The sequence below is a fragment of the Dreissena polymorpha genome, chromosome 11 (genome assembly GCF_020536995.1).
Source record: "Dreissena polymorpha isolate Duluth1 chromosome 11, UMN_Dpol_1.0, whole genome shotgun sequence".
Taxonomy (NCBI): domain Eukaryota; kingdom Metazoa; phylum Mollusca; class Bivalvia; order Myida; family Dreissenidae; genus Dreissena; species Dreissena polymorpha.
Genome location: NC_068365.1, coordinates 55,711,482 through 55,779,612, shown reverse-complemented (window position 1 = coordinate 55,779,612; position 68,131 = coordinate 55,711,482). Strand labels below are relative to the sequence as shown.

General features: G+C 35.1%; 2 protein-coding genes across 5 annotated transcripts; one reads left to right on the top strand and one right to left on the bottom strand.

The window, feature by feature from the left end:
* Positions 1-18,414: 18,414 nt before the first annotated feature.
* Positions 18,415-46,354, top strand: LOC127851151 (coiled-coil domain-containing protein 83-like). Of its 3 annotated transcripts, XM_052384752.1 has the most exons (14): positions 18,415-18,554; positions 20,244-20,381; positions 23,004-23,088; positions 25,838-26,006; positions 26,708-26,875; positions 30,909-30,935; positions 34,512-34,603; positions 35,146-35,214; positions 36,493-36,614; positions 37,269-37,384; positions 38,881-38,982; positions 40,210-40,230; positions 44,105-44,166; positions 45,100-46,354. In XM_052384752.1, the coding sequence occupies exons 2-14, from the start codon at positions 20,263-20,265 to the stop codon at positions 45,283-45,285; spliced, it is 1,338 nt and encodes a 445-aa protein (XP_052240712.1). In that variant the 5' UTR covers positions 18,415-18,554; positions 20,244-20,262; the 3' UTR covers positions 45,286-46,354. The 3 variants fall into 3 exon arrangements, with proteins under 3 accessions (XP_052240712.1, XP_052240714.1, XP_052240713.1); XM_052384754.1 differs by lacking the exon at positions 30,909-30,935; XM_052384753.1 differs by lacking the exon at positions 40,210-40,230.
* A 630-nt stretch (positions 46,355-46,984) lies between these two features.
* LOC127851155 (transcription initiation factor TFIID subunit 13-like) lies at positions 46,985-67,696 on the bottom strand. 2 transcript variants are annotated; one of them, XM_052384774.1, is made up of 4 exons: positions 67,566-67,696; positions 49,766-49,835; positions 49,402-49,502; positions 46,985-48,409 (listed from the first exon to the last, which is right to left on the bottom strand). In XM_052384774.1, exons 1-4 carry the CDS (start codon positions 67,587-67,589, stop codon positions 48,233-48,235), a joined length of 372 nt encoding a protein of 123 aa, XP_052240734.1. In that variant the 5' UTR covers positions 67,590-67,696; the 3' UTR covers positions 46,985-48,232. The 2 variants fall into 2 exon arrangements, with proteins under 2 accessions (XP_052240734.1, XP_052240735.1); XM_052384775.1 differs by having other exon boundaries at positions 49,402-49,499.
* Between the last annotated feature and the right edge of the window lie 435 nt (positions 67,697-68,131).

Sequence of the window (68,131 nt, the reverse complement as noted above, 5' to 3'; positions counted from 1 at the left end):
GTATGTGTTATAATTGAACTCCTTTTGCATAGCCACGCTGATATTAACAGTTACATAGGACTTCCATATATATTTCATAAACGTCGTATGTACATGATATTTTACTTAAAAATTAACAATCTGCATTGCATTACTTATATAGATGCAGTAAATACGCTTCCGTTATACGATAACAATCGTTTTACGCAGTTCACTACGCAGTATACACGTAAATCTCATTACATTTTCCACCAATATACAACAGCCCATTGGTCTCGTCATAGGCCAATGCCAACGGTTCGAACTGTAGTGGCCCAATGAAGCTGTAGATATGACCATCTTTGGTCACCTTTAAAACGCACTTAACCTTGCTGCAACAGACCATTAAAGTGCCATCACGACAAAGGGCAATTCCAGAAGGCGAAGCTAGGCGTTCTGATCTCACAACACAGCCGCATTCACCTAATCTTGTCACCTTAAACACGGAGTCCATCTTAGAATCACCGATATATATTGTGTCATCGGTGACGTCGTACACGGCACATGTTGGATGTTTTATGAACTGCGTCCCATTGAATGTAAGAGCATCGAGATTGCTGACAACCGTACTGCATTTAGTGTGACCATTAGCGTCAAGTTCATCAATTCCCAGCGGGTCAAGGTGAACAGCAATTAAATCGGTTCCATTGTGTGTAAGGGTAGTATAGATTTTCTCGACATAAACATATTTCAATTTCAAAGATGTAATTGCCTGTACCGGAAACTGTATTTGTTTTGCACTTGTAAGTTTGTCTTTACGTACTCCTGCTATCTCGGTGCGTACTTCTTCTAACTCTTTTCGCACTGCAAACAGGTTTCCTCCATTTGTTGCTGTACTTGCTGTTGTACTTGCTTGTCCAAACAATCCTACACTTGCTGTTTGCGACATTGATATTTCCCCGGTACTCGACATTAATATTTGGGCTCCGATCACGCCTCCATTAATTGGTGTTGTGCTTGGTGCTTCAAGCAAGCCCTCGGTTCTTGGTGCTGTACTTGCGGCTCCAAACAAGCCTCCATTGCTTGGTGTTGTACTTGAAAATCCAAACAGGGTTCTGGTGTCTGGTTTTGTACTTGTGGCTCCAAACAAGCCTCCGGTGCTTGGTGTTGTACTTGTGGCTCCAAACGAAAATCCCATGCTTGGTGTTGTACTTGTGGCTCTTAACCGTCTTCCAGTGTTTTGTGTTGGATTTGTGGCTCCAAACGAAAATCCCGTGCTTGGTTTTGAACTTGTGGCAATTAACAGGCTTCCAGTGCTAGGCGTTGAACTTAAGGCTCCAAACGAAAATCCCGTGCTTGGTGTTGAACTTGTGGCTCCGAACGAAAGACCCGTGCTTGGTGTTGGACTTTTGGCTCCGAACAAGCTTCCACTGCTTGTTGTTCTTGTGCCCACGTCTGTTTCCGGCGCTGCAATTTCATCTTTGGATGAATCGGTGGTTAGGTTGTTTTCTTGTAATTCTACATCTGACTCGTCAGACCCTCGCAAGTTACGGAAAGATGGCGTGCTCGGTGGTTCCATTTGCATTACAATAAGCTCATTCCCGACGTACTGTGCCAAACACGGAAACATCGGGAAATTAATTCCATTCTTCATCTTTGTCAATGTGTTTATGCACGAGATTTTAGTTTGGCTAATGCAGATTAGATTGTCATTAGGGCACACAAGGAGCTGGTTGCATTCAGCGTCGTCATGTAATATAATGGATGTATATGTGGATACCGAAAGTGTCTGTCCAAAACACAAAGTCTTGCACATTGGTTGAAAGAAGTATCTTTCGAACGAATTGTCCTGGTTTATTCTTCTCAAATTTTCGCCAATTAGAACGGTATGACTCTTGATGGATATCAAGCGAATGAATAATTCTGTGGTGTTGCGACGTTCTCGAGATTGTTCTATATTGTCAATTGTGTCATTAAGCTGATTGATAATTTTATCGCAAACGTCTGCTGCCTTACTGATTTTGCCGAGATCCTGTGTGCGTTTATTGGAAATCGTTTGTTTGAATTCCATCAATGCCTGATCATAATACCAGTCAATTTCTTTCATGTTTTGCACAGCAACTGAGCGCGTTTGTTTATAGCCAACAAGTAAGCCATTCAGAGATTTTAGAAATGATTGAAATTCATCAACTACCTCGATATTCTCGCTTTTCGCTTCAATGCTGTTGACGTCCAAGCACAGTTCGTGTGCGAGGGAAACACAGTTCTTGCAACAAAGCATGTTATGGTCATTGCAAAAGGATGTTATTTCTTCGTTATCGTGGATTGGACACATGTGCCTGGGTTTCCAGCGAGTGCCCGTGGTTTCCATGGAACTTTTTCGTGGCATTTCATCCTTCCCTTGAAGAACATGGTCACGCATCGGCCGTGGTAACGTGTGGTGTTGAAAGCAGACGGCACATAGATGTTCGCCGCACGTGACACAGAAACCCTCTGCTGGCAGCAATTCCGATCCATAATCTCTACACGGCTGGCATATTAATGACTCCTTTATTTTTACAGCATCGGACGAAGCTGTAACATCGTCAGATACACGACAACTGGTGTTATGAATATGATTTTCCAATGTCGAAACACAACTTGTCATGGAAAGGCTATTAATTCGAACACCATCTAGGACAGAGTCCGAATATTCCGCCACGAATTCAGTTGCCATTGTTCTCTGTATCTGAGTTAATACTTTCCGATATCCGATACACTCAATTTTTCTCTGTATTCAACTACTTACGCCTTACAGCGCAAAACAATTCTGCATAACTCAAGCCTTTCATACAGATTAAACCGTTAAAATATGTCCGCTCTTATTATTCTGTACAAACCTGTTTACAGAAAACGTATAGATATCGAATGCACGTTTTCGAAAAATCAAGTGTTCAGATATAAATCTAAAAATACATCACAGTATGGAAGACGGAAATTATAAGTTATATGCTCATCCGTTTATATCCTGCTCTGTAAACAATAAAGTTTTACCAACAAACAACGCAAAAAAGTCCGATCCTAAGCGCTTTAGATCTTGTTACAATATGTGATGAATGTGAGTTAACGTGGTATATTTGACTTGATGAAAATCGCGACGACGACCAGTATTTATCATTAAATAAACATCGAGTGATTCACGTCAGATAAGGGTGCAAAAGAAATTCACGTGGGTGGAGGAAGCGTTGCTGAGTATAGGTTCAATAGAATACCAACGAATTCAAAACAAAAGGTTGATATATTTTTTCTCAGATGGTATAACAATGACAGTACTATTAAGCGTACGTCATGCCTTTTCGTAATTACGGGAAAACGTTCTTATCTTGCAGATCGATGTATTCATATCACATGAACTCCTCAATGCCGTTGTTCATTGTTAAATAATGGTCATGTTAATTGTTCATGTTAATAATGTTACGTAAGTATTATGTAGAATATGCATGTTTTAACCAAAAGGTAACTAATCTTGTGTATTCATGAAGTAGAATCATAATAAAAACAGTTAATTTATTATATCTGGTTTGTTGTATTTTTGTTGTGATTGTTTGTATAAAAACCACAATAAGTGTAAGTATTTCAGAAATTAAAAATTGCTAATTGTAGTGTTTTGTCTGATTTTGTTGTTATTGTTGTTGTTTTCAAATGAAAACATTCTCGTTTGCGTGATCAGATTATTTTAGTTTGAAACATACGTATCGTCGTGGTTTTGTACAGGCTTTTTAGAGGAGAGTACGGTAGTGGTTTAGCGCGAACAATGCACGGGTTCCTCGTTTTGGCGTTTATGAGTTGCAGATCTGTTGATTCGGCATATGAGGTGTGAATTGGGCAGGGAAACAATTTTATGTTCATGCGTTTCTTTTCAGTCCAGGTTTTAGTTCATGCGGCATGCGATCTTATCTGGAACCGATTCCTTAGCTACAGAGGTGCTACAGGTCGATAATTTAATCGTTTATAAATAAAATGTATAAATGCTTGAAATGATTTTGTTTTGCTTTACATCACCTGATATATGCAGTTGAGGTGCGTCCGTCACGTTAGTCGTATTTGTATACGTACGTAGGCGTAGGTAGACATAAACCGTAGCAATATGTAGGATACCGTATCAGGTAAACTAACATCTATATTTATCTTCACCTGTCCACCTGTCCACTCTCCTTTGTTATGCTAGTTCCCCTCTAGCGCTGACCAATCGTATGTATATGACATCAAAGGCATATCATCAACGGTTGAGTGGGGTCTCGTGCTAGAAGAGATGCCTTTACAAGCAAGTAAAAAGACTGCAATAAATGCAAGCGAGTAAGAGGATATGCTGAAAAGGAAAGGAAATTTTGGAGAGGGCATCAGAATGAAGAATTGAAGAATGCAACTAGAGTGCACTTTGAGACAGACATTAGCTATGCAGATTTACGGAAGAAAGTAAGAGCTGAAGAGTTTGAAATAAGGCTACAGAGAGAGAAGAAAGAGACAAGTAAAGAGAAGCCGTGTACAAAGCTCGACAGTCTGTTATCAATTCTTTTGATGACAAAGGTGAAGAAATGCTCAAACTGCTTATAAAGAAGATGGAGCAGTTGGATAAGAAGGTAGATGCACTCCAGAAAGAAAACGAGGAATACAAGAGAAAAGCAACTACTCCAGAAAATAGAGACAGAGACTACATTCAATTTAGAGGTCGAGGGTATGGTAGAGACAGAGGCAGTCGCGGCAGAGGAAGAGGAAGTGATAAGTCCGAAAAGGAGCCAACGAGTGAGGATCAGAAGTCTGTAGATGATTTAAACAAGAAAATTTCTCCATGAAAGGGGGCCCGGGGGACGTAGAGAGAAGACCTCCACCAAAGATTAACATATTGGACAGATTGAACGGACATTCAAATGAGAGCGAAGTAATTATAAATGGAAAACAATCACCTTGCCTGGTTGATACAGGATCTATGATCACCACAGTAAGTGATGATTGGTACAAGCAACTAGACCCGTTACCAGAAATACACACCATAGAAGAATTCATAGTCCAAGGTCCAGATGGAAATAGTTTACCATAAATTGGTTATATCGAGGCATTTGTCAATGGACCAGGAGTTTCCCATCACGATATACTTGTACCTGTACTTGTTGTTCCGAATACAGACTACAATTTGAAAGTCCCTGTTATTGTCGGGACCAATGTACTAAAGTTCATATCACAGTCCGCTGAAGGAAACTTAAGGACTGGTTGGAGGACAGCTGTTTCATTTATCAATCACAGAAAGCCGATTGGGGAACAGTCCGCTCTACAAATGATAAGGGAATCAGCATACAACCCTTTGAATCAATTGTATTGTCAGGGTTTGTCAGGAAGTCCGATACAGTGGATTCTGCAATAACGGAGCTATCTGACAATGTATCCAGCCGGATTGGAATTTGTCCACGAGTTGTTAAGCTTAACAACCCGAGTAAATCGTCAAGAGTACCGGTTAAGATTTTCAACATGTCGGCTTAACCGATGAAGATTCTACCGAAGTCTGTCTTGTGTGAACTACAAGAGGTAAAGGTGCGACGAAACTGGGAACCTGGAGAGAATTCAGATATAATTTTAAAAAAACCCATCAAGCCTGTCAGTGAGGATCAGAAACAAGAATTCATAGGAAATCTTAACCTCAAGATACTGTAGATCATTTAGATCCTGATCAGAAGAGACAACTGCAAGACCTGTGCTACAAGTGGAAAGATGTGTTTTCACAAGGTCCTTTGGATCTTGGAAACACGGATCTGGTTAAACATGAAATCAAACTGGAATACGAACGTCCATTCAAAGATCCGTATAGGAGGATTCCACCAGCTCTGTTAAACGAGGTCCGTGAACATCTGCAAGAGATGTTGAACATGGGAGCCATTCGTCCATCACACAGTCCGTTCTCGTCAAATGTTGTGATTGTCAGGAAGAAGGATGGATCAATACGATTCTGTATTGACTACAGAAAGCTAAACAATCGACACATACGGATGCGCACGAAATTCCAAGGATCGATGACACACTCCATCTTCTTTCTGGCTCAAAATATTTCACGAAGCTCGACTTGAAAGCGTGATATTGGCAATTGGAGTTGGCGGAGGATGATAAAGAGAAGACTGCATTCCAGGCCGGCAATCTTGGCTTCTTTGAGTGCAACCGGATGCCATTTGGTCTATGCAATGCCCCGGCGACCTTTGAAAGGTTGATGGAGCGTTGCATGGGCGTAATAATTCTCAAAGAATGCCTCATGTATCTTGACGATATTATTATCATCTCCTCGTCATTTGCGCAACATTTGGAACGTCTGTAAGCAGTGTTCAGTCGACTCAATGCACATCATTCGAACCTTAAGGGTTCAAAATGTGAGTTCTACCAAAGCGAGGTCACTTACCTAGGGCACGTTGTGTCCAAGGACGGCATCAAGACCGACCCAGCCAAGATAGATGCGGTTTGATAAATGGCCTGTCCCAACTAGTGTTAAGGAGGTACGGAGTTTCCTTGGATTCGCCGGCTATTTCAGAGAGTTTGTCCCAAGATTTGCCAGTATCTCACAACCCTTCAATGACTTGCTTGGTGGATCGATGGCTGAGAAAAAGAAACCATCACCTAAAGTTCCAATTGTGTGGGGAGAGAAGCAGCAGTCAGCGTTTGAAACCATCATTGAGAAGCTCACCTCAGCACCAGTATTGGCATACGCGGATTACTCCAAGGCTTTCATATTGCATACTGATGCATCTATAAGTGGACTTGGAGCAGTCTTACTACAGAAGCAAGAGGACGGCACAGAGAGACCCATCGCATACGCCAGAAAGAGTCCCAAGCCCTCCGAACGGAACTACTATTCAAGTAGACTGGAATTTCCTGCACTTAAATGAGCAGTGACGGAGAAATTCCATGACTACTTGTATGGAGCGAAGTTCGAGGTGCTTACGGACAATAATCCACTCACCTATGTCAAGACGACTGCCACTGGTCACCGCTGGGAATCTGCCTTAGCGAACTCCAACTATGACATCAGCTATCGCAGTGGTAGGAAGAATACTGATGCAGACTCTTTGTCTATTCAGAGGAGCAGCAGTGAAGACAAGCCAGATGACTTCAAGCAGGTTGATAGCGATGTGGTGAAGGCAATGCTCTGTGCCAGACATTGTTCTTCGCCCTATGCTATAGGTCCAGATGCCAGCGACGAGGTGGACAATGATGATGACGAAGCTGAAGATGTTCCTGTGGACGCTATAAAAACACTTGCATTGACAACACAGGATTGGATCAAAGGGCAGGATGCGGATCTCACCATTTCGACAGTGAAGACGTGTGTTTCTCTGGGTAAACGACCTAACCAGGTTCAGATGCAGAACTACTCTTAAGAGGCAAGGAAGTATCTCAGGAACTGGAAGCACCTGACTCTGAAGGAGGCAGTGTTGTATCAGAGGTCATCTATCCGAGGAGAACCAGTGGATCAAGTAGTCTTCCAAGATCTGCAAGAGATATCATATTCAAGGCGTTACATGACGACATGGGACATCAAGGAAGGGATAGGACGCTTAGTCTACTCAAGGAGCGGTTCTATTGGCCGGGTATGGACGCTGACATTGCGTTGTGGGTGAGTCGTTGTGACCGGTGCATTCGCCGCAAGGTGGCTCCGACAGTAGCGACTAGGTTAGTGAACATCACTTCTTCAGCGCCGATGAAATTGGTGTCCATTGACTACCTATCGCTTGAGCCATCTAAGGGTGGGCATGAAAATGTTCTAGTCATAATGGACCATTTCACACGTTTTGCTCACGCCAAACCCACCAAGAACCAGACAGCCCGAACCACTGCCCGAGTTCTTTACTACCACTTCTTCGTGTACTACGGTTTACCCTTAGACTTCATAGCGACCGATGCCAAAATTTTCTGTCCAAAGTGATACAGAGGTTGTTTTTGTTTTTTTTATTCAATATAAAACATACAATGTAAATATGTGCATAAGCAAGAACAAAAGTGGTATAATACAACAGTTATAATGTCAAACACATATTATACATGATATGCTAGGATATACTGTTTTTTTTTTGTTTGGTTGCCTGTGGTGTATGCTGTTATTTTTAAATGTAATAATCAATCATAGAGATGGTTTGCGGAGAGTTAGGTAGAAGACAACTGGACTGGGTTATGAAAGTTTATGCGTTTCCATTTTTGTTCAAAAATATGAAGTTTATCGTTGTTGAGGGCTATTTCTTTTTCAATTTTGATCTTTAATTTTAAATAGTTTATAAAACAGTTGAAGGTAGGTATTTGTTTTTTGTATTTGAAGCTAAATATAAAATATTTCATGAGTATGATAATGTGGTTCACAGTGTTATTAATTTCTGGTATTTTAAAAGTATTCACACCGAAACTGATATTTAAGAGAGACAGTTTAAATTTTAATTGTTGTTTCTCTATAAATGTTGTTAACTGGTTCCATAGAATTTGAATATGTTTGCACTCCCAGAACAGGTGTTCTATTGTTTCAATGTGTTCGCTGCATATATCACATAAATTTGTGTTGGATAGGTTGCACTTAAAAAGGTATTTATTTGTTGCTATGATTCTATGCACATATTTATATTGAAAATTTCTCAGTGTGCTATCTATAGTTGTTTTATATGGCATGATAAATATTTGTTTCCAATTAAATTCATGTTCTCGAAGCAGGTTTTGCCATTTATTTTGAATCTTGGAGTTTTCTGCAGGGTGTTTAATTTGTAGTTTGTAAAATATTTTGTTTGTTTTGTTTTGTTTTGCAAGTATGTTTTCCGTGAATGATGTTTGGGTACATGGTGTGTTATTTGTATTAATTGTAGATTTTATATGTATGGGTATGCTTTTAATTAATGTGAAATACATTAGGAAATTGCTTGAAGGTATTCCGTATATATAACATATGTTCTCAAAAGAATAAAAGTCATTTATTCTGTAATCGTACAATTGGTCGACATATTTAATGTTTTGTTCAAACCAATGTTTATAGAAAAAAGTCTTATTGTTTGAAGTTATGTCTTTATTGTTCCATAAAATAGTTTTACTGGTGATTTGGGTTTCTAGATTATGGGTAACATTAGTCCATGCTGATAAAACACTCGATAGAAATATGTTTTCGTTTGCAATTTCATGCAAAATGGTATTGTTGATGTTACATTCAAAAAGTAAGGAGTCACCATATTTTTTTAGGATTTTCTGGTAGAATAATTTCCATTTACTTGTATTGGTTTTATCTAGATATCTTTTAACCCAGCTGCATTTGATTGCATTTAAGAATGAGTCGATGTCCGTTAATTGGATACCTCCATTTTCTACAGATTGAATTAACTGGGTTCGCTTAATTTTATCAGGTTTACCGTCCCATATGAAATTAAATATTGCTGATTGTATATCTTTAATAATATCATTTGGTGGGTTTGGGAGGACTGTTAGTGTATAAATTAATTTAGGGAGTGCAAACGTTTTCAACACCGTGTTTTTTCCAATTAGTGTAAGTTTACGATGCTGCCATGATTTTAAACAATTTTTAAATTTTTGTAATTTAGGCAATATGTTTTTTAGAATTGTTTCATTTTCATTGTTTGTAAAGGTTATTCCTAACGTTGTTGCTTCATCTGATGTCCAGTGGAATTTCATTTCTTTTTTAAGTTGAATATTACTTTGTTTAAATTTACCTACTCGTAGCACAGTGCATTTACTTGTGTTTAGTTTTAGACCTGATGCCGTTCCATAAAGGGTTAGCGATTCTATAAGGTTATTGAATGAGTCACTATTGTCATTTAAAAAATAAGTTGCATCGTCAGCAAATAAGGACTGTTTAATTTCGTCGTCAGGTTCTAGCGATATTCCTTTTATATGTTTATTTGATTGGATATAATGTGATAGATACTCGATGCATATAATAAATAGCGAGGATGAAAGTGGGCATCCTTGTCTTACCCCTCGTTCGATGTTAAAACTGTTTGAAAAAAATCCATTGTTAATAATAATGCTGTTTATGTCGGTGTAAAATAGTTTTACCCATTTAATTAGACTTTCACCAAAATTCATATTTTCTAAACAAGAGAACATAAACGAATGATCTAGTGAATCGAAAGCCTTTTCGAAGTCTGCAAAGAAAATAAGGCCTGAATTGTTTGGTTGGTTGAAATAATGTATGCATTCTTGTATCAGACGTACATTTTCACCAATGTAACGTCCTTTTATGAAGCCAGATTGAGATCTTGAAATGATTGATGGTAATATTTTTTTTAATTCTGTTGGATATACTTTTTGTTGCAATTTTATAATCATTGTTCAGTAAACTAATCGGGCGCCAGTTTGATAAGGATTCTAAGTTTTTTCCAGGTTTTGGAATGAGTGATATTATACCTTGTTTTTGTAGCGTAGTTAAGTTTTCGTTGTTAAATGAATAGTTAAGTGAATTAATTAAATGTGTTTTAATATCGTTCCAGAATATTTTATAAAATTCGATTGTGATGCCGTCAGATCCTGGACTTTTGTTATTTTGCATTTCTTTAAGTGCTAGTCCACATTCATATTCATTAAGTAATCCGTCACACAATATTTTTTCCTCTTGATTTAAAGCATGATGTGTATTTTTAAAAAGGGTGTTAGTTTCAATATGTTTTCGTTTATAGAGGGTTTCGAAAAATAAACGTTGTTCCTCTAGTATTTGTGTTCTGTTTGTTATATCTTTGCCATTAACTACTAATTTGTGTACAGTTTTTTGTTCACTTCTACGTTTTTCGATGTTTGCGAAGTATTTTGTGTTTTTTTCATTGTGTTCAACATGCTGTGCACGCGCTCGTAGTAATATTCCATTGAGTTGTGTATGATAGATTCCTTCTAATACTTGTTTGTTTGATGTTATTTCATCTTCAATGGCTTTGGTATCATTTGTAATTGTTTCATGCAATTGTTTTTCAAGTGTTTCAATTATTTTCATGGTCTCAGTTTCAAGTTTTTTTGTTTCTTTTTGTTTAAATGATGTGTATCGTATTGTTGTGTTACGTATATTACCTTTAATTATTTCCCATAATGTGTTGGGGTTAGCATCTTTGTTATTTTGAGCTGTATTGGTTATTTCCTGTTTTATTTGCGTTTGGTATTGTGTATCTAATAAGATGCTGTTATTAATTTTAAAGTAAAGTAAAGTAAAGATACAGAGGTTGTGCAAGATCGCAGGGATTAAAAAGTCAAGGACGGCACCTTACCATGCCCAAGGGAATGGTCAGGTGGAGAGATACAACCAGACTCTTCTTCAGATGCTTGGAACCCCTTAAGATGAGAAGAAGAAGGACTGGAAGTCATTCGTACCGAGCCTTGTCCACGCCTACAATGCGACGCGACATGAACGCACAGGCTACTTACCTTATCAACTCATGTTTGGTCGTCCACCTCGGTTTGCTTTAGATGCGTTCTTGGGGCTCAAACGACAGCACTGCAGCGGGACGTCGCCGATTTACTACTTGCAGCAGTTGGAGAATGTACTCTCGGAGGCATACATTAAAGCAAACGATGCTGCACTCAGAAGTAGAAACAAGGGCAAGAAGTAATACGATCGGAAAGTACGGGAATGTAAGCTACTACCTGGCGATCGTGTACTTGTGAGAAACGTCGGTTTGAAGGGCAAGCACAAGCTGGCTAACATCTGGAAAGAGATGCCCTATGTGATTATCGCTCAACGTATTTGTAGACGCACGTAGGCGTAGGTAGACATAAACCGTAGCAATGTGTAGGATACCGTATCAGGTAAACTTACATCTATATTTATCTTCACTTGTCCACCTGTTCACTCTACGTCTTCACACAACTAAGCACAAAACACAACTCGTTTTTCATTGGGCAAGACTTGCGATAGATTATGAAAAACTGCATTTTATGCATATCGATCACATGCCCGAGCCATTCTACTCTGAGAAGGAATCAAAATACTTTTTCTTCGGACAATTAATATCCAAACTCTTCGAGTCACTAGCAAATAATGCTTTTCCATATTCTACACTGTTATGTATACCATCATCACAAAAGCATATAACTATTTTAAGTCAATTTGACGTAAGAATGCTATTACACTTATTAACGAGTTTTAGTAAATATATGATCGGCCGTTATAGTGCCAAATGAAAGCTAATAACAACCTAACATTGCCTGCTATTCTCTTGATAGCTAAAACCAAATTTTTCGTGAATGTATCAATATCAGTATACGCTCCTTTAATATCGAAAGTAGAACAACTAAATAAATAATAAAATATATCGAGGCTTGCCATTCTTATTAAATACGACTGCTAGTGTATTAACGGGCGTATTAACAACATGATAAATATCACCTGGGTTTTCAGTCTACTTACCGACAAACTTCCGGTAACATTTTTATACTATGAATATTATATTTTTAATAAATTTCTATACTAGGATCCTTTTGATCAATTGCTCCTTTTAGCTCTTTCTGTACGTTACCGTTTATCGACGGAAAAGGAAGCATATAACCGCAATTTACTACATCTAAAATGTACCAACCATCCGTAGCCTGCTACAGCTTGGCTACATGGGCTTTCGTTCTTTTTACCGGCGAGCTTCTAGCATCAATTTCTATACTATGATCCTTTTGATCCAGTTTATACTAAGATCCTTTTGATACATTGAGACAGATCTTTTGTACGTTACCGTTTTCCGACGGAAAAAAATAAACTTATAACCGCCATTTACTACATCGAAAATGCACTTACTATCAGTAGTCTCCTGCTACTTAACCGCGTGGGCCTTCCTTCAACTTACCGGCGAACTATACTTGGATCCTTTTGATCAAGTTCGACTTTAGGAACTTTCTGTACGTTACGTTTTCCGACGAACACGAAACTACACATTTTCTAATAACGGGGTTCTATACATAATTAACTTAACTTATTGGTCGAGCTGTTTGCTGAACATCCAGCTGCTCCTTTCCGATGACCCCGTTCGCCACATGCGAAACATAGTCCTGTGCGTCTCAATGGTAATTGAGTTTCAGCCCCTTGTGTTGCAATGTTAGATGAAGCTTCCGGCTTCTGATATGACCCGTCAAGAGCGCCGCGTGGCGTTATGTCTCCGCCTTTTTATATGCCATCGCCTCTACCTTGTATTTTTCTGCAAATAATGTCATCAGACTCGTAAAACATTTACACATATACATATAGTATGTATACAACACCACAAAGAATAGCAATTTTTTCCCCAGTAAGTTCGAAAGCTTTTGTTGTGTTCTACCATTAATGACCTGTGAATTTTCGGTCACGTGCCATCAATATTTCTATTTGTAAATTGATCGGCTTTCTCTAGTGCTGAAATTGTTAATTGAAATATACATCGTTTCAACTCTGTTACTTCTTCGTAACACTCGATACTATGCTCGAGATTCAGTTTAACGGATTTAACAGATTTACGTTTCTTTAAGCACTTATCTTTTCTATGTTGCGTTCCAAATCTTGCAGCATGGACACCCTGTGTTCTGCTAAAGTCGACAACACGATGTAGGATTTGTACACGAACACAAGTTTACTGATCGAAGTCTAGCGTAGAACTGACCAAACAATGAACAGCCCGTGCAAATTCCCGCCTATGTCCACCTGAGTGACCATCACTCACGTGACAACCACACGCATGAACGAACCGCACATATACCTGTTTTGTGCGGTGCGTTATGTTTAAACATACGTTCTGTGCTATACTCCGTAACGCACAGAACTGAAAATTTGTATTGCTAATTCCCCTCCAGCGCTGACCAATCCTATGTTTATAACATCAATCGTCGATGATGTTGTATGCGTAGATGAATAGCATTCTTGTTATTCATAAATATATATTATTTAAATATATATTTGCATGTAATTGCGTACCATGTTGCTTTGGTAACATTGTTTTATGTTTCTGTATGTTTTTAGACAGTTCCATATTGTATTTTTTGCTTGTAGCCTGTAAGTTAGATTGATTTACCTGTGCGACCTATATTTCAAGTATTTATAACATCCGTCGTCGCCATTGTTATTTATGTTTACATTGTAGATGGCCAGCATTCTTGTTATTCATAAATATATATTATTTATATATATTTGCAGTGTGTTGTCTTTTACCTGCCATTAGCCCAGCTTAGAACCCATTGCAACCTCAGAAACCCATAACACCAAATACTACTAAACTATAACAGTACACAACTGTAACAGAGGGATTTCGCAACGTTTTTACTTCCGTATAGAGACTTCTAACTGAGCTGTGCCATTGAGATCGATCTCCGTTGCACATTGAACATATACGGCTGCATGGAAACATGACATTTATGTGTAGAAAGCCCCGTCAAATACAAACACCCATTCCTATTTGTTTCTGTGTGTACTTATTAATAAGAAAAGAACTTGGTAATATAAACAATGATAATAAAGATTATTTCAATGATGATGATGGTGACACAGATGTTGAGGATTTCACATTACTTAAAGAATATTTTGAGACCAGAGAAGAATAAATTAAATCATAAATATGAGTAGAAACATGTTTCCGTTCTGACGGAAATAAATGAAACGAATTATTAATATTAGTCACCTTTTAACGTGGTTAAAAAAACAATTGCACTTGTTCATGAGTTCTCAAACAAATTAAAGGGATCTTTTCACGGTTTGGTAAATTGACAAAATTGAAAAAAGTTGTTTCAGATTCGCAAATTTTCGGTTTAGTTATGATATTTGTGAGTAAACAGTATTACTGAACATTTGCCATGGTCTAATATAGCCATTATATGCATCTTTTTACGATTTAAAAACCTAAAAAATATATAGCGTTTCAACGCGAAACAATTGAATAATTTGGAGAGTTCTGTTGTTGACGTTTAAATTTGTGAAACTACGAAGATTGCTTATATAACGTATAAAATACGCATCTTATGTATGCTTGACAGGATAGCTCAGTTGGCTAATGCGTTTTTACTTCAGGATTCCGGGGGTCACTGGTTCGAGCCAGTTTACCTCAGAAACACAAAGCAATACTGAGCCAGGCGCGGCAATATAATATACCAGCTTATTATAACTAACAAATGCAATAATTCAGTGAGGATATAAAATGTATTCGGCAAATTGGCCCGGTTTATAACATAGTCTGTCGTAAGATTTAGCAAAACGAGGCTATCATAAGTAGATGATCTTTACCGCCGCGAATAAGTTTAAACGAAATGTAATATGAATACATCTATAGCAGCATCTAAAAGGGCCGACTTCCGTTCCAAAGCTATTACGAGTGAGCTCATAAGTGATTCACTTTTCAAATTACACGGTGTAGAAGCATATCGGTCGCCTTTCTGTCAAAATGCTGCCTATCTGTTCATTCTTCGCCGCCTCTCTGTCATAAACAGAAAGAAAAATGGATGCTCGGAATTCACAAAACAGGTAAGAAAATCTAAAATTATAACCCGTAAACACATTTGTGCATATAAAGAGGTAGTCCATATGATTTAAAAATATTTGAGCCGGCTGAAGTCCAAACATCTCGAAAATTTATACATGATCAGCTTTCATGCGTAAGAATTTGGCAAGGATACAACCATATTTATTAATTAATATTTATTATTATTATATTTATATTTAATCATTTTTATTCCGAAAATGTTCAGCGTTTTCCTTTCATTAGTAAATCTAGCACTGGAGTCCCTAAATAATGTCAGAATGTATAAACTTTCATAAGGTGTATTATCTATGACAGTCAATGGGGATTGAACAATTGATGGAGTCCAGTGCAAGTGTTCAGGACATTATGTGCTTGTTTTCTACGTAAGAGTATCATTTATTCCACAAGTATTTCAAACAGTACCCAAAAAGTAAATATGAAAAGTCTCAGTGCAAGAAACAAGCATGCAAAGCGCATAAATCAGCAGTAAAAGTGAGCTTTACAGTTTATAAATGAACTGCACTCCTGTCATATCTTGACATCTAAATAAAATATTTCACATGTAAGTACCATTGCTAATTAACAGCAACCGATACGTTTATATGTAGTGTGTGTTTTTACGGAAATATTAGCTATAAATGATAAAGAGACAAACAGCTGCCAAAGTGAGACACGATTGCGTCACGATTCGTTGTCATAAACGCCGCGTAGACATTGTGGCGCCCGTTATCGATGGCGAGTTACCGCATCTACCGCAACATATATTAACAATTATTACATTTGAGTCGCCGTCTGACACGTCTGACACACACGTGTAGGTCAGTTGAGTTGAACAATTTGCACATCCGGCTGATGTTTTCTTTTATTAATAACGATCAACAGAAATGCGGCGTTACACGTTCTGTGGCCGAAAGATGCCGTCTCAACACACAAATGTGTTTTGAATTTATGGAATGAGTGATGTATTGGACGTCATCAATTGATGACGTTCATTGAACGAATGATAATGGCGAATAAAATTCGTTAAGCTCCTGGTTATAGCCGCGATTTGGGAGTCTTGAAAACTGGCCCAGCACGTTTGCTGAAATTTGACATGTCTATGGACAAGAACGCGATCTACACGATGCATTTTCGTCATTTCAGGGAAAAATCTATTTTTTTTATAAAATGTAGAAAAGGTGGTGTTTTTTATTGCGCAAAATCTATAAAAACGTGGCTTGGCCGGAAGTACATGTAGCGTTAATGGCAACCCCATGACAATTCACCCCCAGGAGACAATTCACGCGCTAGACAATTCAGATTTGATTTTAATTTTTTTTCGTACCCAAAATATTTCGTACCCATGTTTTTTTCGTACCAGTTTTTTTCGTACCTAAATTTTTTTCGTACCCAAATTTGTTCGTTCCCCAATTTTTTTTCCTAACCATTTTTTTCGTACCCAACTGTTTTTCGTACCCAAATGTGTTCGTACCCAATTTTTTTAAGTATGAGTTTGTCTCACTGTCTTTAAATCGGTTTGCTATGACGAAGATGTGGTTTATTATGTTACAACTATTTCACGTAGCAATTTGTGTTGATTTTTGTTGGGCAGTTGGGGATCGAATGAAATAAGTAAGCAAAAAAATGTATTTTTTCATTCTTGCTTGTGCAGCCGAAAATAGAAGTTGTTTTAACTTGAAGTACTAGAAAAAATATTTTTAAATATGTATATTTTACCTATTCTTACACTTAAAATATCAAAGACATTCTTCCCAACACTATTGGTGCTTTTAATATACTGTTAAATTATTTTTCGATCAACACATTGTATAATAAAAACTAATTTGGTAATAGAAAGTAATGAACCTTTTAAGTGCATTTTAGCATGCCAACGCTGGTAATTAAAGATTTATGATGTGTTGGTTGTAAATGCGAATCTTCCTGCGTTTGGAAGCCTTTTTAGAATTGCTTAACCCATTTATTCCTAGCGTCTAGAAAAAAAAGGCCTTGGCAAATAGCGTAGACCCTGATGAGACGCCGCATGATGCGGTGTCTCATCGGCGTCTGCGCTGTTTGCTTAAATGAATTTCTATAAGAAATATTCTAAATATAGAAATAAATGTACTAGACATTCCTGATTTTGGAAATAAATTGATCCACTTTAGAAGGATTGGAGATTCCACTTGGCATAAATGGGTTAATATGCAATCATTTCACACTCTTCCAAGGCTCGTTCATAAATTCGCTAACATTATTTATTTATTCAATATCTGGATATCTTTCAAAAGTCAAAATATATTCTCCAAGACAACAACGATTGTTAGAATTACTGTAACTGTTTTAGAAAACACATATTATTATAAATGAAAATGTGAATACGACTAATCTTGCTAGAACCACGACGTCGTGATAACGTAACTTCAACGCCCGCCGTCGATTTCACAGTGTTTTTCACATTTTCGTTCTCACCATATCTAATGAATTACGTTGCTCATGTGTACAAATGAACCATTTCTAATTAAATATTTGTTCGATATGTTGCGTAATTATAATAACGTGGTTATAATGAAATTAAATCAGCGTTTAAAAATAGCAGCTGTAGAAATATTATGACGATTGACGATACATGTTGTCATTAAACATAGAGTGTGTGCCGCCCCAAACTTGGTATTTAACAGAAATTTCACCTGATGTTTATTTGTATTAATAGGAAATGAACTTCAGGAGTTTGCAAATAACCTTTATGGCATTGAACGATCCGCTTATAAAAATACGGATACTTCACACACATACAAACATACACTCATGTATTCTGCTGTCGCATAGTATGGAATATAAATTGTTTTAGTGCAAGAGGTATTGAAACTGGGCCACATACAAGTAAAGTTTTGATTCTGACCTCGTTGATCACATAATTAGCACAAATCATTGATGTTTAAGGGTGCCGCACAGAGTATTTCTAGCAATAGGTATCAACCAATAAGATCGTGGTAAGACTTAACACTAATATCAGTTATATCGTACGGCCCACAAAGTTTTGCTGGATAAAAGTGTTTAATTTAGTGTCATGTAACCTTTGTTGCTAGAATAAACAAATATGGCGGACGGTGTCAAACTTTAGGAAAATTCAATCTATACCAGACATTTGTTATATATTTGGACATTGTGGTAATTATAATTATTTGAATTTTTAAAGTAAAAATCATTCGTTTGTTTGTATGCTTTTTGAAAAGAGAATCTTTAATGTTTTGCCTTAAAGAAATATATTATGAAGGTAAACCATAACGGATGCTATTTTTCGAGTTTGTTGTTGTAAAACTGTATCCCAGTGTGACCCAAATTCGACGATGTAACGGTAAAACATTAAGCAATATTTAGCAAATGATGAAAGAAGTAATGAAATGTTGAATAGATCAAAATAATAATTTCAAACTCGGCTTTATTACTTTGAAATGATTCCAAAACAATAATCATCCATTTATTTAAAAATAAGTGCTATAATATCATTTTTCTGTATGATTGCTTTTCCACAGTACATTTCGGATTTTTTTCAAAAATGACCAATGAAAGTACGACCATGAAAAAATCACAAAATCTATAAAATAAACAGTTTATAATGCTGTCATTTAGCCATATCAGATTTAAAACGATTGCATTGAAAATAAATAAACATAACCTATAATAATATGATGTACACAAAAGCACTCACTATCGCAGATAAAGGACCTATTGGTGTTAGCCCCTATTGGCCAGTTAACTGTATATTTTATAAAATCATTGCATTTGCTTTTTTGATTGGACAGTGACTTAAATGTATGCACCGGCTTGTCATACATTTTGATGATGTAAGAAATATGCATGGCTAATTTGTTTACAGGTGCTGGTATACATTGCAATTGTGTGTTTCACATTAGTTATTATTAGATTGGAAAAAATGTTTGATTGATTTACAATAAATTTTCTACACATTTAAAGAACTGTTACTGTTAGTAAAATTAAAGTTGGTTACATTGAAAATCAGGAGATTAATATTAATCATCCATGCAAAATTTCAAGTTTTAAATATAAACAAACTCTTGTTTATCTTCTTGATCTTATCATTTTTATATCATATTTGTATACACTGGAACTCCAGAACTTCCACAAGTAAGGCATATCTTGAGCTGCTCTGTTTGGATATGTCATATTTTCTTGATGCAGCTCAATTTTATATCTTTAAGAGTTTGTATTTCTGCTCCAAAAGCTAAATTAGTATCTAAGTGCGGCCTGAAGGGCAACATGTTTATGAAGAATAATTGCAGTTAATGTTAAGAATTTTTTGTAAAAAAGGGTCTTAAAGTTTGAAGTTGTTTGCAAAGAAGATTAATAAACATATGTATAGGACATTATACAATGTTATAAACACACATAATGACATTGATGCATCTTCCCCAGTGTGTGATTTATTTTCTTAAAAACAAACTAAATACAGTTACAACACTGGGAGACTTGTTTTAAATAATATGCTATACTAGACTAGTTATGTAGTTTTTTATTACACTTAATTTTCAGTTGGAATTTTCATCTGCAAAGGTTTACAGATCTCTTGACAGTTGTTGTGACGCCCTTTTATTAGAATATGCAAACAATTAATGGTTTTCTAAAGAATTAAAGAATCTCTTTAACAGATTTACTGTTGCCTTTTTATAAAAAGTTATTGATTTAAATGTTAAGATATCTGTATGTACATAATTGTAAAGGCACAAGCTTTGACAACAATTAAACCTTTAAAACAAATTCATTTTGCATTCATGGTGACTAGACTTATTGGGTATATATTGTTTTATAAGACAGTCAAATTATGTAATGTGTTTTTAGTTTTGTTCTGATTGACAAAATGGGAGCAAAGAAGAAGGGCAAGGGCAAGAAAGGCAAGAAGGGAGGAAAGAAGGGGAAGAAGGGAAAGAAGTCGAAGGAGCCTCAGATGACAGCACAGGAAGCCATTCTGGCCTATCAGTAAGTCAAGTAACCACCATTGTTAGCAGTAAATTAATAAGTATAGGAAACCATTCTTGCTTATCCATAAAGTCCAGTTAAAATTGTTGTTAACAGTCATATGTGAATTATATTATCTGAATTTTAGTGTAAAATCATGCTTTAGTTTTTGAAATGTCATACTTGACAAATTTGGAATGATCATTAGTGAAAATGGCTGTTTGTTTAACACTGACATTTATAAAAGTAGTTACTAGTATTTAAATTTTGAATTTTATTTACTTTTAGTCAGGTTTTCAAGAAAATTTAACATCCTGCTTAGTACATTGGTATTATGGTGAATATGCGTGTGTGGGCAGGTGGTGTCAAACTGGTGTTTTTCTGTCAAATACTTTTTATGTCCCCCACCCACTATAGTGGGGGACATATTGTTTTTGCCCTGTCTGTTGGTCTGTACGTTGGTCTGTTTGCTCCAACTTTAACATTTGCAATAACTTTTTCAATATTCAAGATAGCAACTTCATATTTGGCATGCATGTGTATCTCATGGAGCTGCACATTTTGAGTGGTGAAAGGTCAAGGTCATCCTTCAAGGTCAGAGGTCAAATATATGTGGCCAAAATCGCTCATTTTATGAATACTTTTGCAATATTGAAGATAGCAACTTGATATTTGGCATGCATGTGTATCTCATGGAGCCGCACATTTTGAGTGGTGAAAGGTCAAGGTCAAGGTGAAGGTCATAGGTCAAATATATGTAGCCAAAATCGCTCATTTGTTTAATACTTTGGCAATATTGAAGATACCAACTTGATATTTGACATGCATGTGTATCTCAAGGAGCCGCACATTTTTAGTGGTGAACGGTCAAGGTCATCCTTCAAGGTCAGAGGTCAAGTATATGTTGCCAAAATCGCTCATTTTATGAATACTTTGGCAATATTGAAGATACCAACTTGATATTTGGCATGCATGTGTATCTCATGGAGCCGCACATTTTGAGTGGTGAAAGGTCAAGGTCATCCTTCAAGGTCAAAGGTCAAACAAACAAACAAAAAATTCAAAGCGGCGCAGAAGGGGACATAGTGTTTCTGACAAACACATTTTTGTTTCGTTGTTTTGTGTGCTCATTATTTGAATTTTACATTTCTATGTCCCCCACCACTATAGTGGGGGATATATTGTTTTTGCCCAGTCTGTTGGTCTGTACGTTGGTCTGTTGGTTTGGTCAAACTTTAGCATTTGCCATAACTTTTGCAATTTTAAAGATAGCAACTTCATATTTGGCATGCATATGTATCTCATGGAGCTGCACATTTTGAGTGGTGAAAGGTTATGGTCATCCTTCAAGGTCAAAGGTCAACCAAAAAAAAAGTCAAAGCGGCACAGAAGGGGACATAGTGTTTCTGACAAACACATTTCTTGTTTTTAAATGTATCAATCGTGATGAAACTTTGAATTCAGCAAGCTTGTATGGAGAACTAGCTTGGTACTGTATTTCAGCATGTTAGATCGAAGCCAGTGTCTCTTTTACTAAAAATAGAACAACAGTATTCGCTCAATAACATGAGTTTGAATAGGTATTGAACAGAAATTTTGTTTGTATGCTGCTTACATGAATACCTAAGCATGGGATATTATATTTGGCCAGTCACTTCAAGGTCAAGGTAAACATTGAAAATGATTACTGGTGAATAACATGAGTTTGAATGAAGCTTGTCTGCAAACACAGACTTAGCATTGGAGTTCATTTAAGAATATTGTGCTGAAATTTTGTGAGTTGGTAGCTTATATTTATACCTGGCTTGGAATTCCATCTGGGACCAGTTAGGTGAAGTCAAGGTCATTGTTTCTAAAAATATAAATAATGACTTTTTATGTGAGTATTGTTCTTAGTATTTAAATTTGGTAGCTTACATATCACCATTAAGAAATAAGATGAATAAATTGCTGAAAACCTGGTTTAATGGGATTGCCATCAGTGTTTTTTTCACCGTTTTGGGAATGGGGCCGGGTCCCTTTGGAGTTGCGGCATTTTGACTAAAATTGGGTAAATAGTTTTGTTGTTGTTTTGCTAAAAAATGCATCAAAATTGAAAAAACAAGTGTGTCCAGTATTATATTTACTAAGTTTGAACTTATATGGATGGGAGATGAACAAAATATTGAGATCTAAAAAAAAACTTCCGTCTGGAATTTTTAGCTCCCATTAGGGAAAATATATACTTTTTTCCATTGGGAATGGGTCTGGTTACCGGACCCAATTTTGAATGAAAAAGAAACACTGGCCATGTTTATTGTTATTTCAAATCCAATTTTTCAAATATTCATTCTAATAAATTTAAACTGGGATTTAAAAATTGTTTAACATAGTTTCACTATGTCAGTTTAAACCTTTTGTTATAGTTTGGTTGCACGGAAAGCCTAATTCTTATTGAAGCGCTCTCGAGTTCTGTTTCCTGGGGAGAACCCCTGCAGTACTTTGTGTCTTTAGGGGAGATCTTAAGAATGCTCTCTTAGTGGGGTTAAACCTGTGGCTCCTGATCGCAAGGCAGACAACATATAGACAACGCCACGGCAACCTCAATAGTTTATGTACTTTCATGGAAACCACATTTGATTCTGTTCTGTATATATTGCAAAGGATCAATGTGATTGAGAAGAAGCTGGAAGATGTGATGTACGAAACCCGTGGCTGGGACGAGAAAAACAAGAGGCATCTAGACAGGGTAACTGTTGCCAGCTGAAGTGGGAAGTCTTGCCATATAGTAAAGCTGATATACCTTAATTGCTTTTTTGGACACACTAATTTTTATGACACCCCCATTTTTAGTTATACCATTATTTTATGTGACTCTTAATTTTCAGAAATACGGGTTTTCGTACATTTTTAATAACTCTGAACTTTTTGACAGTTTTTTATTTAGCAAAACTATTTTACAAGTACTCATCCCTGTTGCCCTTATCTGGTGACATTTCTATCATGCATTTGTACAACCTGATTAAGATTATAAAACCTGGCAGATGAATGCCTTCAGGCAATGGACCACTACATTTGTGTTATTCGGTAAATACATGTGTTCAATAGTGATAGACTTGCCAGATAGCTTTTAGTGAAACTTATACAAAAATAATTTATACTATCCCTTTACCACTGAGAAAGGAATTTTCTTGCATTTGTAGTCAATCAGAAAGTTATATTTTATTTAAGACCTTTCTTACTATATTCAAGTTTTTAAAGGCTTTATTTCCAACCCTTAGATACTGATAAGCAGCAAAAAGCATAAAACCTGAACAGACTGTGAGTTACTTGCAGGCTGTTCTGGTTTTATGCTGTTTGCACATAGCCATTTTCACTTTGCTTCTGAGTGGGAAAGGGCTATATAGTGTGATATTTCACAAGCACATGCTATTATTTGCTTAAACAATTAACTCGTGTGCATTGCATACCTGTATCCAATCATCAATTGAATATTTTAAGAGTGTCTCTAAAAATTTTAACTTTCTTATTTTGTGTCTCTTAATTTGTTGACACTGGTTTTTTAGCATAGGTGCAACGCACCTATGCTTAAGGTATATACGACATTTCGAAAACCCACATCGATCGGTTGACCATTATGAAGCCTTACCTGATCAAAAATCAGACGAAATATCTATTTAATTTAGTATATGGTAATTCTTACAATTTTTTTTTGGAAACGTTTTTCTAACGTTTTCTTTCAAGAATATTGCTGATACCGTTTTTAGTGAATTTTTCAAAGACCGTTTTACGTGAAAAAACCTTCTTAGAAACTAAAACAAATTTCGTTCGTAAAACAATTCTGTTCTTGTTGATAGTGACCTCACACCTAATTTCTATTTCCTTTGTTTACTGGTCTGTGAGAGGTCAAATGTTTACATAACCAGGGACCTATACAAACATGTTTGGATAGGTCCCTGACATAACTGAATTCATAAGGCCCTGGTTTAAGGATATGTAACATTTCATCGGTTAATTATAAATAGAAATTATAACATATTCTCAGCAGGAAGTGGGGCATAAAGCACTTTTATTCTTTAAAAATGTGTAAAAAATGGCGGAGTACGATGAATGTTTTCTGATTTATGACATGGATTCTGACCTGCCTTTCTATGGATTTGATGAAGTAGAGTTTGAAAGTAATAGAGATGTGTTAATTGAAGTTAAAATGATTTACTTTGAGCCAGAAATTAACGTTACGAGTGGAGCTAACGGTTTAAATGTGGCATCGGATTTGTTGAATTCGCGCGAATTCTGGACGAGTGTTGTGTCTGTAAAATATTAAATTGAAAGCTGTAAATGTATCAAGTCGGAAAAGAAAACGGATGGTTGCATAATGGTATGCGTGAAATAATGTAATTCTACGTATTTATTTTCATAGTTATGTCATTTTGTAACCATTCACATTCGTCACTATTTGGAATTCCCGTTTCTAAAAATAGAACAATTTGGTAACAAGGGGGGCGACTCGTGATGTCAGCAATCGTTTAGGTTACAATATACTAAATAATCGAGTCATGAAGGACTAAATAATCGAGTCATGAAGGGCTGTACTCTCTAAACAAATCATCATATTTTCCTCGAAGGCATGTTATACACTTTAGACTGTTGTTCTGGTTTTATCGTTTGGAGATATTGATAGGGTAAGCATAGGTGTTCACTACAAAACACCTGAAATAGGATAAAGTTGGAGATTAAAGTAAAAAAATGGCACTGCAAAAGGTTACCATCCACTAGAAAACGGCCGAAAAAAAAGGCGCTAAAACAGTCGATTTTGATTTGAGTCGAATTCTTTTTTGGTTTGAACATGACATATCTTTTTATTGCTTAAATCGATTCAGCTAAGAATGTCCGTCAAGAAAAGGTATGGTTATGGGGATCTCTATGTGCAAAATGTTGTATTTATTTTCGCTCAAAGTTGTCGCTTTTACATCGAAACATATAAGGAAACTGTTTAGTATATTTTGACCTAAACATTTACTTCAGCAGCAACTTCCCTGTATCTTGCAACTATGCATTCAGCGCCATCGGCGCTCTCGTATTTAGTATGTTTTCTATTTGAACTATTTGTACTCAAAAAACTATTAGTGTACGAAAACTTTAAGTACTTAAGTTTATATGCATGTAAAAATTTGACAAATGAGTAAAACTGATGTGCTTATGAAGTCTTACCATATATTTTAGCTTATTTGAGAGTAAAGACTTACAAACAAAATAGTATATCTCATATAATATTATATTAGCCTAATGATTGGAAAATAGGGCTTAATGCATGTGTGTAAAATGTCGGCCCAGATAAGCCTATACTTGATTTTCCTTTGGAAGAGACTTCTCTAAATGAAACATTCCATGATATTTCACTGCACAGGCTTATCTGAGACGACACTTTATGCACATGCATAAACCCCCTTTTTACAGAGCCAGGCTAATATGTGTTATGTGAATCTGTTTCTGCCCAGAATGACAAGCTGAAGGAGGAGCAGGAAGTGCTGATACGTCACCTGCTCAAGCAGGCCAAGGACGCTGACCGGCTGTTTGCTGGAGAGGAGATCAAGAGCAAGGACGACGTAATAGTCGTCATGCAGGAGAAGTGGGCAAGGCAGCGCGCTAGGGAGCAACAGATTGAGGGTATGGTCTAGGATTGGGACTGGCTCTGGGAAAATGGGGCTTAACGCATGTGTGGGTTACATGTAATCAGGGACAACTCTTTATGCCTAGCCTGGATTTTCCTTTAGAAGAGATTTCCTTTAACAGAAAAATTCCGTAAAAATTGAAAGTGTTGTCCCTGATAAGCCTGTGCGGACTGGGGCGAAATTTTACGCACATAATCCATTTTCCCAGAGTAGCAGATTGGAGGTACTGGGATAGAGTTGTGCATGAGTATGTTCTCTCTTGTTTGTTAGTAGAATTTACTTGAAATATTTTGGTATTTTTTGTAGTCATGTGTTGTATAGTTTTCTTTTGTACATTTTTTACCAAAAAGCATGTATCTGTTGAGGCATCGAAAGACGATTTTCTCAGTTGCAGTGAAGAAAAAAAAGCGGAATGCTTTGAAAGCTCTCACACATCTAAGATAAGTTTGTGGACTTTGCACAGTCTAATCAGGGATGACACTTTTCACCTTAACTGGATTTTCTCAAAGAAAAGACTTTCTTAAACAAAAAATACCATACAAGTGGAAAGTGTCTTCCCTGATTAGCCTGTGTGGACATGCACATGCATTTAGCCCCGTTTTTCCAGAACAAGCTCCAATACTTTGTTGTTTTTATTTGTCACCAAATTTCCAGAGCAGGGCTCAAATAAATTCATGTTTACAACACATCTCTTAGATCTGAGGAAGAAGATTGCCCAGACGGAGGCTGAAATAGCGGCGATACAGAAAGATGTGGACTACTGGACACGCTACAAGGACGACGGTCAGTATGTACACGCCACCCAAATACGCGCCCTTGAACAGGAGGTAGACGACATGACAACCAGCTTCAACGAGATGAAAGGTATGCGGCTACATGTGTCAAATATGATTGAGACGTGCTCTGGGATAACTTCTTAATGCATGTAAGGAAAGAGTCGTCCCAGATTAGCCTGTGCAGTCCACACAGGCTTATCAGGGATGAAACCTTCCGCTTTTAACGTATTTTTCATTTATAGGAAGTATCTTCTTAGCAATGTTTTTGCACATGAATTAAGACCCATTTTCCCAGAGCGCAACTCAAATGTTGATTTGAAAATGATTGAACTGTTATTAGCATACATAACCTTATAGTGAAAAGTAAGGGTGATGAAAGGTACATAGCTGATGTGTAACCTATGAATATTTATTTCAATATTAGTGAACGTTTTTTTTCTCTACATGAACTGTAAATTTTGGTTAAAAGTCATCATGATTAAAGGTACACAGCTGATTATTCTGGATTGAAGCATTCATTTCAGTTTCTTATTGAATGCTTTTATTACATAAACTTTTATATTACATATCATTACTATACTATAAAAAGTTACAAAATGATGTCTTGAGCGGGCTGTTATCGTATTTTGTGGGCAAATATAAATTATATTGGCCCGCTCAGCCGAGCCGATTTTTCATATCTGAAAAGAATCTTATCCCGCAGTTTATGCTGAACAAAATGGTGACCACGTTCAGTCCAAAGTCATCTTTGACAACTTTAATTAAAGCCACAAATCAGCGAAACAATCAAACATAATAATAAAACGTAGCACACAATTGGAATAATTAAACTATTGATTGCAATTGAAACTGTACTGTAGATTAGATTAATGACACAAGTTAATTAAACACGAGTCATCAAAACACAAAATTTAATAAACGACAAGCTTGCCACAATGACATCTTCAATCCAATGCTTATAACAATAAAACAACAACGATTTTGCGCTTCCATTTTCCGTCCTTCCATCCATTCATATACATTTATTTATTGGAAATGTTTGTATTGAATGCTAACTATTCTGATCAACAATTAATGATATTGAATCACGAATGAGTGTTCGGAGCAATTTATTTGTGTCCTATTGAAGTTCCCAATTACGCATGACAAACAAACAATCCGAAATATGTTTTGGATTCATTCGATGCTTTAAAAAATGTGAATTGTTAGATAAACTACCATGTCAGAATTGTTGTACTCAAAATCAAAAGAGTCTATCTTAAAATGGTGTGTTTTGTCAAAGAAATTACGCCACACGATATTCGTCATATATTGCGAAATCAATTGAATTAAGATAAAAGTACAGAGAGCTGGTTCGGGAATAAATTTAAGTGAAGGAGCAAAACAGGATGATATGCAATATAAATGATAACACACGGCAGAGCTGGGTCGTACGTCTATAATCTGCTCTAGCAGAATAATAACCCTCGGGCCATTATGTTGGCAGCTGACCAATTATTGACCTCTGGCCCAGCACTGCTGTGTGTTATTGTCTAAATATTATTTTAGGTTTTTTCACTACACAAACTTTTAGTTTATTGAAAGTTGCTTTTAACACATTAATAATTGTGAAAACTATTTGTAGAGTTTAAAAAAAAACGTATTTCCGTATTTTTAATGTCTGTTCTCTGTAACCATGAAGATTAACTTCATTAAGTTGCATGAAATCATGCCTAAAATAAAGGGTTAAATATAGACCTGTTGTTGGTTAACCCTCTTTATTTTAGTATATTTAAGGCAGATTTCAGTAGTTTTAAATTTCTGGTCTGTTACCCATAAAGGTATTAGCTTGGTGAAATTTTGCTTAAATACGTCATGAGCATGGAACCATTGTACGTTCATTATAGGTGTATATCAGTGACAATAATTGTGTGATAAACCATCATGTCTGAATCGCAAATTATGTCTGAATAATGTGTTTGTAGTATTTTAGCGTTTAATTGTTTAACAAATTTAATGGGTGTCATACAATTTCAAATTATGTTTGAATCTTTTATATTTTTATCCCCCCGAATAGAATGATCAGGGGTATACTGTTTTTGGCCTGTCTGTCTTTCTGTCTTTCTGTCTGTCATTCTGTCCTAAAACTTTAACCTTACAGTAAAGTTTTGCAATAACTTTTGAAATATTGAACATAGCCACTTGATATTTGGCATGCATGTGCATCTCATGGAGCTGCACATTTTGAATGGTGAAAGGTCAAGGTCAAGGTCATCCTTCAAGGTCAAAGGTCAAAAATTTAAAAATTTAATATAGTAAAGTTTTGCAATACGTTTTGAAATATTAAACATAGCAACTTGATATTTGGCATGCATGTGTATCTCATGGAGCTGCACATTTTGAGTGGTGAAAGGTCAAGGTCATCCTTCAAGGTCAAAGGTCAACAAAAAAATTGCGGCGCATAAGGGGGCATTGTGTTTCTGACAAACACATCTCTTGTTTATTATATTCCGGTAGTATATTTAGGTTTGAGGCTGTAACCTCATAGAGAAACATGCTTTTGTTTTTCATTGTTGTAAGCAGTTAAGGCTAATTTATATGAAATAAAATATGCTTAATAAGCTTATGCAACCTCTACAATTCTCAACCACAGTATGGTTATAGCACATTCATTTTTGGAAAATGGGGGTGCCCTTGAAAGTGAAGCTGGAACTTTTTTTAATGGTGAAACTCAAATATTTTTTGTTAAGTATTTTTCAATCAAAGAATAAAAAATACTTACCAGTAATACTGGAAATTTTTTTTCTGGCTTTGTGAGCAATTATAACAACACTTGCATGCTTATATTCTCATTAATTAACGGGTTACATTGTATTTACATCTGCATATACAATTACTTTATATAAAAGAATCAACTTAGTCACAGTTTGTATCTCACTTCAGCTGTTTTTTTACCTTTTAAACAAATGACTTTTAACAAGAGATTTGATCAATGTGTCACATCGTTTGTTCTTTCAGTAATGCATACACAATTAATTTATGTAAAAATATCCACTAAATCACAGTTTGTATTTCACTTCAGCTGTTTTTTTGAATTCTTAAAAGAATGACTTATTACTAGATTTTTTTTCCTGGTTTTGTAAGTGATTATAACAAGTCTTGTGAACTTATATTTCTTTAATGAACTACTTTACTGTCCGAAATACATATACAATTTATTTATGTAAAAATCTAAACTTAATCATAACTAATTAATAAATATATGTGTTAAGAAGGTAAGTTATAAAAAAGAAGCCTAAAACATGTATATAAGTTTCTACAAAATGACATACAGGAGGATTGTAGTTTGAAACCAACAACATGCGCATCATGCTTTACTTGAGATCACAAAATTCTGGTGATCATTTATAACTTTTCACTCAACAAACCATCGATAAAAGACATTTTCATATCAAAAATGTTTTTGATACATGAACTGAAGAAACACTATACATTTGAATTATTTGCATCATTGATGCATTTCCCAAAATGATTATTCCGCCTGTTTGATCTTTTTAGATTGTAATCCTTTATTCCTTTGATATTCCTTTATTTCAATTACCTTCTGTTACTTTCCTTGTAATATATAAATACAAGTGTGCTTGATTGAAAGCACCAGGTATGCATACACATGAGCGGCACTCTTACAAAATGGGGCTTGGTGAATGTGCGTCCCAGAATAGCCTGTGCAGTCAGCAGAGGCTTAGGCTAGATTGCATTTTACTAGTACGAAGTTGTTTACCACTATCGACAAATCGGGGGTTTTGGGGCGGTAGCCCCCAGATATTATGGAAATATATAGGTTAAAAAGGATTATTAGGTGTTGCGTTAGGTGAAAGGTGTTGCGCGCACAGCAATGATAAAATTATACGCATTCTTTTTTACGTACCGGTAAAGTGCAATCGTGCCGAGGCTTATTAGGGTAGACACTTTCTGCTGTTCTAGTATTTTTGTTTAAATCGAAAATCCAGTTTAAGCGGAAAGTGTGGGCCCTTAATACAGGCTCATCTGGGACAATACTTAATTCACATGCATTAAGCCCCATTTTCCCAGAGATAGGCTCATAAATTGCCCATTACAATGTCATGTTTGACCTGTTTCAGAGCCGCGGCTAATTGCCCATTATCATAGTAAGCCATTGATACGTTATGCTTCAAACTGACACGTGCACTTACAAACGCATGGATTAATACCTTTCAAATGTCATTCAATTATACTGCAGAACAATTTATAACATGTTTTGATTATGCTTGTGGTTGCAATGGTATAGGAAGTGTGCATGAACAAGATTATATTAAGCATGTTGCATCTTCATTTTTCATTATGGATGTATGAGACATGGGCAAGACATGTATACAATAATAAGAAGATTTGCAACTGTAGGAATGGTGCTCACCTAAAATGATTAGAATCTCTACCATTATTTTAATACATAAAATAGGCAGCATAAATATTTCCCTGCAGGGAGGAGCAGTATTGGAGTCTCTGTCAATTTGTAGGTCAGTCTGACAGAGTTTCTGCTAACATTTGTGCTGGAACTACACTTTTAAGAATCATATACATCTTAACTTGAAATATGTCCTGACCATAAAGTGAACATGTGCAAAAGACTCTTCATCTGCAGTAACCCGCACATTCCTGCGTTCTTTTCCCCTGAACTAAGTCTAAGCAGACAAAGCCGTGTGGATTTTTAATCCCATTTGTGAAAAAGTTCTTGTTCCTTGCAACAAGTGTTACTTTTGATTTATTTGGTATGTGCTAGCACAAATAGTTAGAATTGAGTTTTAAGTGCACATGTAGAGTATTTGCAAAATAACTTAATATTTTGGCAAAATCACTCTAGTTGATTAGTTAATCCTATTTGCTTGAAATCATGCAATCAAAATTGTTACATGCACTGTTGGTATGAGTTTATCTTAAAATGGTCAGATGTCTTTGAAAACTGGTTGTAATGCATTTGGTTAATGTAACGTATCGTTTCCAATTTGCCTTTGCAGTCTGCACATGCAAATTATGGACAACACTTCTCTTTTTTTATGGAACTTTTTCTTTAAAGAAAGTACCTCCTTAATAAAAATCCAGTTTAGGCGGAAAGGGTCCTCCCTGAGGAGCCTGTGCATACTGCACAGGCTTATCTGGTATGATCATAACCCACTTGAATTAAGCCCAGTTTTCTTAGAACGTGGCTCATATGCAAGTCATATATTATTATCATTCATCATAACCTTTCTCTTAACCCTTTGCATGCTGGGAAATTTGTCTTCTGCTAAAATGTCGTCTGCTGAATTTCTAAAATTTGCATTTTCTTCGATTTTTTTCAAAGAATACTATCAGAATAGCAAACAGTTTGGATCCTGATGAGACGCCACGTTCTGTGGCGTCTCATCTGGATCCAAACTGTTTGCAAAGGCCTTCAAAATCCGGTTCCAGCGCTCAAAGGGTTAAAATGATTCTCTGTAAGCATGACATTTTGGATATTAGAAGACTACACATTTTTTTACAGTATCATTTTCTCATTATAAATCTAAATGCTGAATTCATAGAGAATGGACATGATTAATAATAAGACTCACATAACAACACAAGGGAAGGTATGGTGTGTTAGATAGATGAGCGTTAATAAGCTTTCTGCAAACTGTGGGAAAAAAATAGTAGTTAGAATTTTAATATAAGTACATGTTTTTGTAATAATATGATCTCTTGTTCTTTTTTATGAACAAAAAAAACCTTCTTGTTTCAGATAATTGGCTTAGGAGTTATACAGTTATGCATACAGCTTTTGGTTTGCTTTAGTTTACATGAAAACACACAACTATAGAAAACTACACTTTTGTTTTTTTGACAAAGATGCCTTTAACATGCCAATTTTGTCCTAAGAGTCCTGTTATGTAAGAAAACGAACCAAAAAACTGAGTTGCCCACATTTAGATGCTGTTTAATATGTTTATTAAGCTCCATCCATGTTGGAGCAATACTTTTTTTAGTTACATTTGGCAAAAGTTTAAAATGTATTTTTATAGGTAAAAAAAGTGGCATGACTCTAGCAATGTTTAAAAAATTATAAATCACAGTATGGAGGTGAAGAAATACACTTGCTCGTTAATAATTGAAGTTTCATCATTCTTTAAGTAACAGGTCACACATATTAAAAATGACACTTATTTTCTAACAAACGGCTATGACTTGAATGTTTCTTTAAATAAAAAAATGCCAAAGTTAACAATTTGGTAAATGTTTGTGAAGTGTCATTCCTCCAACAGCCATGCTTAATGAGTTACACTAAATACAAGAATGTCATTATGCTTAGAAAGGGCAACAATTTTGGTTGTGTCAAATACATCTGAACCAAAATATATTGGTGCAACAAGTTCACATGCTGGTCAATATATTTTTTAAGTTTTATCACTCTAGCAGCAATAGTTTTTGAGTTACATTGACTGAAAAATTGACTGACAGACAGAAGGACATACAAACATACTTACAAAGGCTTATCTATTCCCGCGCTGAAAGCTTAGGCATCCAAATATTTGTTTACATCTTAACATTTTATTTCTATATGACAGAAATTAAGCCTTTCAAAATGAATTCTTATCATTAAATTAAATATTTTCATGTACAAATGTATGTTTTTGTTGCAAGAACCCATCCATAATAATGTGCATGTTATAACTAAATCACTACAATGTATCACTAATCATGTGATTGCATGGTATAACAGAACAGGAATGTTCATTGAATTTGCATGTATGGTACATTTATGTGTACTGTTGTGCATTTATGTTGTTTTTACTAGATTGAAATGCTTGTTATTATGTTTGATGACACCTAAAACATACAAATTGTTTGCTGGTGCAAATGTGTTTGAGTTGGGCTTTATCTTCTAATAGTTTTAAATCATTATATAACCTAAGCGCAACATGCTCTTGGTGAGCTTTTGTGATCCATTTTTGCCCTGGTTTTGGTTCTTTGAAAATCATGGCTGCCGTGGGGGAATGCAGTTGTCGTAAAATGGCTAAAATGACTTGCCTCTCTGTATAAATGTTTAAAATAAAAACCTAATTTGATCTGACTCAATTTATACATTGTTTTCTTTTGGTTTTCAGTCAGTTCACTATATTTGACTTGTTTGGGGAAACTGGGCTTTGCATATGCTTAAAGTATAATATCTTTTTAGCCTGTGGGGTCAGCACTTGCTTATCAGGTATGATACTTTCTGCTTTTATGGAATTTTTCATTTAAAGGTACTCAGTTCAAAACAAAAATCCAGTCTAGGCAGAATCCCAGGTAAGCCAATTCTGACCAAACAAGTTAACCCTTTAAGCGCTGGAACCGGATTTTAAAGGCCTTTGCAAACAGTTTGGATCCAGATGAGACGCCACAGAACGTGGCGTCTCATCTGGATCCAAACTGTTTGCTATTCTGATAGTATTCTTTGAAAAAAAGTGAAGAAAATGCTAATTTTAGAAATTCAGCAGACGACATTTTAGCAGATGACAAATTACCCAGCATGCAAAGGGTTAATATGGGAAGAAACTTTATGCGCATGCCCTCTTAGTTTTTTGTCATCTTTGTATATGGGTACTATTATTTTGTATTATATATTTTAACTATTGGCCATGTTAATATATATATGAAGCAAATATAGCTATCAAATGACTCGGAGGCTCAGATGTTCATATCCATGCAAACTGTTCTATATTTGCCAGGCCACCTGGACTCCAGTCTGGAGAAGACCAAGGCAGAGATTGACAAGTTCACCATCGAAAAGGAGGAGCTTCATAAACACCAGGCTACACAGGTGGGCTGATATTAATGGCTGAGATCATGTCTAGTTTGTATTTTGGGTCTGATAGTTTTTAGAGGTTGAAAGACTTAAAGATCTGAGATGTTTACTTAGTAGCGACCAAGCAATCTGGGTTCCAGACTCATGCAACTGATCATTTTGCCTGTAATAATTTATTTTAGGGCAAAACTGACATCTTCATATTTATTTCCATTTTTAATGGCATTTCTTGTTTCCATATTGCATCACAATTTCCAAAATGCCATATAACCCCTTTGAATTTCTACCGTGATTACTTTTGTCATATTGCTGAACAATGGCTATATTGTTCAACAATTGCCATATTAAGCAACAATCACTATATTGCTGAACCAATTGCAATATTGCTGAACAATTTCAATATTGCTTAACATTTACCATAAATGGATTAAGTTTGCCACATTTTATTACATATTGCCACATTGCTTAATACATTGCCATGTTTGATTTTACAATTGCCACATTGCTTAAGAATTGCCATATTGGATTAGAATAGCCATATTGCTTTACCATTGCAGAAAGCTATGAATCAGATGGACAAGTACAGCAGACAGGAAGTGTTGGACAATGATTGGCTGAAACGAGAGGTTACACATCGCCTTATTGTAGTTTTAATAATCTTGTTCTAGCGCTTTTTTTCTATTTAATTGTCACATGATAGGAAATTGTGCCTTCTTGCATTTCTTTTATATATGTCAAAGTTCTTACAACACCTTGTGTTATGATATGCAAGGCTTTGCTCTGTACCAGGTATAAAAACAATCATCCTCGATTTGACTATTGCGTACATTGATTATTTTATTTTGTGCAATAAATTTCATCTACAGTGTTTTTAGCTCGACTATTATATATGAAATATATATAGTGGAGCTATCCTACTCATCCCGGCGTTTCCATTCCCGTAAGCGTTAGCGTGCAAATGTTAAAGTTTGCGTACTACCCCAAATATTTCCTATGTCCTTTGACATATTGCTTTTATATTTTGCATACTTCTTTACCAACATGACCCCAATCTACAAACAAGAGCAGACAACTGTATCAAGCATTTTGACAAAATTATTGCCCCTTTTATACTTAGAATATGCATATTATTGATAAATCTATAAAGTTTGCGTACCACCTCAAATATTTTCTATGTCCTTTGACATATTGCTTTCATATTTTGCATACTTCTTTACCAACATGATCCCAATCTATTAACAAGAGCAGACAACTGTATCAAGCATTTTGACAGAATTATGGCCCCTTTTATACTTAGATAATTGAACATTTTCCTAAAATTGCCATAACTTCTTATTTATGATCACATTTGATTCATACTTTGACAAAACAACACTTACCTGACATACCACAATGCACTTCACCCAAACCATCCCCCATGCCCCACCCCAGAATCCCCCCCAAAACAAAAAAAATAAATTTTTCCCTTATTTTTGAAAGATCATCTATTAGATGACCACACACCCACATTATACCCCCCCCCCCCCCCCCCCCCCCCCCCCCCCCTCTCCATGATGGCTTACGTTATAGTGTCAAGCACTCGAATAGTCGAGCGCGCTGACCTCTGACAGCTCTTGTTAATGTAAAATATTCAACTGTGCATGCATTCCTGATGATAAGAAGTTCTGCATCTTCTGTTTGTATATCCTGCATTTAAAACTGCTCATGGCATGACCCCTTTTCCACTTTGAATTTCGAAAACATGATTACCGGTATTACAACTTCCTACATATTAAAACTAGCAGAGTGGGTAGGTATTTGTTACTGTTGTGTCAAGCTCTAGCTATTTGAGGTCTTTGTTGTTTTGAATGTTTTCTAAAGATTCAAAGCTATACAATCTCACAAGTGTGGTGTAACCGTTACAGGTTGAGATCCACAGGCGAGAGACCGATGACCTTCGTAAAGAGGTCGAGGAAATAGAGCGAGGCAATCTGGAGATCATGGCTGACCTGTTCGAATGCAAGATTGAGGACCTCAAAATATCCAGGTATGTAGTTTGAACACATTTAACCCTTTACCACTTAGAAATGTATTTGTACGCATGTGTGGTTCTTTAGAAAGTTAAATTTAATCAAAGACCTTTCTTACTACATTCAGGTTTTAAAGGCCTCATTTTCAACCCTTATATACTGATGAGCAGCAACCAGCATACAACCTAAACAGACTGTGAGTTACTCGCAGGCTGTTCTGGTTTTATACTGTTTGCAAAAAGCCATTTTCACTTTGCTCCTGATTGGGAAAGGGTTAAGCTGCAATCTGAGAAAACTGGGCTAAATGCATGTGCGTAAATTGTCGCCACTTTTTGTCAAGACTAGATTTTCATTTAGATGAGACGTCCTTAAAACAAGAAATTGCATAAAAGCAGAAAAACAAGCTAATTTGATATTGCACATTAGGCTCATGAATTTAGCACAGTTTACCTGGAACTAGGCTCAAATGTGCATTTAATGTGTCAGAAAGAGTTGAATAGTTGCCTGACAAGAATTTTTAAGTAATTGCATATTAAATCATTCCCAGAATATGTGATATTTATATTTCAAAAATATCTAAAAGTGTAAGAAGGCTCATTTTTGGACTGTATTCACAATAAATTTTAACATCTATCTGGAATCATAATTCCCATATGATATTTCTGTTACAGGAACTTCTTCCTGACCCAGTTTGCGGAGGGAGAGAACCTTGACACGGACGGTATCCTGGAGATGGACTTGGCCCAGCTCTCTATAGATCAGCCAGCCAGGGACCAGCCTCTTGCCAGTAATTTTTTGTCATTGTAACATTGTTACCATGGTAACTGTCAAGCAGATTTTATTTTCTAAATTTGTGAAATAATTAACATGAGGTCAATAACTTTAGTTTGTTTTCATCAATCTTGATATAACTTTGGATCTAGCATTCTAGCATGAAGACCTAGCCTTGGATTGTTTTGGGGCAAGTCTGGTCAAAGTCACTTAAAATAGAACAAATATTTCCACTAAAAAATGTCAGTTTTTATGGTTGTATTGCGAGGAATTTGTGTGAAGGTAGCTAACATACAGAGCTAGATTGGGATTGCTGATTCATAACAATAAAAGTACATTAATCAAAATTGTTGAAAACCTGGTTTCATGGTATAATTGGCATGTTTCCTATGTATTTAGTTGTTGTTTTTTGCGTATCCTTTTACCAGTAAATATGTTTTAACAGTGTTTAAGGACATTATAAATACATGAATCTTAATTCATTTTTTATAATCTTTTTGTTAACTTTTTACTACATACAAAAGAATATAATACAATTAAAACTGCAAAATCATTTATGTTTATTGCATGAAATTTATTGGTTTAAAAAAAAGATAATTTTGTTGACAGATAAATTAATGGATTTCTTAAAAAACAACGGAATTTTCTTTGGTCATATTCAGATGTGTTAATGTTACCGGTGTCCACGATAAATTGCAATGGGGAGTCCCTAATAGATGGGCCCTGTTTAGCATATGCAAATTAACCTATCCAATGTTGTGCAGTGATAGTTAAAGGATTAGCGTGACTGATCGACCTAAGAAAGTGTGAATATTATTGTATAATTATGTATTTCATTTTACAAAACTGTTTTGTTTAATTAAGCTTCAAGCGCTGTGCATTTTTAGTATCTGCTCATTTCAAGTACAGTAATTTATCTGAAGTGTCACTTATACAGTTATTTATCTGAAATGTCACATATACAGTTACCAAACATGAGTTTTACAGAAAATATCAAGTGTCAGCTAGGTACACAGTGTAATGAACTTTCACTTTATTTAGTAATTCAGTAGATCAGTCTAACCATCAACAAAAATATATGTCATGCGAAAAATAATGAATTTGCTGTAGATCAAAACAGACTCCTGACATAACTTGCCTATATTATTTTATTTCCTGTAACCTGTAACTTATATTGTTTCTTTATCTGGAAGTGGTACTGTTTACTCTTGTTTTTCTATTTTTTACTCCAGTGTTTCTATTATGTACACCTGTTTTTCTATTGTTTACTCCTAGTTATCTATTGTTTACTCCTAGTTATCTATTATTTACACCTGTTTTCTATTGTTTACTCCTAGTTGTCTATTGTTTATGCCTGGTATACTATTGTTTACTCCAAGTTGTCTATTGTTTATGCCTGTTATTCTATTGTTGACTCCTAGTTGTCTATTGTTTACACCTGTTTTCTATTGTTGACTCCTAGTTATCTATTGTTTATGCTTGTTATTCTATTGTTTCCTCCTGTCTGTCCAGTCATGCCAGCACGCCCGCAGAGTGCCACCCACCGTGCAGTGCAGGACAAGGTGTTCTCCCTCATACAGGCCTCCATACAGAGTGATGAGGAGGATGACAGCGGTAAGCGTTTTCCCTCATACAGGCCTCCATACAGAGCGATGAGGAGGATGACAGTGATAAGTGTTCTCCCTCATACAGGCCTCCTTACAGAGTGATGAGGAGGATAGCAGTGGTAAGTGTTCTCCCTCATACAGGCCTCCATACAGAGCGATGAAGAGGGTGACAGTGGTAAGTGTTCTATCTCATACAGGCCTCCATACAGAGTGATGAGGAGGATGACAGTGGTAAGTGTTCTCCCTCATACAGGCCTCCATACAGAGCAATGAAGAGGATGACATCGGTAAGTGTTCTCCCTCATACAGGCCTCAATACAGAGTGATGAGGAGGATGACAGTGGTAAGTGTTCTCTCTCATACAGGCCTCCATACAGAGTGATGAAGAGGATGACAGCGGTAAGTGTTCTCCCTCATACAGGCCTCCATACAGAGTGATGAGGAGGATGACAGCAGTAAGGTCTCCCATCATTACCTTAGGTTACATGCTGAGTCTGTCTCTGGGAAAACAGGGCTTAATGCATGTGCATTAGGTGTCGTCTCAAATTAGCCTGTGAAGTCTTTAAATAATAATCAATACAAACGTCCAATGATTAATACAAAAGATGATGACAATGGTGGTACATCCAAGAAATCTTGGTTAAAATGTATAGGCTTAGAATATTGACCATAATGCAGGTTCGATTCTCGTCCTGTTTGAATAAATTTAGTGGGGTTGGTCATGAAGTCCATCCTCCCATTAGCTCTGATTCAGGTATGACAATGGTCATTTACTAGCGTAAGTATAAGCACCCATACTGGTAAACGAGCTTACCCCAGAAGTGTCTGAAGGTTAACTGACCGCTGTCATATGCCAGTTATTTTCATCCAACCAATTTTGAGCATTATATTACTTATTATTTTTAGCAAAGTATGTGACTAACTTTTTATAACAAAGTCAACAACACCCATTACCGCTGGCTTTCCAACCCGTAGATACTGATGAGCAGCAAACAGCATAAAACCTGAACAGACTGCGAAATACTCGAGGCTGTTCTGGTTTTATGCTGTTTGCACATAGCCATTTTCACTTAGCTTCTGATTGAGAAAGAGTTAACATGTCATCTTGCTTTTTTACCACAATATAATTGCCGTTTAATCTGAAAATTCCTCATCTTAAGGGATGCTGCTCAGAGAGGAAACACCCACTGTGTTTTGCCTGTGTGTTTATAATTGCATTATTTGTTGTATTCAGACACATCTGTAAGCCACGGTGGTAAGTGTAAAACATGCTGTTATATCACAGAATATATGTGCCTAATTCTGGGAAAACTGGGCTTAATGCATGGGCATAGAGTGTCATCTCTGAATAGTCTGTGCAGTCCACACAGGCTTATCAGGCACAACACTTTCCTTTTTTATGGTAATTTTGTTAAACAAAATTCTGATCTTAGCAAAAATCAAGTCTAGGTGTTAGTTAGTGTTGCCCCTGATCAGCCTGTGCGGCCTGTGCAGGCTAATATGGGACAACAATTTATGCACATGCATTAAACCCAGTTTTTCCATAATAGGCTCATATGTGAAGTCATATACATATGTATCCAGATCTTGTGTATGGTGTCTTGTTTTCATGGCTTGATGCTGTAATGGAGACAATTTATCTGTTATTCAACTGGATGGAGGACATTCTTTCTTAGTGTACAATCTACTAAATGGACTAAATATAAATGGTTTAACCCTTTACCACTTATAAACGAATTTTGACGCATTTGTTGTCCCTTAGAAAGTTATATTTAATTGAAGACCTTTCTTATTCAATTAGTCAAGTTTTAAAGGATTCATTTCCAACCCTAAGATACTGATGAGCAGCAAAAAGCATAAAACCTGAACAGACTGCGAGTTACTCGCAGGCTGTTCTGGTTTTATGCTGTTTGCATATAGCCATTTTTACTTTGCTTCAGATTTGGAAAGGGTTAATAGGCAGTATGTTGAAATGTTTGTAAAGCCTGCACTATATATTTTGATAAAGATGTCACATAAAACATTCACAGTTTGTAAGCAGTGTTGATTGGAAACTATTCCAAGTCATCAATATTATACATTAAATATCAATCTATTATATATAATATCTGAACAAATAAAACACCAACAATCGCTTTTGAAGGAAAACTACATAATTTTCTAGTAAAACATGTATGTACCAGAATGTATCAAATGTATTTGAATAGTACCTTTCAGCAATGTTTATTTAGTTTGTATAATCTGGAAATAATTTACCATTTTTATTTATTTATTATTATATACCTAGTTATATAAACCAATCAGAGGTCGTCATTCGTACAATGTGACTATCCAATATCATACCATATTGGAAAAACATTTTTCAAATAAATTCCTTTATTTGACACAGCGAGTTTAACTGTAGATTTCTGTGTCTACACTGAACTTTGCCTTGTTGAAAAATCTATGTAATCTAAATGTTGTTGAAACTAAATCTTAGTTCGTATTGTCGATCTGCTAAAATGTGATAAAATCATGAGTCCCACATTTCATACATACTTAAAAAAAATTCATTATAATCTCTGAGGGCTTTTTTCTTGAGAAAAACAATGTTTACAGCTTACAAGGTGGAATTAAATACTTGTGTTCTTTCGCAGACTTGACATTGTTGTATATTTAAAGGGGCCTTTTCACATTTTGGTTAATTGACAAAATTAAAAAAAAGTTGTTTCAGATTCGCAAATTTTCGTTTTAGTTATGATATTTGTGAGGAAACAGTAATACTGACCATTAACCATGCTCTCAAATAGCCATTATATCCATCTTTTGACGATTTAAAAACCTGAAAATTATAAAGCGTTGCAACGCAAAACGATTAAATAATTTGGAGAGTTCTGTTGTTGTTGTTATATTTTCTGAAACTACGAGGATTACTTATATAAAGTATAAAATACATCTGTCATTGTATGAGCATGGATTGCCGAGTGGTCTTAGTGGTAGATTTTTACTCCAGGACTCCAAAGGTCAGTGGTTTGAGCCCTGTTGAGGCTTACTTTTTTTTCTTTTTTTAATTTAAATCTTGATTTTTTACTGGAGCTTTTTAGATCCAATGTTTACATTTATCAATATAAAGCATTTAATGACAAAGTTCAATACATGCCAAAATCTGTGAAAAGGCCCCTTTAATATGCATAATAAAACTTTCAGAAATAATATAATCTGCTCATATTGGACTAATGGCTTATTCTATATGGTACTCATCTAATTATGACTGTAATGTTCACAAGACTGCTAAATAACAAAATAAATACATGTTTAAAAAATGTATGAGCCGTGAGAAAAGGGGGTTAAATGCGTGTGCGTAAAGTGTCGTCCCAGATTAGCCAGTGCAGTCCGCAGAGGCTAATCAGGGACAATACTTTCTGCCTAGACTGGCTTTTTGCTAAGAATAGACTTTCTTAAAACGAAAATATCATAATAGCAGATTTAACGTTCACCATGTCCCTAATTAGCTGTGCGTTTCTTTCAACTCATGTGGCAGAGCACTGTCCACCTAGAGTTGATTTATAGTAAGATAAGGATTCCTTGAAACAGAAACTACCATAAAAGCGAAAAAGGGGCAATTCTATGCACACGAGAATTAAACCTATTTTTTTTCTGACAATCCTCATTAAAATGTGAAGGGTACAATATATGTATGGTACTTTTTTTTATTTACATCCTTAAGTTTTCTGAGCTTTTATGTGATCTGCGGAGTTTCCTCCCATTTGGTTTTTTGGTCCTACATAGTGTGGTCCTTAGCTGCTTTGGTGAATTTCAATAATTATAATACTATTTCTGACATCTTTGAACTTGAATGCACATTATTATATTTGCACAGTGTGTTATTGAACATCAAGAACTATTTTGTTTGCTTTATCAAGTGATTGATATCAAGATAACACTATCAAGATAACACTAAAAAAGATTTTACTATTTAAAATACTGTTAAAAAGGAATTTGAGAGATTATTATGAAATTATTAAAATAAAAACACTGCTGTTTGACCTTAAACGAAGTGAGTCTTTCAGCCACAGAATGGGCGACTATCGCCGTAAAGTAAACCTCTGTTTATCCTGTGAATGTATACTTAGCTATGGCGCTATATCCTGCACCAGACTCAATTCTACATACAACTAGCCTCGTTCTGGGAAAACAGGGCTTAATGCATGTGAATTAGTGTCATTCCAGATTAACCAGGGACAACACTTCCCCCCCTTCACTGGATTTTTGTTTAGAAGGGACCTCATTTAAATAAAAATTTCAATTAAAGTCGAAAGTGTCATCCCTGATTAGCGTATGCAGACTGCACAGGCACATCTGGGATGACACTTTACACACATGCATTAAGCCCAGTCTTCCCAGAACAAGGCACCAATAATCTTGGATATTGTACATGTTCAGCTTATCAATTTATTTTGTCGGGTGTTTCTTTTAAAAAGGGCTGGTTGATACATTTAATTGTATATGACTGACGCAAAATTATATTTACTTGGACGTTCTATTATTCTACATAGGATTTACCTTACCAAGTGTACGATAATCAATTAAGATTCATTACAAATGTGCTGTAAGCCTTTTTTTGGCATTACCATTTTCATTGATCCCTTTTTTAAATGTGTAAATCCATTAAGTATTAAGCTTTTGAAGGAAAATCAGTTTTAATAATGAAGTTTTTTATGCAGTTGTCATTTACATTTAAAATCTGAAAATTTAAATACCGGTAATATACGTAAAAACTGTATATAAACCATTAGTGTATCAAAACTGTTTATGTTTATATTTATATTATATTGTAGCTTCACGTAGATAGAATGAACCACTCCCTGGGACAACTAAGCTAAATACACATGCATAAAGTGTCCTCCTATTTAGCCTGTGCAGTCTGAACTGGCTAATCAAGGACAACACTTTCGGTCTAGACTTCATTTTCGTTTGGAAGGGTCTTTAAACGGAAATTTCCATTTGCAGACTGCACGGGCTAATCTGAGAAGACACTCAACACGTATGCATGAAACACCACTCTCCAAGAGCAAGCCTTAAATGAACTATTTCACTCAATGTATCTGTGATTTCAGACGCTATTTGACTCGATGTTTCTGTGATTTCAGACGCTGACAGTGACGACACTGAGCTCCTTGACAACATGTTTTATGAAGAGGAAGACTGGGGGGTGAGTGGACGCACTACTTACAAAATAACTGTTGGATTTCAATAAATATTTGTATTATTACTTCATTTCAAGACATCATGAAATGTGTTGTAGAATTATTTTTTGTAAATCTTTATTGTTTTCAATCTTCAAAGATAAATCTATTAAACAAAAAGAGAACCAATGGAAATCACAAATGTGACCACATGCACTTGTTTATATCACAAATAAAATGCTTAAGATCGTTTGTTTAAATAGTTTAAACTTTGAAAGGCGACATTCACACGTTCACAAGAGCTCTGATCAACGATATTGAGATACATGGCAATATTGTCGCACGAATATAGCTCCTGCATATTAAGCCATTCAAACATAAGAAGCACTTAACCCTTTGCATGCTGGGAAATTTGTCGTCTGCAAAAATGTTGTCTGCTGAATTTCTTAAATTAGCATTTTCTTTGATTTTTTTCAAAGAATACTATCAGAGTAGCAAACAGTTTGGATCCTGATGAGACGCCACGTTTTGTGGTGTCTCATCTGGATCCAAACTGTTTGCAAAGGCCTTCAAAATTTGGTTGCAGCACTGGAAGAGTTAATGTCTCACTCATATTAGACTCATTGTAGTGCTATCCATGAACGAAAATGATGGAATCAGATTGCAGCCGTTAAAGAATTAAATATGAGTCATGCTCTGGGAAAACAGGGCTTAATGCATGTGCGTTAAGGGTCATCCCATGTTAGCCTATGCAGTCTGCACAGGCTAATCAGGGACAACACTTTAAGCTTTTAGAGTATTTTTCTTTGAAGGAAGTTTCTTCTTATCTTTAATCGACTAGAGGACAAAAGTGTTGTCTATAATTAGCGTGTGCTCACATGCATTTTGCCCCATTTTCCAAAACCAAGGCTAAAATATGATTGACATGTTCTGAGGCATCTGCATGTATTCTCTCCCAGGACTACCTGCAGCTGGGTCCCCTGGAACTGAAGCTGTTGAATGTGACGGGCACCCAGATGACGATCCACTCGCCCCCGACCTTGGACGAGGAGGAACTCAAGGTCAAGGACTGTAACCCTGAAGACTGGCCTGTCACCCAGCCCATGCTCAAAGACTTGGTCACACCCAGGGGCCTTGCAACTTGATGGTGGAGTGGTTGTTAGTTAACCCTGTACAGCTCAGATACCTATTGACTCTTTTGTAGTGCCTTAGAAAATCAAGTTAAATTAAAAACCTTTCTTAACAGATTCAATTTTTAAAGGTTTCATTTCCAACCCTAAGGTACTGAGCAGCAAACAGCATGAAACCTGAACAGACTGCGAGTGACTTGCAGGCTGTTCTGTTTTTTTGCTGGTTGCATATTGCCATTTTCACTTTGCTTCTGAGTGGGAAAGGGTTAAGATGTGAACTTACGGTCTTCAAATGCATCACAAACTTGACAAATGCCAGAGGTCTTTTACATTAAGAATTATAAATTAAACTTTCTGAACAGTAACTTTCATGCTGTTCAGTAAGATGTGAACTGCTTGCTTTCAGGATATCTCTACCTGACACGTTTGACTTGTCTTACTGGATCAACTGAGTCTGTATTGTAGTTTTGTTTGTACTTTTAACATGTTTACATAATCAACTATTTAATATTTTTGTTTAAAGATCTATATGAAAAACTGTAAACCAAATATAAGACATAATTTCAATTTTCACTATTTAAATCTAATAAGTCAATATGTATAATCATATGAAGAAATAAATCTGGAAAGCATGTGTCGCGTTCTGAGAAAACTGGGCATAATGCATGTGCGTAAAGTGTTGTCCCAGATTAGCCTGTGCAGTACACACAGGCTAATCAGGGACGACACTTTCCGCTTTTATGGTATTTTTCGTTCAAAGGAAGTCCCTTCTTACCAAAAATCTTGTTAAGGCGGAAAGTGTCGTCCCTGATAAGCCTGTGCGGACTGCACAGGCTAATCTGGGACAACACTTTGCGCACATGCATTATGCCCAGTTTTCTCAAAAGGCGACACATATGATCACCAGATTATCCAGAATACTGTAATGCATTTGATGTGATAAGACTGTTCTGTAGTGTGTGTACATTATTTAGGACATAACTTGTGTTGCATCTTGGTTGTTGACTAATAACACATTTTCACGTGACATGGTGAGCATTTATATTGTGATTTATTATTAACAATTAAACTATCTTGTTTTGGATTTGCTTTTTTGTTGTTTTTTTCACTGCCATATTTTCCACATTAAAGATTAAAGCCGTCAACATGTGACAATATATGGAGGATATTTGTTTGCTTTTAATACCGTTAAAAAAAATTATGAGGAAAAAGCATAAAAATTAATATTTTCACACGGGCTTGTGCAAGTGAACATGTGTACATTTTCTAATACTGCAAAAACATTTCATAATATTACCCTTCAATGTATTATTTTTCTAATTCGAGTACATTGTTGTGATTTTTCAAACATTTTATGCCCATACTATTTGCTTATTGATGCGAAATGTAATAATTTATGTAAGAAATCAACATTGCAGTGCTTGGTTTTATTTCCATGAAATTAACCAGCGGATTCAAAACGTTATTAAATAAAGCTGCACCTTGCCCTACCAATAGGCAGTACGACTGAGACTGTCTAGGTTTGAGTCGTCTTTACCTTGCAAGTACAAGGTATAAATGAACCTAAACAACAGGGTCACCGTTACACAAAATGGAAATTCATATGTGATTTAGTAAACAAAGTAGACAAATAGACTTGTGCCCCTTGAAATGGAAAACTCTCCAAGATGAACAGAAAAAGTGTGTTTTGAACAGAATTACTCACAGGTGTAACTTGTTGTCTTCCATTTTTATTTCGAAATGTAATTGATTTATAAACAAGATGGCAGGGAAAACAATGGCCGGTAATTGAACCCTTCGTAAAGAAAAAGAAATAAAATGAAAAATAGCATATCAATCATAACAACACATAATTTACCTACACTGCAAAAGGTTGTAGTAAAACACTTAAAAAATTTCAGCTCTTGAATTTAGTTCCTTGTTCATGTACCTAGTAAGGAATGTATGTCACTTCTTTACAGGCACCAAAATCGTGACTATATCTTGTGTACCAGGTAGTAAATGTTAATTTTCTTGTTCAGTTATCTTGCACAAAGCTATTTATATTTAATTTTTAAAACATTTCCAAGTGATGAACAAACATGTTAAACTAAATATGCTATCACAGTATTCAAACGTGTAGAAATTGTGATCTTGCACTTCACACAAAAATAAATAATTACATTGCAAACTGATGTAATACAGCTGAACTGTATTATCTCAAAAAAGACTGGCAGATTAAAAATACATAGCTTGACTTTTAAGTAAATTACGCTTTTATTAAGTTATTATTGTTTGAAATTGTGACCTCATTCCCAGATATCACCAAATTTTCAATTACCTTAAGCACAAATTTGTTTTCTATTCAATATAGGAATTTAACAAATTTTCCATGTGTGGGCTTTTCAGCTTGCAATATTAAAACTTTTCTTGTGGCAGAAGTCCTCTTTGACATTAACAATTGTTTAATTGAAACTTTAAAATAAGCCATTAGATTGAGGATCTTGTGTTGAATGACTTTTCACTTCAACATATCTTGAATATCCTCTTAAACAAGTTTGAGATAACAACATTCAGCTGCAGATTTCTTCTACACTGATCTTCCACAAATAGCCCTCTTATAAGAAGTTCTTCCTTAAAACGGCAAGTCACTTGCTTGAGACACAGTCAGTACATGACCAATAAATACAAGATAATTCAAGGTCCACATCTGGGCATGGTCCATTGTCACTTAGTTGTGGCATACTAGAGTCACAGTATGAACATGGCAATAAAATACAAGATAATAATTCAAGGGCAACAACTCTCGATCAACACTTGCTTGTGGAATACTTGAGTGAATGTCTACATTTGACCATTAAATACAGTATACAAATTCGAAGGCAACAACTCTCCATCAACACTTGGTTGTGTCATACAAGTTCAACAACTCTGTCCATCCTAACTTGGTTGTGGCATACAAGTCCTACAACTCTGTCTATCCTCACTTGGTTGTGGCATACTTGATCTCATCAAAGGCCTTCCTGGCTTTGCGCAGTTCCTCGCTCATTGTGAGCAGTTCTTTGACCCTCGAGTATTTCTTGGGGTCCTTCCTGATGAGGAAGATGATGTCCTCCACTGATATCCTGCCTGGACGACCCACCTCTATGGCTTTCTTTGTCTGAAACACATTTGAGTCTCCTTCTGGCAAAACTGGGCTATAGGCATGTGCATAAAGTGTCATCCAAAATTAGCCTGTGCAATCTGCACAGGCTTATCAGGTACAGCGCTCTCTACCTAAACTAGATTGTCGTTGAGAAGAGACTTCCTTTACAAGAAAACATACCTTAAAAGTGAAAAGTATCATCCCTGATTAGCCTGTGCAGACTGCACAGGCTAATGTGGGACAACAGTTTACCCTCAGAAATTAAGCCAAGTTTTCCCAGCGCATTTCACACAAAACCTGTAAGATCTGACTGAACAAACAAATGATGAATATTAGGCACTGTCAGACAAAATGTCTGATTGAAATGATCACACATGACAAGCATGCTCTCTGACAGATTGATCAATTGCTTGACAACATTCCAAACTAAGACAAACCCTTTGGAGGTCTTGCTTGTAAAAATACTAAATTAACGATTTTTTCAACCACCAAAAATGTCTATTACACAAGAGGGCCATGATGGCCCTGAAGCGCTCACCTGTGTTCCAGGAAAACCAATTGTCACAATTTTACCTGATGACCTAGTTATTACAACGTATGTGATCCAAATTCCAACTTGACCTAGGTATTATCAAGATAAACACTCTTGCCAAGCTCCATCAAGATTGAAACAATTAATTGTGGCCTCTAAACAGGTAACAAGGTTTTTTAAAGATTCCATCAGTTTACCTTGCGTTTGGTTGCACATGACCCTACGTATTATAAGATTTGAAATGGGGAAATGCAGTCTCTTTTAGGGCTACTCTGATGGATATTGACATCACAATACCCTTTGGGTGAGTTTATGGCAGACAGGGAAGCTCCTGACCATACTACGCTTAAACGCAGGCTGGTCTGGACCTATGCTGGCTGAAAATGGCTTAAGACATATAATGGCAAGACGAGCCTAAAATACTTATCAACTTACACAAGGACCTGCAAAACCAACCATTTTAATGAATACCCACCATTTCCGTGATGTACTCGATGACTAGATCTTCAATAAGGTCCACTGACTCTGTGTAAGGATTCTGATCGTCCCCAAACCCATACATCATGCAGCGCACTGCTAAGGAAATACTGAGTGATTGAAGTGAGAAAAACATATCTGGACTTACTGATGGTGTAAATATACATGTACATGTACCAAATACTGGATAAGTGTTCAATAGAGATAAGCTCATTTAGCATGGCTTAGAAAAACTATTTAATAAGCTTTGGCTAGTGATGATTCACTTTCATTCCAAGCAAATTAGTAAGTCTTTTATATTTAGGCGGTAAATGTATCATAACACAAAACAGATTAGTTTTCTAACAAATTTAAAGTCTTACATTCTTTAGAAAATATTTTCTTCCGTTTGGTTTCAATATGAACGTCCTCTTCATTATCATCATCCTCAAACTGCAAAAGGAGAGCAACATATACATGGGCCACACTCTGTGAAAACGGGGTTTAATGCATGTGCAAAAGTGTCATCCCAGATTAGCCTGTGTAGTCTAACAGGCTTATCAGGGATGACACTTTCCTTTCATTGAATTTTGCCTTTAAAACAAGTTCTATACAAAAATTCTGTGAAGGGGGAAAGTGTTGTCCTTGATATATTTACAGACTTGTTTTCACTGTCAACTTATTCTAGTAACAATTATTCAAACACTTATTTGTAAAATCAAGCATGTATTATTTATTTGTGACTGGTGTCTATTTGTTTGTTAACACAAGGTGTTTACTGAAAGGCGTTTCTTCCACTTCACCAGAGGGCAAGTTACTTTAAATATCTACTTTCTCCATTGAAGAAAATTTGCCCAATCTCTAAGTTAATGTTTGACTGATGTAATAATTTACATACATAAATATATCAATATGTTATTAAGCAAACAATAAAGTTTACTACACTAAATATTGCTTAAATGAATAGTTTTTAGCAGTTAAAGGTAACAAGTCACAAATGTGTTGTTCCCGATTATCACCTACAAAGAGTAACAGATTGGAACAAAAGTGAAACAAGAGCACCGCCTTGCGGGTGCAGAACACTCATCTATTTTCTTTTTAAAGATGAAGGGACTCTCATTTTCAATCACAAAGGAGGGAGGGGTGGAGTGAAGAGGGGTGTATAGTGTGGGGGTGTGGACATTTATTACATTATCTTCCAAAAATGCGGAAAAAAAAGAAAAAAAAATCAAAAAAAAAATCGGAGGGGGCGGGTGTGTGTTTGTGAGGAGGGATTCTTGGGTGTGATGGTTGGATGGTATTTCAAACATAACATTTTTAACCGTTTCAAAAAAAACAAACTTGGGGGGGTGGGGGGGGGTATAGTGTGAGGGTGTGGTGGTCATTTGTGAGATGATCTTAAAAAAAAAAATTGTGGGGGGGGGGGTTCGGGGGAGGGTGGAGTGGGGGATTCTTGGGTGCGATGGTTGGACGGTATTTCAATCATAAAATAATAAAAATAAATATTTGTTTTTTTTGACCGTTTCAAAAAAAAATTGGGGGGTGGGGCGGGGGGGTGATAGTGTGAGGGTGTGGTGGTCAGTTGTGAGATGATCTTAAAAAAAAAAAAATTATGGGGGGGATTCGGGGGGGGGGGAGGGCACGGGGGAGGGCACGGGGGATGGTTTGGGTGGAGTCTATTGTGGTATGTCAGGTAAGAGTAGTTTTGTCAAAGTATCAATCAAATCTAATCATAAATAAAGAAGTTATGGCAATTTTAGCAAAATTTAATAATTTGACCTTGAGAGTCAAGGTCATTCAAAGGTGAAGGTAAAATTCAACTTCCCATGTACAGTAACCTCATGATAGCATGAAAGTATTTGAAGTTTGAAATCAATAAGGTTGATACTTAAGAAGTAAAGTGGATCGAAACACAAAATTTAACCATATATTCAAAGTTACTAAGTCAAAAAAGGACCATAATTCCGTAAAAATGACAACCAGAGTTATGCAACTTGTCCTTTTACTGTACCCTTATGATAGTTTGCGAGTGTTCCAAGTATGAAAGCAATATCTATGATACTTTAGGGGTAAAGTGGACCAAAACACAAAACTTAACCAAATTTTCAATTTTCTAAGTATAAAGGGCCCATAATTCCGTCCAAATGCCAGTCAGAGTTACATAACTTTGCCTGCACAGTCCCCTTATGATAGTGTTGCAAGTATGAAAGCAATACCTTTGATACTGTAGGAATAAAGTGGACCTAAACACAAAACTTAACCAAATTTTCAATTTTGTAAGTATAAAAAGGGCACATAACTCTGTCAAAATCCCAGTCAGAGTAACATTACTTTGCCTTCACAGTCCCCTTATGATAGTTAGTAAGTGTTGCAAGTATGAAAGCAATAGCTTTGATACTTATGGAATAAAATGGACCTAAACACAAAACATAACCAAAATTTTAAATTTTCTAAGTATAAAAAGGGCACATAATTCTGTCAAAATGCACGCCAGAGTTATCTAACTTTGCCTGCCCAGTCCTCTCAGTATAGTAAGTAAGTGTAGCAAGTTTGAATGCAATAGCATTGATACTTTCTGAGAAAAGTGGACCTAAACGCAAAACTTAACCGGACGCCAACGTCGACGCCGACGCAAAGGTGATGACAATAGCTCATAATTTTTTTTCAAAAAATAGATGAGCTAAAAAACAACTTTATAGAACTGTTTTTTTCCACACGTCATCCATGTAAGCTTGTTACCACTCTGGAGGCCAATCTTGACAAGACTTGGTGGAAATGTTTATCTGCACAATATCCAGAACAACTTTTAATGACTTGGATTTAGAAGATGAAACCCATTTTATATGTATACATGTATGCCATTGTTACACTGATTTAAGCAAAACATTTATAAGACGTAAATTTTATATAAACCCATCTGTATATAAATTCCACAAGTTATAAGTTTCATGTGACAAATCAGTTATTTATAAAGTTTGTACATAAATCAAAGAAGCTCTTGCTATAAGAAATGCGATTCTAAATAATACTGTTCAATAATTTAATTTCCGCTTAAATTGGTAGTTTATTAGTATGTGTATTCTTTAGTGTCTGTTTTACGTTACGTAACCCTTCTCAAAATAAAATGCACTTTTTAACAAAATACGCTTTTAAAAGTGTATTTTTTCTGCATTTTTACCAAAAAGTGTATTTTTTCTGCATTTTTTTCATAATTAAGTGCACTAAAATGCATTTTTTCTGTATTTTCATTATCTTAAAGTGTATTTTACTGTACTTTTAGTGTATCTTCTGTAGACAAAGTGCATCTTTTTACGCAATAAGTGCATTTTTTTAATGACGTGCATTTTTTGTGCATATAATACTGTATCTTCTGATTTGCAGAAAAAAATATTCTTTCTGTACACGTGTAGTTTTAGTGCATCTTCATAAAAAAGAGCAACACTATAGCAAATAGCTGAAGTTAAAGGACAAAGATATAGTGTTTAATAGGATTGTACTGAATTATTTTTCATCTTCACATAATGTTTATAGTCTTATTATGGCAATTGTCTGCTCATAAAATATGTGAATCAGTAGAGCAGCTTTTAAAGGGAAAAGTACAACTAAATCAGGCTGTGGGTAACTAATTAAAAATATTGAAAGTGTCAAAAATATTATGTGGGCTTTAATTGCCAGAATCAATTATATCTCCACAACCTAAAAAACATTTGATAAATTTATAATATTATTATTATTTCCTAACACCATTCAGTATGTTATATTGAAATATTCACAATTAAATATAATATGCTTAGTGTGCTGTGTATTATTCAATAAATATCAGATAAGATCAGGATCAGATAAGACATCAATTAGCATCATAAACACTGATCCCTATCAGTGCTCCATCAAGCGAAAACAAAGGGGTGTTTATAGAATTTTGATTGGTTCTGTATCCATCTATTGGAAAACAAACCACTTTTGATTGGTTGGAGCACAGCAAGTTATTTGGAGCACAGGAAGTTATTTTTGTTAACAATTTGGTTTCAGCTATAGACGAGTTAACGCGTGACGTCACACGCACCTGCAAAGTTTAGACTCCGCCCACTGGTTGGCAAAAGAGGTGCAATTTATATAAGCGCATATAGAGAAGGTTGACGAAATCTTCGTTTTTAATGATAATCATGCACAATATCGAATATAATTTTACTAATTATGTCTGAATAAAACATTAGCATGCAAGGAAATGCATCTTTGGAACGATTTTATTATTATTTGTTTTTACTGACAACAAACTCGGGAGTGGAACACAATCTAAGAGCTCGGTATGTGGTTAAACAAAAATCTCTCTACTTGGCACTTCATCGCGACCATTTTTAGTTAAAAACTTCTCAGAAATTAAAATTCTTTTAGAATGAATTAAATTTAATGAACGAAAACAAATAAGGATAAAAACAAACAACGAATAGGTCAATTGTATGTACGCGACATAGGGTAACTGATTTGAACCTTTATGTGTCTGGAAAAACTTACCTTCTTACACATTCAATAAATTCTTTTATTTAATGTAATTGTTTTATTTTATTGTTCACACTAATTTTGGCACTCTTTGTTGCAGCATTTGTATCCCGGTGTATAATTGCACCTTTGTTATCACAAACCGATTATCTCGTTATGATCGGATACTGTCTAGACAATTACAAAGAAAACATGGTGTCATAAACCCAGGGACCTACACTTGGACCCCTGCATAAACCACATGTTGCAGACGAGTGTCTGGTCAGTAAACATAAGTCACGATACCTCTATGTCATCTCTTGGCATATTGAGCAATCATTTAAGCCACATTTTAAAGCTAAAAATACTGATAAGTTAATTTTTTATGAAATATTTTAACAAAAATGAAGACATTTGTCGGAAATGTATTAACGGGAACGAGTGTATATATTTATTAGCCAGTTATACTTAATAATACATTGTTTAATAACTATACATTTAAATATTGTGCAATTTTACTGCTATGCAATTAAGGTATTTAACGGGTACCGGCAAAAGTTAACTCCGCTATTATGTGTAAAGATTGTACATTACTGCAGGGTCCGAAACACGATCATGAACATAAGCAGTCACAAAAGGGGCCGTTAGATAAATTAAATATATGCATCTATCATAAAATGCTATATTTTTATCACTCCTTATTACTAATAGAGATTTCAATATACATGCAAAGACAGTTACATTTGGGTAATTAATATGCAGGGTTTTTCCGTTTGTATGGTAAATTGAATTTATATTCATTCAATGTAAACGAAACGTAAATTCATTCAATGTAAAAGAAAATTACCACAATATTTAAAAATAGTACTGTATTCCGCTTTTTAGGGCTTTTTTTATAATTGATTAAATGCACCTCTGACTCTATTGATCGCTGATGAAATAAAACACTATCCACACCACTTAAAATTATAATAAAATTAAAATATGTTTTATTAGTGTTTAAATATAATTTATTCAAGTCTTATTATCAGAAAGAATACGGCTAATTTATTGTTTTGTTTTGTGGAATTGTCAGTATTAAGTCTTCCGATTACGTTTACTCTATGCTAATAACTACTTCGTATTTTTATGAAGAGGAAATTTTATTTGTGAATATACATTTATTTGGTACTAAATATGCTATATTTGCACTTTTTTTATAAAGAGTTTTACTGTTTATTTCGTATTTATTATCAATTTATTGACTAAACAAAAGCCCTTTATACATGTTTTACGTTACTGTAACCAGTGTTTTTGCCAACCAGTCAGTGCGCATGCGCGGAAAATCCCGAATGTAAACAATAACAATTAACTCGTCTATTGAGCTAAATTTTTAGGTATAATTCAGCAACATTAAGACTTAAAATTCTAGTGTCAAATGTCTTGAAATTCTTTCAGCACATGAAATATTGTGTGATGAAAACAATGTGATTTACTACAATGTGTAAATCAACAATAAGTTTGTTGCAAAGAAGATTCATAGTGGGTGGTTAAAGTGATCAACAACTGCCGTTTTTTTTTTTAATACTGAAGAACAGCTGTAACAGGTTTGTATTTTCATTTCTGCATCTCTTTTTAATTTAATTAATTATGATCATTATCATATTTATGTATTGTGACTGGGAAATGTAAATGGATGAGTAAATGTAATGCAATTTTAAGGAAAAAAACACCATTTGAATTATTATGGCTGTATTTTATGGTTATTGTCATCTTAAAATTTATTTATACCTATTTCTTGTCATTAATGAACAGATTTCTTTCCCCCATATTTAATAAGAACATTTATATTTTATATTTGAAGGTTAAACCCCAAGGTGAAATTTACATTGATCGGAAGATCCATTGGACAGAATGTGCATCATCGCCTGCCAAAAAAGGGAGCAAAAAGGGGACTACCTGATGTTTGGACATGTGTACCAGGTTTTACCCTGCACGAGCAGGCCAACTTGAGGGGAACAGGAGTGGGAAACCGTGCCCTGTAGCTTGTCCTTGACCAACAAACGACGGATTTGTTGAGAGGTAAAACTATATAATAAATGTTATTGCAATTCAAAGACGTCACACTTCCAACCAGTCCACACAGCATACATGCCATACGTCCCGATCTCGGCGGGACAGTCCCGCTTTTGGGCCCTTTGTCCCGCCGTCCCGATATGAGACGATTTGTCCCAGCATTCGTAAAAAACGATGTAAGGTCTATAGGTTCCCAATAAAATTCGCTATTCAAGCTCTGTTTCGCTAACACTTACCCCCGCTAATCCCTTTATTGCCCCCAATTAACAATCCGATTCTACTTATCGTGTGTACCAGTGTTGTTTATGACACCTTATCAGCGATTTATCGGCTAATTATTGATTTCATCAGGCATTCACACCATGGTGGTCTTCAAGATAGTGGTCGCTTATTGCTATCGATAGTTGTATTATAATGAAATAAATGTTGAAAATGTGTTTATTTTTGTATTTGTTTAAAACGGTTTTGTAAAATTAACTCTACGTCATTAATGAGTCTTTTACATTCAATGTTAAGTTCATAAATAGCGGGATAATCCGAATGTGCAATATACCAAAATCGCAACAAACAGTCCAATAAGTGATACCAATCCTGTCTAGTGTAATTGAGTGTAATTGTAATAAAAACAACGAGGTGCTATGCATGACAGTTTGACCCTACTCCAATTAAGCTAAAAACCACGAGGTGCTATGCATGACAGTTTGACCCTACTCCAATTAAGCCGCGACAATTGACAAGTAACAAACTGCACATGGATACATGCTTAAAAAAACATTGCAACAAACAGTAAAAGTGGTACCTATCTTGTCTTGTGTTATTGTAATAAAAACAACGTGTTGTTATTCATGACAGTTTGACACTACCCCAATACAGCGCCTGACAAGTCACAATTCAGTTTAATCTGTGTATATAAGAAGAAAACAAAATATGATTATTAACATTAGAGAAAAATAATTCGAGTAAAGCATCCATAGACTTCTTTTGTCCTTTTGTTTTTGTTGGTGTAAAAACGGTTGAGGCGTTGTTGACAGTTAAAATGAACACAAAGACGGTTTGCTTCCACCAAAAACCTACCTCGGAAATGTGTACGGCCGCGCATTCCGTGTGTAACTGATGTAACTGTTCGGTAGATAGTTTACTGTAACCCGTACTTTCAGTGTACTGGATAGCCTCCCCTGCGTTAATGTTTGCCATTGAAATTAATATAATGAGTATTGTTGTCGTAATGGTCTTGATTTTGTACTCTAAAAAGATGAATATTATCTTCGTTGTTTGCTATTGTATTATTTTATAAAACTGTTATTGTTATGTTTTAGAGTCCATGCTTCATATAAGATGTTTTATGTCTAGAATAAAAGTATCAAGAGTATTTGTTAGTACTACACTGACTACAGTAAAGGTGGAATTATAAATTGTTTTAGGTGTCCCGCTTTTTGGTCAAATGTCCCGACAATTTTTTATGGAATGTCCCGCTTTGGACCTAAAAAATTATGGCATGTATGCCACACAGCCAAAGGAGACCACGTATATTAGTTCATTTATAAACAGTATTTTCTACCAAACGTAATTTATTATTTATTATTTATGAAAAGCGTTAAGTCACATGTGATCACGAGATTAAAATTGCAAACATAAACAAACAAAAACAACAAGCCAACAAACTTGTTTTGATTTAAATTTATAGTTATAGCAACTGTTGAACAAGATTACCATAACAGCAATATGTAACACTTACATTATAAAATATCTTTCAGGACCTGATCTCAAATGAGATCATGCACAAGAAGCGCCTCGCAGACCATGACAGTAGTATGCAGACCTGATCAGCTGGTGAACTGCTCTATAAAGGGTTGTTTATGAATGCATTCTTTGTAAGGAACAGTGTATAACAACAAATATAGTGACAGGGGCTAGGCTGCTAAATATTGTCAGCATGTATGCAGTGATTTTTTTTTGTAAATTCAGAACAACCTGTAGGTACTGGCTCTGAGAAGGGCATATTTTAGCGCAATAATGAACAAAAAAAGGAAGATCTTAAAAATAAGGTATAGATTTATATAAATTTCATGAATACGGTTCATTTATCATATATTAAGATCCAGAATATGATTTAATTAAATGTGCTGCTTTTGTCCATATTAAAAAGGGATTTGGAATTAATGTTATATAAAAAATCTCGTAAATGATAGGGAAAACATTTCAGCTTAAGGGAGGGGAAAACTTAAATATTTTTGAAGCGGAAACCACCTGTATTTGGCTGTTAATCAGTTACTGGAAAACAGAGGGGAGAAAAATCACTGGTATGAGCTTGATTTTTTAAGTTGTAAATTCCAGATAGGCAATAGCCCGTTTAATCCTCTCTTATATGTAAATATGTAACATCTGCTTTTGTTTTTTAAGGTTTAACATTCTAATAAAAGTGTGTACTTATCTATTGAATTGTACTTTTTGTTTTTTATGTATGTGTTTACACAAACCTTTCATTTAAAAAAAGGAATGCTGACTTCAAAATGCTGCGATTTTTTTTTATTTGGTTAATTTTTAAGCATATTGATTTGAAGTGATGAAAAGTACACTTGAGCGTAAAATGCGCTTAAAAAATTCACTTCCAACACTTCATAAAGTGTATCATTTGTATGACTGAAAATGCACTCAAGTGTATTAATGCGCTTAAAAATTCACTTTTATTACTGTAAGGTCTATTACTTGTATGACCGGGAATGCACTCAAGTGTATTTATGCGCTTAAAAAAATTCACTTTCCATTTTGTAATGTGTATTATTTGTATCAGTGGAAATGCACTCAAGTGTATTAATGCGCTTACAAAAATTCACTTTGAATACTCAATGAAGTGTTTTATTTGTATGTCTGGAAATGCACTCAAGTGTATTAATGCGCTTAAAAAATTCACTTTGAATACTCCATGAAGTGTATTATTTGTATGATTTAAAATACACTCAAGTGTATTGATGCACTTGACAGATTACTTTAGAAACTGATAAGTATATTATTTGTATGACTGGAAATGCACTCAAGTGTATTAATGCGCTTAAAAAATTCGCTTTTAATTCTGTAATGTGTATTATTTGAATGACAGGAAATGCACTCAAGTGTATTAATGCGCTTTAAAAAATTTACTTTGACCATGAAGTGTATTATTTTTATGTCTTAAAATACACTCAAGTGTATAAATGCACTTAAAAATAAACTTAAGCACACTTATTATCATAATAAACGCACTAAAGTGTATTATTTCGTGAAAAAAATACACTGATATGTATAAACACACTAGTAAAAAGTGTTTTTTTGTAACAGAACAAAATGCACTTGTTAAGCAAAAAATACGGTGCCAATAACATGCGCATTTAATGCGCATTAAATGTGCATTTAATGCGCATTAAATGCGCATTTAGTGCACTTTTTCGAGAAGGGAATGTTATTTTGTTATACCTAGTTACGTGACAGAAAATAGTATGTATACTTTAGTTTTAAGACAATGTACTTGTGTATGAGTCTCCAAAAACTGTCTGCCACGCACGCCCTTAAGTATACAGTACACTCCACGCGTTTTCCCCAATTTCCCTCCATATGCTGTGTGCAGTAACGCCGAGGGAGATTAAGAAAATTTCGCGATACGCTGCTTTGCATGATTTGGGACGCCGCATTGAACGATCAGCAAAATTGATAAGCCGACACGGCAGCCCACGGGAACGCGGGGATTTAACTCCGTGTTTTACCAGAAAACGATCAATTTAACTTTGTTTGACTTCCTGATTTTCAAATAAAATTACATTTATTACAAGTACATATATATTTATTTATATATATATATATAATATACCATTTAAAAAAAACAACCAAGATAGATCGATCCCCACCTTGTTGTATAGAAAACTCATTGATTTACGACAAACAAAACGTCGTCTTTAAACTGATACTTACCACTTAATATAATCACAGTTTGTAACATTGTTTTTATTTTGATAATTTAATCCAAAGTCTTCATGTCGGCAGGTGTTTTTTCTATACTGAACATGTAAACAAATGACCGAGGACCCTATTAAAAGTCTCGAAAATCTGTGTGAATTGACAGTTTGACTTTATCAAAGGAAAGCCGCTTCCTGTCTAAATGCATACTTACATGTTGTACTCAAGTAAACACGTTCAACAAATGCATAAGGAATGGTTTTAATTGTCAGAACAAAGTCAATTCACTGCTCACTAAAGCATTTATTTTCTCTTGTATGTAGGTTATTCCATTGATTGGTAAAAGAAGGTGGTAACTATTGAGTTGAGAGTTGCATTAAATATTCACAGTTGTGTTCTAGTTGCGTCGACATTCAAAACAATGTTTACCAGTAATTATGGACCAAATCGGCAGTGACATTCACACATGTTAATCCCTTTTGTCAAAACAACACATAACGCCAAACACTTTATCCAGTTCCGTCCAGATGTTCTCTTTAATCAGTATACAGTACAATAACTGTTTCAATAATTACTATATTAAAATACCGTAATGATAAAGATATTTGAATTGAAATTAATTTGGAGGAAATAAAAAATTATTCACGATATAATTTTGTTAAAAAATACCAAAGAAACTTTTAACCGAAATCAACAGAATTCAGTGTTCTCTGCACTACAATGTTTGTATCAAAAAATCAATACACGCACACTTTCCACGCTTTTCACGCATAAACCTTGAACTTGTACATTGAAGCATATTTTTCGCGCGCTTTTGTCGGGAAATATACATGATGATTGTATATTGGAAGCATTTGTAAACGTCGTGTTAACATTAAAAATCGGAAGCGTGTTTCGGATTACAAACAATTATTCTAATTTGGAAATTAAACGGAACATTTATTCTGGTGTTATGTGTGTTATGAATTAAATATTAATTGGTCAAAACGCTTTACGTGTCGTATATTCATTCATATTGTCGACGTACCTGTGAATAAAAACATATATGAATTGTTTATACAATTATCTTTATTTTTATAAGCCGCAGTATTTAAACAATTTTTAATGACAATGTTTTTATTTTTGGCATGCCCAGTAGCACACTGCTAACGCGTTGTTGCGCGGCGGTCGCTGATAAGAACGGAAATTGTCTGCATTTACCCAAGTCAAGTAATACACGCTGCGGGTATAGCGAACTCGGCGGAATGCCGCGATTTACCTCACTTTCAAACTCCGCGTAAACACTCGCTAGCAGGAATAAAAACATGGAGCGAGCGCGTTTTTTGGGGAAAACGCGTGGAGTGTACTGTTACCAGTGAATTTTTTTTACCAAAATTACCGCCGATATTCGGCTGCTTCCCAATTGCAAAAATCGAAGTTTTTTTTCTCCCCAAAATCTGATCAAAATTTCCCAAAAAGGACCAAATTTTCCCAATAAACCCAATAAGATTACAATGTCAGTTAGCGGTAACGTCGTAGAACAAGTGCCGCTCAAGCGTGTCGAGTCGTCGCCGAACGACAACTGACGTGTGTATTGGTTTGCGAATGTAGCCGAATATATACGATTTTACATTGCCACTCATCTCTCTCTATATTGCGGAGAATACCGCACTAGTCGATGTATCCGGATTGAGCACGTCTGCTTTTACACACGTCCAAAATTGCGGCAAGCAGACAAAAGGCGAAAATTATAAATAACATGCGAATTAACAACGGATATCATATGGTTATTAGGGAATTATTTAATGCCAGGGTTTTTTTTTAGAAAAAGGGGATGACGCTGGACGCTGGGTAAAAGGGGAAAATCGAGCGCGAAAGAGACATATTTGGGGAAAAAATAAAAACTGTTCATTTCAATGTCTAAAACTCACCTACAGACTTCAGGGTTTTTTTTAGAAAAAGAGGCATGTCTGACCTTTTTGTTCTTTAACACATGAACAAGTATGATATTAAAGTCTAAGTCCTTAATAAAGTTGCAGGGGTAGATCTAATAATGGGAAATGTTTTCAACTTGGGCCGGGGAACGATGTCAATATTGTGATTTCAATTTCATGATGAATGGGTTGACGATCTAGATCTGCTACAGTATTGGAAGGGAAAGGTGCGGCAGCTGCCGATTGTCTACTTTCACAATAATCCGACAGTATTAATCGATGTTGATTACATGTACATGTACCTCCGAATCCTGCTGGGTTTCAACGGTTTTGATGATTCATTCTTAAAAAATGCGTCAACGCAATTAATATTTTACGAGCCCGAACGTTTTATTGTGTCTGTGTATGAACGCCAATTGCGAGACTTTTTTCTGTTTTAACGTTTATATCTTGGCTTTCACATAACCCGGATGAAAAAATTCGACTGGTTTCCGGTAATTAATTGACGAAACACCCTTCTGGCGCAAGACCGGAATCCAGTAAAATAGTCACATGATTAATACCACAGGTGGTTAGCGTGTGGCTATGATATTAATTAGTGAAAACATCATTTTGAATGATAAATAATCATATTATAACGAAAAATTAACTTTTCTGAAAAAAAATATTTCACTATCAAATATATATATAACAAGGTATGCAACTCAAAATCAGCCCAAAACGGGGTGCATCGCTTTGAACAGCCATATCTTCATCAATTTTGCAGCGATTTTCACGATCTCGGTCTTATTCAACGCAGAAATGAATTTCCTTTCTGGAAATGTTTATGTCTTGCAATATTTTTACAAATGCTGGGTCAACTTTTAAGAAATAACACGATACACAACACGCATGACCCAGTTGACAGTGATCATGCTGTCTTTAAGACTGAAATCTTCACGGAGTAAAGGGCAACTTCCCTATAAAGTTCATGTAGTTCGATACCATAATTCAATAAAACGTATGAAAAAACATTATTACCGTTCTTGTCGTTACATTCTGCATCAAGACTAACTGTCCAGCGCCGTTTGAAACCTTTGTTTACATTCATTTCAACTAACTGACATTTTAAACATACGAGTGATTTCATTGGTCCAATGCGGAGGTGTGTCTTTACAACTGGAGATTTCATTCATAAAGAATACATGATCACTGTCAACTGGGTCATGCGTGTTGTGTATCGTGTTATTTCTTAAAAGTTGACCCAGCATTTGTAAAAATATTGCAAGACATAAACATTTCCAGAAAGGAAATTCATTTCTGCGTTGAATAAGACCGAGATCGTGAAAATCGCTGCAAAATTGATGAAGATATGGCTGTTCAAAGCGATGCACCCCGTTTTGGGCTGATTTTGAGTTGCATACCTTGTTATATATATATTTGATAGTGAAATTTTTTTTTTCAGAAAAGTTAATTTTTCGTTATAATATGATTATTTATCATTCAAAATGATGTTTTCACTAATTAATAGCATAGCCACACGCTAACCACCTGTGATTAATACGATTAGTTGCCCGGTTTCCATGACGTAATTTAAGAGCTATATATAGAATCACTGGGATTCCCAGATTTGAGTGTTTGTCGGGAGATCGAGAGAGAGAGAGAGCGAAATCGTTGTACATGGTACAAATTGGATAAGTGTCGACTTCCCAAAAGAAAAAAAACATTTCTTTGAGGGTAAAATATTATATTTTGGTGAAAAATTATATTTTTGGAGGGGAAATGGTATTTTTAGGGGAAAAATTCTGGTAGGGGAAGACGCCATATATCGGCGTCACTTTCTTAGTAAAAAAAAACCCTCAATGCGTGTGTCAATTAACGCAAAATACTACATTTGAGATTAAAATATATTTATTAGAAATCTGCAAAGTGAATGTGCGTCACGGAAATGAGTGTTGCCGTTGGAAAATTGGAGTTACGATGAGTATTGTTCGAAAATGGAAAGAGACAAACATGATTTGATTTATATGTTAGTGAATCTGTGTATAATCAGATTGGTTTCCGGACGTTTCACCCCCAAGATGTTTCCTCCCCTAGACGTTTCTCCCCCAAGACGTTTCCTCCCCAGACGTTTCTCCCCCACTTTGGTTTAAGTGCAGACGTTTCCCCCCCAATAAATGTATGATTGTTTGGTTGAAGTTTACTCTTGATTTATTATCAAAATAATTATTTTGTTTATGAAGTTTTCAATTAACTTTATTTATGAAGCAGCTTGTTTGATTATTTGTTTGGTTAAACTGTAAATGGAATGCATGTAAATCATTAGTGTTGAGGAACTGTAGTTGTTTGTTGTTTTTAATCCAATTAATCCAATTAAATAGGGTCAATTGGTAAATTGATTAAATGTTAAATCACATTTATAATAATTTCAAAACTGTTTTCCTTGTAACAGTTAAATATGATAAATAAATAAACTATATAATTGTCAACAATTTTATTTTTTTCATGCATTTATATGTATGTATATAATAAAATGATTGGATGTCACTGTGAAATACAACAGATGCATCTATGACTACCATAGTTTGGATTCAAAACCAATTATAGCACTGTGGATGCTATTTTCCTACTAAAGGCTTTTATAGATAAACATTTAGTACTAAAAAGAAACTATACTGTTGCTATATCAATCTTATGAAATGTTATGATTCAATATATTGAAACGGACTATGGTACAAGCTTATTAAGAGCGATATAAACGGTAGATTGTTAAAAATTATTCGGTCTATGTATGATGAAGTGAAATTATGTGTAAGACATATGGGGACGTTGTCAGATTTCTTTAATTGCGAAGAGTTCACAGAAGATTTTTGAAACGAATACTGGGTGTCAAAATGAGTACCGCTAATTCAGCTGTGTACGGGGAACTAGGGCGATACCCATTATATATAAATCGCTATGTACGAATAATAAAATATTTCATAAAAGTGTATACTGTTAAACAAACTAATTGTATATTATATATAACACCTTTTAATGTACTAGTTTGGTCACTTTTGCATTACTATGCATGTGCTTATTGCTTATTATATTGTCAGTTTTGTATATGTAACGATGAACTGTAAATGTTCAAGTTATATGAATAAACTATCTGTTCTGTTCTGTTCCATATATAAAACTATAAATTAAGTCAAATCAAATCTATTCATTAATAATATTTAATACAGTGATAAACTATTTAAAAACGTTTTTTTGCATAATAATGTGCTAATCTCATCTTATCCCCCTGTCACCTAATCTCATCAATGCTGATTAAAGGGCCTGTATATTGCACCCATAATCTAGCTGTTATCTTGTGTACTACACTTGCTAATCTAATCAATGCTTGTTTATTGCACCCTAAGTGCCTAATATCTTGTATAATGGTAGGTGTGGTTGTTATTTAATATTAGCCAAATGATGAAAATGCTGTCACATTTTTATGGCTTCAAATTAAATTAATTTTTAAATTGGAAGGTAAATGGTATTAATAAAGATCTATGACACACTGATAGTTATTTATCAAAATTATTTTTGAGAACTACAATTCAATACTGGCTGTAATAAATTATAATTTTAATGTCATATAACAACTTTATTTACTCAAAAAAAAAATATGTTATAGTTATTATTCATTCTTAAAAATCATAACTTATGGCTTATCTTCATTATAACACTGCATTATGTGAATTGGGAATAAGACATCAATTTGGGAATAAATTGTGTTTTATCAAAAGTGCATAATATGCAGTTTTATATGTTGTATTTATCTAGTTTTACAAATTATAATTAAAACATATCGCCTACTGAATGTAATAAGTCATGTAACTGACATTTTTATACATTTTTACTTTTTTCCATTTTTGTGTTTATTAAGGTGACATACATCAACTGATAAAATATTAAGTCAACCTTTTTGGTAAAAATAATGTTTTTATCCAATTTTCGAAATTGACATAACAAACGCATGTCATTTTCTGAATGTAAAAAGTAGCGTAAGTGACATTTTGTTAAATTTTCATGAGAAGCACAAAGATATTTTATTAAAATAATAAACATTTTTCCGTATTCAAATTTTCTGATTATAATAGCATTATTTAAATTGATTTTACTTCAAAACTGGATCTTTTATTAATTAAAAAAAAATCCTCATAAAATGAAATTGTGTCCATGCCGTGCAAAAATACACTTTAAATGAAAAAAATTAAATCACTGTTAATGAACAAGTAATGGAAAATATCTTATTAAACTTAAATTATAGATTTGTTTGTAGCAACATGAATTCATTAATTCAATAATAGTAATTCTTTACTTTGTTACATACCATTCCACTTAAAATGATCATCAAAAAAAAAAGGTGTTTGTTTACTCAATTGATTTATACAATAGTTTTAATTGTTTAATTTGTAGCATACCATTCCACTTACAATGACCATCAATGACCATCAAAGAACATCAAAGGTGTGCTTTTACTCAATTGATTAATACAATAGTTATAATTATTTTAATTTGTAACATACTTTTCCATTTAAAATGACCATCAAAGAACATCAAAGCTTTGATTTGACTCAATTTTTCAATGAGCTTAATTAATGCAAGAACAATTTAAGGCACTTATAAAATCAAGTATAATTAGATCTATTTAATTGTTAAATTTGTTAGAGGCTTCCCCAAACAACCATATAAAATCATTAATTAATATTTCAATTAGTCAGGACTCAACTAACATCATTTTTTTACACATAAAATGCACTCAATTAAAATACTAATACTTTATTTTCACTTTATTACAAATAACTGTTGCTAATATACATTTACATATTATGCAGACGTTTCACCCCCATTTTGGGGGTGAAACGTCTGGGGAGGAAACGTCTGGGGAGGAAACGTCTTGGGGGAGAAACGTCTGCCACCCAATCAGATTCATATGCATATTCTGCTTTATTATGTTTGTCAAGTTGTACAGTTTACTGAAATAGCATTGAACTAAGGTTGTCAAGTGCAAGATATTGAAAGGTAAACAAATAAAAAATACTATTATAACTCTATTTAATACAGCATTAACACAACAAGAACACTAAAGCGTGTTTGTTGATAATTGTTAATGTTTTCCCCATATGAAGTATATTTAAAAAATACTGAATTAAATTAATACTCTTAAAGAGATTATGATCAATTGGTGTATTTAAGAATGATGAATCTATAGATTATTGCAAGTTTAATATGCATGGGAAAGGATATTCACGTAATATTTTCTTCATTGTAAGAAAACATTAAAGCAGCACTTTATAATATAAAATTGCTGTCAAACATGCACTTAAAAACAATTTTAATTCTGTTACGTATAATCATATTTATAATGCTTAATGTTTCCCAATTTCATGGTTTATCGCGCTATTTTTCCCCATTTCATGGTTTATCGCGCTAATTTTCCCAATCCAAATGGCACAGGCTGTAACAAATAAAAGCAAAAAAAATCACTGGTAACACTCAGAGACCAATTCATATTAGAGTAGCACTAAGCAGCATGAATTTGGTTACTTTAGGGGAGAGTTTACTTGGTAGCCGCGTTTTCGCAATCAACTCAATATAACAGCGTAGCTATTCGGCGAAATTCGGCATGAAATCCTATATTTTTGAATTTCCATGTGTAACCTAAATTCGAAACTTCCGGAATTACATATCCGAAAAATATAGCAACAATACACTTGAGGTTAATGCAACTTCTCACACCACTAATTTAAAGCACTGAAATATAAATAAATCCAAAAAACAGTAGTTTAATTTGTATAACCTGGTCTTTGTCGGCCTCTGCCATGTTAGTGACTTGTTGTTGATTATTTACGAAACTATATAAACAGCAGTAAGTCGGGCATCAAAATAATTCAAACGCTTTCAATATAGATAATGGTTCCAGGCTTAGCGATATGCGAAACTGTTAAACTCGGAAACCATACTTCTGGAAAAGCGTCTTTTGGTTATGATGACTTTGGCAAGGTGAATTTTCAGAACCAATTGCATGAACACTTACGCAATAAATTAAAAGACATCATGGGTCAGACATCAGTAACAGAAGCGCCCAAAGTAGAGACACCTACAGCGACTGGTGAGAAGCCGAAATGTAAGCCATGTTGTGCCTGTCCGGAAACAAGAAAGCCCAGAGATGAGTGGTAAGTGGTAGTGTTTGGCCTACATTGTACATAGTACATTGGCACTAGCATTCCAATCTTTACATAATTTAATGTAAAACATTCTCTTTTACCAGTATTCATGTCTATTCTACCAAATAACGCAAATCTCAAGGTCAGGTGACTCAGTATGGTAGGTTCTTGTTGAGTCATGGGTTCTTTTTGAGTAGTG

What these genes read in the sequence shown, in the direction of transcription:
- LOC127851155 (XM_052384774.1), bottom strand. Translation starts at nt 67,589, where the DNA reads ATGGCAGAGGCCGACAAAGACCAG. An exon ending in CAGAGGCCGACAAAGACCAG is followed by an intron (nt 49,836 to 67,565) that starts GTTATACAAATT and finishes CTCCTTTTGCAG; the next exon opens with TTTGAGGATGATGATAATGA. An exon ending in TCGAGTACATCACGGAAATG is followed by an intron (nt 48,410 to 49,401) that starts GTGGGTATTCAT and finishes AATGTGTTTCAG; the next exon opens with ACAAAGAAAGCCATAGAGGT.
- LOC127851151 (XM_052384752.1), top strand. Translation starts at nt 20,263, where the DNA reads ATGGGAGCAAAGAAGAAGGGCAAGGGCAAGAAAGGCAAGAAGGGAGGA. An exon ending in ACAAGAGGCATCTAGACAGG is followed by an intron (nt 23,089 to 25,837) that starts GTAACTGTTGCC and finishes GTTTCTGCCCAG; the next exon opens with AATGACAAGCTGAAGGAGGA. An exon ending in ATAAACACCAGGCTACACAG is followed by an intron (nt 34,604 to 35,145) that starts GTGGGCTGATAT and finishes TTACCATTGCAG; the next exon opens with AAAGCTATGAATCAGATGGA.